Source organism: Labrus bergylta, chromosome 19 (assembly GCF_963930695.1).
Source record: "Labrus bergylta chromosome 19, fLabBer1.1, whole genome shotgun sequence".
NCBI lineage: Eukaryota > Metazoa > Chordata > Actinopteri > Labriformes > Labridae > Labrus > Labrus bergylta.
Genome location: NC_089213.1, coordinates 21,560,997 through 21,633,085, shown reverse-complemented (window position 1 = coordinate 21,633,085; position 72,089 = coordinate 21,560,997). Strand labels below are relative to the sequence as shown.

The window sequence follows — 72,089 nt, the reverse complement described above, 5'->3', positions numbered from 1 at the left end:
GAAGCGGACGGTTATTGTTGCTGCATTCAAGACATATTTCCCGTGGGCGCATTAAGGATGGGTGGAACTGCAGCTGATTGGCTGAAAATACTGAACGGGGTATCTTTGCTAAGGCAGAGAAAGAGAGAGAGAGAGTTACAAAATAAATGTTATTTTCTTTTTTTTACATTTTTTGGGGGGGAATAAAAGCAGTACAAAGAGATTGAAGAAGGAGACTGTTTACTTCTTGCACTATGCCTCAAGGATTTTTTATTTTTTTTAGCAACTATCTGTAATCAGCGAACCTTTTGATGTTCACATGCAGGCGTGTTCACGTCTGAGCGTGCATGTGTGTACCAACACGCCTGAACATGTACATGTTTGCTGATATCCTCCCATGTCTTAGTGTTTATTCTTGTAAACATATGCACACCTACACACACACACAAGCACATATGTCACATGCTTTATAATTAGCTGATTGAGCCTAACTTCATTACCACAGGCGAGTCCTCTGCACACTAATCAATTTCTAGCATCTAGTAACGGCTTAGTGCGCAGCTCGGGCTGTCAATGGCAGAATTAAGCACAATGCTGTGGGGAGGGAGCACGTGGTAGGCCTGCTGTGGGAGGGAGGGACGAGTGTAAAGTCTGATTAGAAAGTGTGGTGTGTCGGCCCATTTGCATGCAGTGTGCATCGTGTGTGTGTGTGCTCTGCTCTGCTCTGCATGTGTGTACCTGGCTGCTCTGCTTTAATAGCCACACTTCCTGCTGCTGCCTGTTACGACTGGCATTTTTACAATCTCGTTTGACTCTAACACTCCTTAATACGAGCAGGCCGACAAAACACCCGGCCATTTCGTCTGGCTCCCCCTGACTGGCCCTTAACCTTTGTAGTCAACAAGTTTGAAAGAATTTCTCTAGCCATGGTACTGGTCTGGATTAAGGGGGCAGCGTTTGATGGACAACCACTTAAGAGAGCAGTGAAGATTTTCAGCATTTCTTAGATGGTATGCAGTTATATTTCTTATATTTATTAATGGTTCAAGAGTGAGTCCTTCAGACTATAGTGGTTCCTAAAGGTTTAGAGATAACAGATTGATATTCTTTTAACTTCTAAAATAGCTCAACAACTTTACTTAGGTACTGAGGTCCAAGTTCCCCAGAGCATGAACCTTAATGGTTGAGAATCCCTAATTTTTCACGATGATAAATCCCCATAAAACGTTGATGAGTCACTATGTTTCCTATAAAGTTTCATCATTGTTAGAGTGATGTGTCTCAGACACTATTAACTATATTAGATAGATAGATATTCATGGTCCCCAAAGAAGGATTCCTAAGGGTCTCTGTCTCCTGACTTTTCATGTAACATCATCAGCAGGTTGATAACATTCATTGAGGATAAATGATAAAAACTATTTCTCAGCATCTACATGGATTGTACAAAAAAATCCCTTGATACTTTTATGGATCCCTGCCGATGAATCCTATTCTAATAAGTTTAGTGATCCACTGAGTTGCTCTCTATTGCCACCATGAGGTTGTACAGTAATTGAAGTTTTGATTGATATGTCTCAATTTTAAATAGATTTTTTATTTAATTTAGTGCCGACATTCATCAGAATGATTTCTTATAACTCTTTTGATCCCTTTACTTTCCATACAAATTACAAATGGCATATTGCTGAGACGGATTATTAATTTAAATTGTTTTATGTTGATTTTAGATCTCATTAAAGTCTCAGGTGTAAGGCCAGGGTGTTATTTGCTTTTCAACCTTGTGTTTGCAGCTGCATCATGAATGTACTTGTTCACATACTGTGCACTATAGGCTTCTTACTGGAGGATATATCAGGGGGTTAGGGTACGTAACTATGTTTTTGTTTGTAGCTTTAGCATAAGCTAGAAGCTAATCTTTAAGCTAGAAGTTATGTGCAGGATTCAAACAACAGGCCTTTGGTGAAGTTGAGTGACCTGCTTTCACTCTCCGTTACTTAACAACAGGCAGCAGCTCAAAACTTTCTGCCATTTCTGTCCCTGCTGCTGTGTCGACACTGCACTAACCCTATTCACACTGCCATTTCAAGCCGCCATATTTACGCCCCTGTGACGTTTCGCCTTCAATCTGAATGGGGGTAATGGGGAAACAAAGTGCCCCCCCCCTTTACCATCTTCAGAGGCGGGACAGTATCAGCGGAGACAGTATCAACAGAGCCAGCGGGGGAGTGCAGCACTGTGTGTGTGCATGACTGACTGTGTGTGTGTGTGTGTGTGTGTGTGTGTGTGTGTGTGTGTGTGTGTGTGTGTGTGTGTATGTGGAGCTCCCACTGTGCCATGCTTCAACAACACTGAAACACAATGTGAATATAGAGACATGGGACGCCAATATTATAATTTTTGAGGGTGTGCACAGCTCAAGCTCCAAACAGATGCAGGGCACAAGAATCATGTTTGTCAGGTTTAACCCTGTCTACAAACATTACATCAGGAGGACCTGTGAGTGGATGGTCTTGTAGCCCTCAGGCTGTCATGTCACACACATGTACATACAAACAGGAAGCACTCCAGAGAGATTTGGAAAGGAAAACCAGAAGAAAAACCACTTGATTTGAATTGTTTGAGTTTATCGGTAAGACAGAGTTTTATGTGAAGTTTGATAAGCCGGTTAATAAAACAGATAGGAAGATACATTAAGAATGAGAAGGAGGGAGTTGGAAGAGTGGGGAGGTAGGTAAAGCCTGAGGGAGGGAGGAGGGAACATCACATGGGGTTTATTGACAGATGCTCCAGCTGGAAGGCTTCAAAATGAAAAGAGCTGGTTGCACATCTAAAGGAGATGATAGGCAGTCCAGTCCGGCTTCTGGGCTGCAACACCCAAATAACACCAACACCAACTTCCACCTCCTCCCTCCCCCTGACCGAAGAGGTCCTCTGCCACTGGACAAAAGCGGCTGCAAGTCAAGCATGAAGCAAAAAGGAGGGGGAGCTCGAAAGAAAACAGGGGGAGTGTTGGAGAGAAAATAGCAGGGGGCATGAACTGCCAGCTGTTGTGTTCAATGCAACACTTCTCGTGGGGTAAAGAGTGACAAAAAAATTAATCAAGGATGAGATGTTGACCATGTTGGTGCATCATTTATCATCCGTATAGGCAATGTTCCATTTTATGATAGAATTATAGAACTTTTTAAAAAGGTTTGCATAAGCTTCTTAAGTAATTCCCTTTAAAAATGTGCTCTTTTGCTCTTCTTCAATTACAGCAAATTTTTTTTGTCATTTTCAGGGACACATCAGCTGTGTGGAGGCATTTTTCTCACTTTCATTTTTCAAGTTCCCCTTTAAAGCAGCCTTTAAAAATTTCACAGGTTTTTCTTAGATCTGTGTGCATTACGCTGGCAGGTGTTTTTTTCTACTGTAGAGATGGTTTTATTAAGTCAACACAAGGTCCTTGGCGTCATAAAAATGTTGCTTGCCATGTTGCTCTGATCAGGTGTGGGGTCCTGCTGCCTCTCTCTCACACACACACACACACACACACACACACACACACACACACACTCCTGACTTTACTGTTTGTAAAAACTCCCAGTGATGCTAGACATCTTCTAGTTTAAACTCTTCAAAGTTTCCATTTACAAGTTTGGTGGCTAACTGGTATACATTCAGGAATCCAACAAGTATCAACCCCTCTACCTTAGAACGTTAAGACACTTCCTGTTTTATTCATGCATGATTACGTTTTCTTTTTTCTTTTTTTCCCCACTCTTCGCAATGACAGCATGTCTGATTACAAGACCAGGGGGAGCAAAAAGTAACAAGCCAAATCAGCCCCCTGAAGTGATATGTATTGGCTGAGGAGATTTATTTTCCCCAGCGCTCTGTTGTGCTGTAATCAAAGGGAGTGGCGCTCTGACTGCAACTTCCATCACCAGAGGCTAATGGCTAATCAAACAGGAGGGCTGCCAACGCTTGATGTGTTTTTTTTTTTTTCAAACTGTCTTGAACACTTTAAATTCTCTCAACAGATCTTACCTCACAATTAGCACACATTTGATTTCAAAATGGGTTACGTCATTTTGATTGTCCATACCAAAACACCAGCCAACTTCTAAATCAATTGCTAACTTTCTACCTTTCTAACTTTCCCAACAAATGTAGGACTTCTTGCAATGTTGTTGCAGTGCAGATCAGGAGGCGCAACTTTTTTTTTCCACTTGCCCTCTTTGTCTCCGACCTTTGTGAGGAGCCATAGTGCAAGGGCCAAGGTTCAAAGGCTCTCTGACCCACAGAGCTTTTCAAACGCCACATCCCATCAGTCCTCTGAAGCATTCTGGGGAGGATTTGTATGATTAATCAAGAGGCTTCCCCCCCCCCCCCCCCCCCCCCTGTGTCCCTAACTATAGGCACCGTCCCACTGTGAGCCCTTCCCCAAGGCAAAGAGTCAACACAGCAGTCAACTTCATGCCTCTGTTACATTTGTGGATTTTTTTCATGGTATCATTTCAAACCGTAAGGTGACAAAACTGCAGGAAACAAAATCCATGACTTGTTTTTCAAACCTTTTTTCCTGTGGGCAGACTTGTTGTATTTTCATGTTTTGGCTTAAATCGGAAAATAGTCCAGACACAAACAGAAACAACACTATTGTTCTTTCTTTTGGTTAGCCCCCCATTTGCGCCTAAAACCAGGCAATTATATTTATAGTGACTTTATTAAAGGTATTTTGCTTAAAGTCCTTAAAGGGTAAATGTACCATGTCAATGAAAATAAATTCCAAGAGTTCATGTTACACCTTTAAGAACTGACATGAAAGAATACAAAAACAGCTGCTGGAAATAACAGAACTGGTTTCAAAGGGCTAAGGTATCACTTGCGTGGCATTTATTAAACATCCCACCACAAGTTATTCACACTTTGGCTCTTCTCAAACTAACTTGTTGGGAGTTCTAAGTTAACAATTACGGAACTCACTTTGTGTCCCAGCAGCCTGCAGACAGCCTGGATTCAAGATAAATCGTCTCTTTTTTCACTGACAAGTTGTTTGTATTTAATGCCTTCCACCCAACAGATGCTGCCGTGGCAATATATTTTAATAGTCCAGCCTTGCTCCAGGCAATGGAGGTGGTATGAAATTGGAGAGAGTCTGTTGAGGACTAGAGTTACATTTAGTGAGGGGGAACAAAGTCATTATTTCGAGATAAAAGCGGAGATTTATCCATTACGATTCCACAAGAAAGTTGGAATTCTTTTTTATTTTCTTTGATACAGGTGTTTGATGGACAAAGAGCCTCTCTCTGTCTCTTTATGTTCCACCACATACACACAAACTGACACACTCAGCGGCCGCGGGGCCTGGCATGTGGGGGCACTGTAACATGGAGAACAAGTTTCAGGACACTCCCCGCTGGTCTCAGTCTGCGGTGCCGACCGCCTGTCGGCCAACCTCTGGCCGCCATCTGTGTCCCATTAGAGTCACAAGAGGGCCGCGGAGCAGAACGCAGGAGAGAGAGGAAAAAAAAAATCCACTGTGTTTCCCTCAAAGTCATCGTGCATTATTTAATTACTGAGCACACTCCATAAACTTCATGTTATTAACACAGTGGGAGCACATAAAAGTATATTGGATAAAGCGACAGAGAGGCTCAATCAGTCATTGGCTGCTGCAAACTGGGAATTCAGGCCAATGTTGGACTTCTGATGTTTGTTGATAAGCCATAGTTTTAATTGCAAGAATATGAGTTATTTATCTGCAGCCTTGATAGAGTGTAATTATTTAAGCATTAAATCAAGGCCTATACAATTGGATTCTGCTGCTGGGTGTTTGCATAATTTCATCGCTAAGTATGCATATGGTGACTGTTTGTTTAAATATTTTCTGAACAGAAGTTCAGGCACAAAATAAAACGGTTCACAATGGAAATAAATGAACCTCCATAAGATTGTTTTATAAGAGCGCAAGGATTAATGCAATAAATCAATGGATTATTCTGAATTATTCAATACATTAAAGAAAGGAGGTCTTAAATGGTGAGTTCTTAGTTCTCATGTATTGTTTCTAGACTTTTGAGCTCTGTATGGTGACTCTATATGCTAACAGCCAGATGAGAGAGGGGGCTGCAGAGGGTTCTGGGGGTCACAGGTTTTGAGGCCATGTTGCATGACCTCAATCAGCGCTAAAGGGGACGTTCCCAAATAGCTAAAACTATCCAGATGATGACCTCTGACCTCTGCTCTGCATCCACCAGCCTCTGAGTGAAGTGGACGTCGCCTCTGGCTCTGCAGGACCAAGAAAGCCTTTATTAGAGCCTGACATTGGAGCCAGGATTAGATTTGGGGACTAAGAATACACACACACACACACACACACACACACACACACACACACACACACACACACACACACACACACACACACACACACACACACACACACACACACACACACATACACACACACACACACACACACACACACACACACACACAAACAAATGAAGCCTATTTTCATCTCTTGCTTGTTTTCTCTCACTCCCTCATCCCCCCCATACTCCCCCCCTCTTCTCCTCCCTATAACAACCAATAAAGCTTTTGTGGTTCGCTGACTCCTGCAGGCTGCTTGAGTGGGGAAGTTGCCTGTCTCCAACACTTTATGTTGTTTAGATTTGGGGTAAAAAAATAAAACATAACCTGCCACCTGTCTGCTCAGCCTGAGAAGCGATCCAAACACAACAATTAGCCAGCGCAGAACTGCTATAAAATGCCATTATGGGGTGTGTCTGTGTGAGTGTGCGAGACGGATAGAAAACAGTGCACACTTGAGATATATAAGCACACTTCCACTCCAAATGAATTCACAGCATGTGGGAAAACACAACGGCCTGACCTGAATAAATATTGGACGGGGCTTGTGTTCCCGTCCCAACAAATGGAAATCAGCCGATTGATTTCAGGATAACAGCTCGCATATATTCAGAAATGGCTTTTATCGCTGCCACTGAGAGTCATATAAGGAAATCTAATGTCTCTGTAATGTAAATATAATGCCACTAATCCGAAAGTGCAAGGCAGCTTGAAATCTCCTCAGGCAGGCGTGCAGGGGCTCCTAAATATGTAATACCGTTAAATCAAATTAGAATAGCAGTGTCTGACCAGAAGTGAAAGCAGTGTGCAGCTCACACTGGAAGATAATTCAAGAAGCACAGTGAGAGGAGAGCAGATTAATTTGCACTAAAATTATCCGATGGATTGTTTCACCAAGCATTTCCATTTTTCAGTGAATTATTCTCCCTCCGCTGGCTTGGCATCAGAGCGGGACTGAGTGTGTCACACCTCCTTTGTCGGACTAAATACATTTTTTGTGTTTTTCCTTGGCAGAGGAGGCGTCGTACATGACATTTCAACCTCCATGCCAACCCCTGCGGCAGGCGGTACGGCGGCTTCTCAGCAGCGGGGAGGGGGGGGGGACGTCGTCTTTGAGGGAGGCTGTCTGAATCCGAGCGGCACAGTTGGCCCGGATCAGTTTAATACCCAGCATCGGCTTTTATGTGTGCGTTTTTGAAGATTGCGTCTCTGACATTGAGGGCACAAAAGAATTTACACACAGAAATCTTAGCATTCTTTGTATTTGAAATCAATATGGAAGGCTAAGTCTAAGACCTACAGACCATACAGCTGTGAGGATCCTCTGTCCAAGGTCAGCAATGCACCTCACAACTCTGAAAACTTTAGAGGCCAAGTTCAACTTTCTTCATTGAACAAGTCCTTAGACTTCTCTATCAACACCTCTGTAGTCTCAAAAAGGAACAACAGTACTTGCTTTTTCTGGTTTTATATGCTCTTTAATGTGTTTTCCAAGTGCCCTGTGCATGTTTAGGCACATCTATGAGCAAAAATTCAAAGTCTGCGTAAACACGGCTTCTCCTACGTCCTCCTGTTAGCTGTAGCATTAGCTGCATGTAACACTCGGTTCTAGCCCCCCTCGATAAAAATTTGTCAGTCCGACGTCATTGTCAGTGTGAGATCACTGATCTAAGCCCATTGGCTCGTTGTGGCAAGCCCTGCAGGTTGAAATTTCCGAGACGCATGCTGAGCAACTGAGCAATAACGACAGAGCGGATCGGCAGACCAATCAGAGCAGACTTGGCCCACGTGGGGTCTAACAGTGTGGGCTCAACAGAGTGTAGCTGACAGACTCAGAGTGTAGAGGGAACAAGGAGGAGCAGTACATGAAAACAGACACTTTTTTCAGACTTTATCTATTGTGAACGTACAAAAGTAGGTACATAGATTAAATATACAAACCCCAAAAAGGGCATAATATGGACTCTTTAATAATGATAGGGTGGGTGTAGGGAAAAGGAAAGGTCAATCAAATGTGGGACTTTAAATTTGAACATGGGTTTTCTAACCAACATCCATCTTCATGTTTAACTTAACCTTCACCCATGTTTATTTTCATCACCATGACAACGAGGGTCTCCATATCTGGGCAAAGTGGTCATTTATGACTCAAATTTATATAATTATTTTTGCCTGAACCTCAACAAACTAATGATTACCAACGTAAAGAAGGTAAATCAATCTCAAGGCTCTGTTCCTTTCACAGTAGGTAAGCTATTCAAAGGTCTTTCTTATCTTTTTTTCCCTGCTCTGTTGTCAAGTTTGGTACATTTTCTTAACATGCGTTCTGTGACAGTCCGGTATTCCTTCTTTACAGAACCAACAGAGTAGCAGATTTTTTCTTCTTCTAGTAGTGTTTTTTTTTAGGCATCAGCAAACTGACCTAGAGATGCATTACTGTCTCCAACTTGAGTGGAAAAAGGGGATTGAATTTAAAATGAGTGAAAGTTTGGCACGATGATCGAAACAAATAAATACATCTGATATATGAAGAGTCATACCTGATACCACTGTTGGGGTTGTATTAAAGACTGAAATCTTATTGGTGTTGGATAACTTTATAAAAGTGAAAATATTTTCTATAAGTTTCCCCTTCCCATTTTTTTTTAGGACAGTTTGCCCAAAGTTTGTCTTTGATAAAGGAAATTTTGTGAGTATTCTTTTCCGCATTTGTTTCTTTACAAAAGTATATTGTGATGCGTATATTTCCAAAGCTTTTGCATCCAGTTTTGCTGCAGATGTTTTCAAGTGAACACAAACACACACACTTCCTTGGGGCTGGTCACATGCTCCATGCTCTCTGTTTAACTGAATGTCTTCTGTGGTGAACTGGCTGCTTCACTCTTACAGCCCACGCACACTCCCACACACTTACAAACAGCCATTCACATTTATGCATAAAGCCCAAGCACACACATTGTTCTCCACAAATAGTCAGTCATGAGTGCATTTATGGTGTATCTTTTTTGGCAAGTTTTATTTCTGGAAGAGATGTGAGTTCATAGTCACGCTGAGTTCAAAATTCATTTAAAATGTTGAATCAGAGCAGCTCACAGTGCTGCGATCACACTAAGCAGATGTGTCATAAGAAAAATAAGAATGGATCTGAACTTTTAACGCAGTTTACAACCACTGAGCAGGAAACAACAGATTATCTCATTATGAAATAAAACATTTTAATCATTTTAAAGGCTAATTGAAACTTCAGGCCTTTGAGCTGAATAACTGACTTACAGTTGTGAACCATAACCTATCCATTTGGCTGGATTGTGATTTTTTACACAAGCTATTTGATTTTCTACTATCACATGTTTCCAATAGTCTTTTCACCCTTCAGCTTGGCACTGATTAAAAAAAAACAAATGAAAACCAGAGCTTCAGAGGTTCTCATATTCCAAATGTGTTACCTTTGGACTGGCCTAACTAACTATTTTTCCACTATATTTTGCCTGTATGCTAAGCTAACTGGCAGCTAGCTGTACCCATGCATTTAGCAGACGGTAACATTTTGTACCTTTGTTTTTTCTGTTTTGTACAATTAATCAGAAGATGTAAATATTTCACTTCTTTTCACATCACTAAACTATACCATATATGGCAAACAATTATCACATAACCATGTTTCAACCAATCAATCCCATTTTTTTGATAAAGCACATGACCAAAGTGCTGTACATGGAACAAAAGAGTATGACAGTTACATACAAAAACAACCACACAGAAAGCTCACACACAGTTTTTTCTTAAAGGCTTTATATGTGATTTTTCACACTTAAATATAATATAAATCAAGTTTATCCTATGAAAATAACTGTGAGTCATGACTGTCTACAATGGGTGTAACACCCGAGTCCCACTGTCTGTGATGCTTTCAGAGTTTTCAGAGTCCTATCTTCAGTTTGTTTACATCGCCGGGACGGCCGGCTGACTCCTCCCCTCGTGTATAAAAGTTGTTTAATTGAGGGACTAGAGAAAAGAAGAATAACATACTGTACTCACTGCTTAACTGTGTTTCTAGATCACGCTCATTTCAGGTAAATTTACATGCAGTGTGAAGATACGAGGGAAGCCAAAATGGCATATAAAGCCTTTAATGCTCAATGTGTATTTACTGATGTTTCATTATTTTTCTCCACAGCTGCAGCTCCTTTTCCTGAGCTGGATGACCACACACAGCTGGCAGTCAGATGTGGTGTCACCACAATGTCCTCAAGTGCACTTCATGCTACATGTGTACTCTGAAACATTTTCATCACTTCACTTTGCCAGTTTAGTTTCAAACTTTTACACTTTACTCTGGTATATATTATTTTGAAAATTACTGTCTTTCCAGGAAACACAAAACTTTAGAGTGGTGATCAGATGTACGTCACATAAGAAAAGTCTTTCCTCACTTCTTTACTTTGATCTTTTTATTAAACACAGCTGTATGTAGATGTGGGTCGGGGTGGGGGTACTTCCAGAGGGCTTGGCCAGTTGATTTTTTTTTTAGAGCATGGTGTTAAACCACAGGAATGCTCAGGCAGATTACGTGCAGCACTTGACAGCTACTCAGCATCTGAAAGAAGTTTTGATCTGAATTCCACGTAAACTGATCCCATGTTTGGGATAAATAAAGTATAAAAAATGAAAAATTAACAGAGGGGAAATTCAGGTTGAAACTCTGTTATTGAGAGACATGCAACAGGCACACACGCACAGATCAGGTGACATCTTTAAAAAGCATGTTTCATTTGTAAAACCAGCTCTTTTTTTTGTTTTAAAGAATGCAGTTGCATTTAGGACTGCTATATTTTTTATGTGCTGCTTTTACTTTTTTTTGTTCACCATCCTCTCTGAGAAGAACAAAATTCACAGTGTGTCAAACAAACCGTTCAAACCATTTGTGTTTGTACATTGTGGGTATGAATCTTTTGAAAATCTTTATCTCTCGACTTGTATTCACCGTATAACTTAACAAAATGTAAAAATCAAAGTTCTGTCCTTTGTAGCGTAAACATCTATTTCACACAAGCTGCTCTTTAAGTTAAAATGGTTTTCAGTGATTCTGCACACACACGGACCACAAACAAAATCAATTTTCACTCACTCTAACCCCTGACTTTCCTGTTAGTACATCATTAATACCAACATGCATGCTCATAATTACATGCTAACCTGACTCTGTAGGCTCCCACCTGTGTCAATACAATGTCAGTTTATTTAGCGTTAGCTTTGGGCTAAAGGTTTAGCTGTTTCCATGTCTGCAACAGAGCTGTGTGCCTCCAGGGTGCAAGCTGAATAAAGATTACATGTGTCATTATATTAAGTAGCAGCAGCTCTTGTTCTACACACGCTAATATAAGGTGACATACATTTTACATGAGCTCCACTGGCCGGCTACCGGTGGCTCCGAGGTGGCTCACTTCATTTAAAGCATGGACAGAATTAATTAGGTAAACGTCTCAGAGGTTAATCATTCTCCCCCTTTTTCTTTTTTTCACTTTTTTTTTCTTTTGCTCTGCTGGCTTTTGTCTTAACACACTTTCCTGCTCTCATTTATTCTCTACCCTCTATTTAACCCCTTGTTACTTGTCCTGCCTCTTAAATTACATCTATTTATTTAAAAGTCAAACTAGGTTTTTTGTTTGATTTCTTACAGTGTTCCACGTGCACATACTCCAACACACACTGTAACACACACACACACACATGTACACGCACTGATTAGAGGGTGGTCTGTAAAGCCTGAGGTTAAGTTGATTAATTAACACTGATATAGATTAATTAGCTGTAGCACCACTTTGATCTGTGAAATCACCCCCATATGTGTAGCCAGCATGTCTGAAGCAGTGGGGTATATTTGTATATGTAGGCGGGCGACTTGCATGCGGGATTTTGCCTGCATGCATGTGGTGAAATATCAGGTCTTTGGACCTGAGAAAAATGTTGCAAAAATACAACAAAACACAGCTGATTTATGAATGGTGGATCTGACAGCTTTTTGCATATGAGAATTGAATTTGATGCATATTTCTGTGAATGTAAAAACTAAAAAGGGGGATTGTGCTCTCTTGTGACTCTAAAGTTTAAAAAACAACAACAATCAAATTACATGTTTTTGTTTTTTTAAATGAAATGCCTAAAAACCAAAGACTGTAAATTTAAATGGACGAAGCCTGAGTGACATAAGCCATCTGTTCCTGCAGGGGGCTCTGGAGGCTCATCAGCAGCAGCCGCCATGCTGGAAATCCTGTCTCAGCCTAACTTTCAGTCAGCCTAACGACAGACTGAGAGCTGGAGCTGAGGCGGGTTTTAAGTCTCTTGACGAACCGTTACACCAGGCCTACCTGTCTATCATTTTAGCTACGCGCTTAACTATAGATAACACCTATCATTTTCAAAATCAAAAAAGGAATAGTTTTAAAAAATCCACCTCCTGTACAGTGTGTGCCCGTGATGACAATAACTAATCACACCTATTTACTTTATAGGTACCAGAGCCCCAAATGAGGCCTTTTTTTTTTAATGGTCATATTTGCAAAAAGTGATATAAACAAAAGTTTTCTGCAGGACAACATCTTACTCAGCTAAACAAAGGTTATATGTTTATTTTCTTCAAAAAAGACAAAACTGGGGCACTGGTGGAGCAGTGGTTGGAGCGTGCGCCCCATGTATGGAGGCTATGGTCCTCCAAGCGGGCGGCCCAGGTTCGGGTCTAACCTGTGGCTTCTTTCCCGCATGTCATTCCTCTCTCTCTCTCCCTGATTTCTGACTCTATCCACTGTCCTATCTCTACATTAAAGGCACAAAATGCCCAAAAATAAATTGTAAAAAAAGAGGCTAAACTGAAGGAAGTAGCCCCAGCTCAACCACCTCTCTCGTCTTCCCTCCTTCCAACGTTCTCTTACACCTCACAGCAAAGAGTGGCATCCACCAGCTAGCATCATTAAAAATCAATATGGCTGCTTATTTAGAGTTTGAACCAAGTGTGAATTGAAGAGGGGGAAGCTCTGACAATTCCCCGGTGCTGAGCCCTCCAAGTCACATGTGGTTTGTCAAGCTTTGTCACAGGACGAAAGAGAAAGAGAAGGTGTGTGTGTGTGTGTGTGTGTGTGTGTGTGTGTGTGTGTGTGTGTGCGCGCACAGGATAAGGGTAAGAGTGCTAGGGATGAGTGGGGAGGCATAGCTGCCGTGGTCTCCATGGCGATGATGCTAGTTAGCTAGCTAGCGCTCGGGGGCCCTGGAGAAAAGTGACAATACAAGAGACTTAGCAGCAGCCGTGGCTCAGCAGCAGCACTGCATTAATGAGATTTTTCACACTTATTATACATACACTCCAAGCTAGCACCGAAACAGGAGCAGTTGAGTGGTTTGTGTGTGTGTGTGTGTGTGTGTGTGTGTGTGTGTGTGTGTGTGTGTGTGTGTGTGTGTGTGTGTGTGTTCATTGTGCGAACACAGAGACCTGGTTTCCCTGTGTGTGTGTTTGTATGCGCGTGTGTTTGACAACAAAATTAGGAGCATCCCATGATTGTTTACAAACAGTTGCACAAATCAACAAACACAAACACATGTGTTTTCTCTCTCTATTAAACTCTTTTGCCCATTCACAAACACATAAACACTGAAGTAAACAAACAAAGAATGAATTACAGGGCTACACTCTGGACTGTTATCATGAACTATTAAACTCCTTTCATAGATTATACCGTTTCATCTTCTGAACAATATCGCTAGGAAAAAACTCTCCTCCCTCTGCAACTTTCTTTTTAGGGGATAGATGAAGGAAATGTGCACAGACAGGTCTTTAGTAGCCATAAATATGTCTCTATGAGTCAAAAAGGGGGGGCCAATTCTACACATATAAACATAAAAGGGAGATACGACGTGTAAATACAGATAGAGGAGACAAAGAAAAAGATGTTAAACACTAGTTATATTATCCGTCTTTTTATTTGTCCGTAATTTTGCCTGTAAACCTACCTGACTTTTATTCTGACCTGAATATGATCAGCCAACAAAACCAGAAAAGACATTTGTTTTAACTCAAAAAGAAACAAGACTTTGGCTCTCTTCCAAGAACATTGACCTTGAACAAACTGTGTTAACTTTGTTGGACTGTTTTGAATATCAAAGCTCTTTTCTTTTTGTGCTTGTCCATTTAATCAGTTTCACTTTATGCTTACAATGAATCATTTCTAATAGCGTTTGTTTGCTTGATATATTTCTCTTATATGTTAATATATAGAGTTTGTAGAAAATGTCTGCACAGGGATTACAGGGATTTCCTCAAGTTGCATATGAAAAGTGAAGACAATAAAATGTTCATGATGAAATAAGGATTCAAATGAAAATCAGAAGCAGTTTTACCAGAGTGGTGAACAGGGTCAACATACATTAAGAATTATTTCATTTTTAAATGACGAGTTATGATCCTAGAGTGCAGTCTGTGGTCTGAGTTTTTATTGTGAAAAAAATATCTATCATACCTTTATTAAGACAAACTGAACATTCATATGATATTATAATACTACTGTTGTTTTGTTATTTCTGCTGTAGGACAAGAACTTCATAAAAGAAGCAGCTGACAAAGAACATTTCATCATGGCTGAATAACTTTTCATTCATCTTTTTTTATGTCTTTTGATATTAAAGGGTCTCACGATTCTGCTCAAGTCCTACCTTTTTGTCTGACATTAAATCAATCTGAAATCCCCAGTGAGTAAAGATAAACTATTTGTGAACATCACATAGAGAATTTATTTCAGACATGAAAGCCCTTCTTCTCATTGACTATATCTTAATCACCCTTGGTAGTGTCATAAATGAATCAAAATGATTGAATTTAAAGGGCTTCTTGTGATTTGTGTGAAAATTACCTACAGTGGAGGGACAGGGTGTGTATATGACACCCCACTCTGCCTGACAGGGAGACGAAGAGGAACACACAGCGAGGAAAAAAAACAATTGTGTGCAAAGGAAATGAGAATCTGGTTGTACAAAGGAAGTGTTCCTCTGCTGCCTCACACATTAAAGCAGCTGTCAGTTGATCAAATATTTGCATTTTCCTTCCTTCTTTTTTTGTGTGTGCATTTACAATCATATGCTGACACACACAGACACCTACATTCACACTCACACACTTTCTTAGCTCCATCCATTTTCATCAGTGGGGTGGGGGGGAGGTCCTTTTTTTCAGTTCTGACGGCACATGCCCCCTCAAGGGTAGCGAAGGCAAAGGGCAGGGGCCAGAGAGCAAAGGGCGTGCCCTCATCGCCGTGGTAACATGGTTCTCAGGGGGAACATTCCCACCCGTGTGAGGTTACTAAACCCAACTAGTGATGCCTTATCAGTTGTGACATTAAAAAAATAAAATGGTACAGCAAATCATTTCAGTTAAATGCAGTGAATGGACATCTTCCATAAATCATCCATAATATGATTTTTACATGATGACAAATGTATCTGTCAAGCCATGTAGTTTGTTCTATTCTTGAAGTCTGTTTGTTCTGCGTCTGTGTGTAATGTACTCTGTCATGAAGTCAATTACACGTCTGCACTTTGTCAATAATAAATGCTGCCACTAAGGCACCTGTGGGAATTATTGGCTGTTAATTGAACTGAACCAAAATTAATAGTGATGCCTCAAGCAAAAAGGATCCTCGTTGATTAGAGTGAATGTTTCTATAAAGTTATCGTATGACTTTAACCACTGCCTCCAAGTAGGTGTCATTTAAGGTGATTAACAACACACATACTTTTTTGTTTTATTGTACATGCCAAAGACTCATTGGGAGTTGCATATTATGCATTTAAAATTAAGGAGGATGAGACCTTTTTTTGTCCTCCCACTTTGTCCACAGGGGGCGCTAAAAAATCCACACAAACCCAAAAGTTCCTCACAGGAGCTTTAACTTACAAACCAAAAGGAACATGTGGATCCTATTTGACATTTGTTAAGAACATAAATTTCTTATACCAATACTGAACATCAAAAGAATCAGACCAGATCTTATTAGTTATGAAACTGAAAAAGTAAGAGGAGAGGATGACATGGACTAAAATTTGATTTGAAAAATATGTACGTTTTTTTATAATAAGCAGGTAATGCTGATCCTGTATTTTTTTTCTGTAACACCTTTTGTGTGTGTATGTATGCATGGGTGTGTGTGTCAGCAGAGACTCTGTGTTTACAGCCCGTGTAAGTGTTTGTGTGCCTGCGTATGCATGTCTCACCTCCTCCTCACCCTGCTCCGCTGAGAGATGAACAGATGGACACAGCAGGGGGTGGAGGAGGAGGAGGAGAGGGGTGCGTAGGACTGAGTCTAGCAAGCGCGGGCAAACAAAAGGAAGAAGGAAGGAGTTTTGTACCTCCTCTCGTCCCCTTCAGAGTCTCACACAGGACGTCCAGCTGTGCAGCAGACGTGTCAGACAAACAGGTGATACAGAGGTGTCTGCGAAGGAGCGTTTGGGTGACAGCGGGGCAATGCAGAAAGCAACCTGGGTGATAAAGGTGACACTGTGTGAAAGACAATTGACACAGGAAAGACATACAGATGGCACAGATGTGATCCGCATTGTGCTCAGAGGTGATGCTACAAGGAGGACACAAAGACGAGGTAAATAACAGAACATGACATTTACAAAAATGCAACTCAAGCTTAAATTTAGTGAACTTCTTGGGTCAGAAAAAGAACTAGAACTCAGGAACTTAAAAAAAAATAAACATCTGCATTCCCTGACGGACACGCAGAAAATACTCTTATAAAACATGTGGTAACGCTTTGACAGCAAATAGCTTCAGATTGAAAAACCAGGCAGCAGAGACTATTCTGAAGGCTGACACAAAGCGCAGATAAGGCCTGCAGGGTGATATACGTCTAGATATATCCTTTATTTGTATAGAAACATTTGTAAAAGCGGAATAAACACACAGAAAAAGGTTCAAACCCTCTTCCAAGTGAAACCTTCCTTGCCTCATGAAAAGCAGAGAAATACTATCACATCATTTTGGTTGACATTTTCCACATTATCTCTGATCCCTGCTCGAATCTGAATTACAGGAGTGTCATATTAGTTTTGGTCTATATGAATGTACTTGCTCTACTGCAATGCTTTGCATAATGAAATATGCTTTTCTGGCAACATGAAGTTTAACTGGGCTCCAAATAACTGTAGGGCAGAAATGTGATATTGAGTTCAAACCAAACTGAGCAAACCAAAAGAACCCAAAAGCGTGCTTGTTTTCAAGCCTGTGGAGAGAGGGTTTTTTTTATTTGAAATAAAACACCAGAAGAGTGGGAATGTAGGCTTTTCTTTGTCTTGTCCTCTTATTGCTGATAAACCTGCAAACCAAAACACATTTGACACAGAGCGTATCCTGCATCCAGTAAGATCTCGGAGCAACACAGATTACTCCTTTTTCTTACTCCAAGTAAACACTTTTAATAAGTCTTGTGTCGCTTGTGTGACTAAATGCCCCCTTTAATATCCATGAAGCACTTAATTTCAAATCATTTTTACAGTGGAGATATCTGTAACTTATAAGATGAACCTCTGTTTTTTCTTTATAGACTCTTTGTAAAAGGTGCCAATTAATTGGTAAAGTAATCGACCCTCAAATCCCCCTTAATGCTTTTTAAGTATCAATTTAACATGTTTATTGTTTGATCAGAAGACATTTATGTGTTCATAAGAAACTTATGACCATTTTAAAGACTGTTAAGATTGTTAGCCTCAGGCGTCATTATGTGAAGGACTGGATGTGCAACGATAATTAAAAAAAAAAAAAAAAAAAGAGATATAACAAGGACATGGAAACAACAACATCCACCTAGACTTAAATGTTTTAACGATAGAACAAACTTTACACAAAACAAAGAATGTACCTTTATTATAAGAAGTGACCTCCAGAAACTATACAAAATGTATCCAAAAGAAAGATTTGATGGGCGATACAGGTATGACATCTAAAGATCAGTAAATGGGCAACTTATAAGGGCCTTGTTTCATTTGAACTTCGACTGTCGGTTCTTTTGGATACATGCACATATCGAGTGTGCTGTTCATTATGTTAAAACGAGTCTGTCTTTTATGTGTCCTTGTATACACTTGTTTACCTTGTTGTCTGTCAGATGTTATATCCAGCGTGCTCTCACTACCTCAGAGTGAATCTGATGGGTTTACTTCTGTGACAGTGTCAACTCCTCTTTGCTTCGACAATCTCCTCAATTTAAACAGGAATTAGATTTACTTCCCTCTGCGAGCATCAGCCTCGCATCAACAAACACAGGGCAGACAGATCACATGTGACAGGAGCAGCAAAGGTAATGTTTGACCCAATCCATCATTTTTAAACTTAAAGGCAGACAAGGAATCAGGCGTTGAGGAAATAAGTAAAGTGTTTGAAGGATAAGCTGAGAGACTTGTAGGGGACACTAAAAGACAAGTACCAGCACTTCTGAATATTGTCTGAGTTTAAATAAACTCATAATGAGACTCTGCTTTCTCACCAGGGAAGAAAAGTGAGTCTGATTCAAAGAACGTGTTTATTACACTGAAGGAAAGATAAAGGTGTTGGATGAGTATCATCGAGCACAGTTTGACAAAAACAGAGGACGACTAAAGTGCAGAAACTTAGCAAAGGCTTACTCAAGCTGTAAATATCTAGCTATCTATCAAAATACAAAGAAAAGTCCAACAGGAAAAACACAAGTTTCAGGGATGAGTATGAAGAACTGACACAGAAGGGAAGAAACGCATTACAGGGCACACAGGTGACACTAATGAAGGCAATCAAAAAGGGAGGGAAACACACAAAGGGAGGAAGTAAAGACTAGACATGATACACAGGGGCAAGATTTACAAAATGAAACAGGAAACACTGAAAACAAAACTCAGGACTACCAACAGAAAAATACACAGGAAAAAGAGAAACAGAAGGATACCAATGTCAAAATCACAAATAAACAGGAACAAAAACTAAACAATTGTAAATCATAACATCATCTTAATCACTTTTTTCACTAACACTTTGCTTGGATGGTTATTTAAATGTTACACTACAATCAGTATAACAACAAGGGGTAATAGAACATGTCTGGCACTATTTTTTCTACCTTTAAGATGTTGCAGGATTATACACAGTGCTCGCTGCAGTGTTAGGTGATGGAGCTTTTGTTCAAGTTTCGGTTTTGCATTAGATCTTTTCTCTGTGAGGGTTTGGTCAAACAGAAGGCACTATATGACTGTGGTCAGTCAAGTGTGAATAAATGTTATTTAATCCCTTTCAAAGTCAAAACCAGCAACTAATTCCATTTTCTAATCGTCTAAACACTGGAACAGATTAAATTCAGGTCTGTAAGGAAATGTCTTTCGAATTCCATTTTTCCCCCCCACAACATGCATTCCCTTTAGTGAGCCAAGAAGTTGCTCTTTAAGGTCAGATAAAGTTTCAACATTTTCATGATACTTTCTCTCACAAAATTAAAAAAAAAAAAAAAAAAAAAAAAAAAAAAACACTTATTGAGGAATCCAGACTGCAGCTGAGGGCTGTAAAACAATGAACTTTTGACATGTTCAGTCTGACATGTGCACGAGTTGAAGAATAATTTGATATGCAGATGAGCTTAAAGTTGACATAAGCAAACAAGTCAAAACTCTACTGGTTGCTTCCCAGAGACAATCAAACAACAGCCCAGAGAGTTCTGCTTCTTGCAGAAATATCAGAAAGAGGCAATGATATGAATAAAGTTAGCTGAAGAGCATTTGTTTTTTTGCGATGCCTTTTGCCAGACAAAACATCTCAAAACTATGGGTATGATGTGGAAGGAAGTTATATTTGCTCCTGTGTAGGAAATACCTTTTTTGAGTTGAAAACTGTCATGAGCGGATTGATGAAAAATACGAAGAGGAGGTGGACACAACTGCAGATACTCGAAATGAGATTTATTTTAACAAAAAGCCAAAGGCAAACGAAACTCATTGATTCAAAATGTTCAACAAAACCCAAAAGGGGAAAACAAGGAGCCACGAGAAACTCTGACGTAGACAGACAAACCACACTCTACTTACAACAATGATCTGACAACACAATGGAGGGAACACAGAGACTAAATAGACACAGGGGTAATCAAACACAGGTGAGACTAATAGGTGAAGACAATGAGGGCAATCAACATGGAGGAAAACACACAAAGGCAGGATTAAACACAAGAAACACTGAGGACAACTATAAAATAAATCAGGAAACACTGAAGACAGAGAACTCAAGAATGTAACAAAACACACTAGAACATGGAGAGAGACAAGGATAAGAAATGACAAAATAAAACAGGAAACACTGAAGACAAAACTAGGAACCCATCAACACATGGAAACATTAACACACAAGGGAAACAAGCAACACTATAGGAAAAAACGAGAAACTCAGAAAATCTACAAAATACAAAATACAAAACAAAAAAGCCTCATTGAGATTTTTCTTGAGTTTTGGCAAATCCAAGAATATTTTTCTCTCCTGACAACATCCTTCCATTTAAAACATTTAAACATTCTTAACATTATATCCACCTTTCTAAAAAAGTCCCCAAATTACACCAAACACAAGCAGATGTAATGTTAACAACACCTTATTCTTACCTTGTCCTTTACATGGGTAAACTATGGGTGCTGAATTATTTTTGCTCAGCCTCTGCAGATAGCCATCATCTCTGACACTGTTTGCTTGCAGCATTGCATTGGAGCAAAGATAGATGCATTAGAAGCACCTTTTCATCGATGAATAAAACTTTTCACGCTTGACACTCTGTCCCAAAATTGGATTCTTTTGCTACCTGCAGGGTACATCTGAGGGAACACACTCATAATCCATCTGATGCTGCTCAAGCATGGGACAGCAGGGCAGGGCAGGTTTGCCTCTGGTGGTGAAGTTCCCCCTGTGCCTGTTTGTTCATCTGTGTGTGCATTTGAGTGCAACAAAAATATCCTTTCCTGTTTGGGAAACAGTTTAAATTAGGCGCATTCACAGGTGCTCAAAATCTTTTCCCACTGCAGGATTTAATGTTTATTCATTTAAATGTTGATTCAGTCAGTCTGTTTTTTTTTGTTTTTTTTCAAGAGGATTAGATGTGCACCCGCTCAATTAAACTACATCGAATATCATATAAATTAAATCAAGATAGGATCGAGTATCTTCTTTTACTATATTAAACATAACACTCCAAAATTAAAATACAGTGCACACTGATAACAACAGAATGAGGTAGGATTGCTTGAGTTACAGGATATAGTGGTTATGCAGTCTAAACATTTCTTCCTGCATAAAGAATGTGTGTGGGAAACATTGTAACTCAGGCTAATTTGATATCACCAGCACAAACCAAGCAAGCTGATTTACATGCCTGACAGATTATATTGTGATTATAGCGTGAGATGGACAAATAATCAGACTATTTTCTCACACATTTGCACCCTCACACATTTACTCTTTGGGCCTCACTCTCTCCTCTGTGTGTGTGTGTGTGTGTGTGTGTGCGTGTGCGTGTGTGTGTGTGTGTGTGTGTGTGTGTGTGTGTGTGTTGCTGAACGTTTCATTACGCTAAGATAGAGATGTAAATAAATGCTGCCCACAGGCAATCATCGATTGATCACAGTTTGCGTACCGCTTTTTGTGTTGAGTGTGTCATAGTCTGCACACACACACACACACACACACATTAGGTGTGCACACAGACATACCTAAAGGCTTGTAGGTGCATGAAAAATCACCAGCAGAGACATGGAGAAACGTACAATCAAGCTACAAAACACAAACCCACATGTACACACACACACACACGCTGAGGATGATGAATGGCTGTGGATGCTAGTTTTCAAACAGACGGGTGTGAAGAATTACACTGATCATCGTTTAGCAATGCACAGTTTGTTTAAAAAGACATGCTTCTCTTTTTTTTTTCTTTTTGGTCTGTAAGATCCAGACAACAAGCAGGGAACAAACTGGAGTTTTTTTTTTGGCTGCTTCTATTTCTATAGTTGCTTATTTTCTTCTTGACATTTAAAAGCATGTGTTTGTGCCTTGTTGAACACAGAGGCCTCATCATGGGTGTCTCTCTCAGTGGTGGTGGTGGTGGGGCATGTTTTGTATTGCTGCTAAGATGGCTTCACGACTACTATGCGCATTTGTGTACAAGCGTGCATGCCTGTGTGTGTGCCTTTGCGAAAAAAAGGTCTAAGGTGTGGTGAGACACCACAGTGGTTTGACATATATACTGTTGTGTGATCACACGCACACACGCACACAGGATGTAAGGTGCAGTGTATGCAAGATGAAGGTGTTCAGATGCAGTCACCAAATTGACATCTCCCATAGTATAGGTCAAAGGTTTTTCTTAAGATTATGTAAAGCAGTTTACACCTATGCAAAGCAATCAAATCACAATACATTTTGCCTGAAAAAACAAAACGTCATCTAAACCGAAAGAATGAGATCTTGGATATAAGCTGCCGAAATGAGTTTCCTTAGGAGGGTGGCTGGGCTCAGCCTATAACAGAGGGTGAGAAACTCAAGACATCTGAAAATGAGCTCAGAGAGTAGAGCCGCAACTCCTTCACATGGTGTGATGTCTCTGGGTTGACTGGTGCTGCCACCAAGACCCAAATCTGATGGCAGCAGAATGGATGGACAGGTGGATCATGTAATCTGCATTTCAGTGTCATCTCAGAGCAGAAAATGTTTTTTTTTCTTTATGAATAGTGTTTAAAGATGCATCATTTTGAACACTCCTATATGTGATGTTTAAGTTTTAAACAGTTGGGTTGTAGAAGAACTGTGTTTATATTTTGACTTGTTAATTCTCAGGTCTATAATACCTTGGGGTATTTGACCTGAGAATTAATAAGTCAATTTATTTTTGTTATTTTTTTTATGGTGACCTGCCCAAGTCCAGCCAATGATTTGTTACCCCAAGTTGACACATAAGCTTGTACCCCCACCCTTTATCCAAATTGTCTACCCCCCCTTACAGCAACATCATCGCCGCTCAATTTCATTGCATTAAGTCCGGTCACCTTAGCCCCCTTATCGTGTAGATTTACTGAAGATAGCCTATAAAATCCTATATCACTTTTCAAACTGTTATCATAAACCAGTTCAAATAGGAGTCATTTAATGGGATGTATTAAATGGCCAATTGAAGTGTAATGTGCTCTGGTTTTATTTCTATTGTAAGTGATGGTGACACGTGAGAGCATAAACCCACAGACCATTAAATGAGCTCAATCAATTAATTTTATGCATGTACATGTCCGTGTGTGTCTCTTAATCTTTGGATGACGTACATTTATCTATGCTATGTGTGTGTGTGTGTGTGTGTGTGTGTGTGTGTGTGTGTGTGTGTGTGTGTGTGTGTGTGTGTGTGTGTCCCTGTTTGTCGTGAATGTCCACTTTTTTTCATGTTTCTGCAACTTTGCATTTCTCTGAAAGTGTGTGTGTGTGTGTGTGTGTGTGTGTGTGTGTGTGTGTGTGTGTGTGTGTGTGTGTGTTCCATAGCCCACCGCCACCTCCCCCTCATCTCCCTTCTAATCACTGTGATTAGTGACTCATTTCATCATTACAGGTTTCATACCACACATTGCTTACCTCTGGGAACAACCATTCCTGGAGAGAACTTCACACACACACACACACACACACACACACACACACACACACACACACACACACACACACACACACACACTTAGACACACACTCTTACACACACACGCAGAGGCGCACACAGAGGCCTGGCAGTTGATTGTACTCTCCTCCACCTTCACCCCTTCAGTCTGCCATCCATCACTCTGCCACTGGGGAGAAAGATTGAGAAAAAAATGAGAGGACAGGAGGGAATGATGGGAAGTGGAGAGGGGGGGAAAGAACAGCAGAAAGAGACAAGGGAAGGAGTGACCACGTCTGTCTTTTTACCTCGAACAGGGCCTCTCTTAATCTATGCTGCATGCACAAACACACACATATGCATGCAAAAAAAGAACAAGATGTGTGAAACAAGAACAAGAGAGCCTAAACCACTTCCTCCTGGGGCTGCTCCTGTCTGTGTGAATGTGTGTAGCCTATATGTGGCGAGGTGCTCCAGCAGCTATGTGCAGCGGAGTGAGGTCAGGTATGGTGTTTGAATGTATAATGTATGTATGTAAGACGTTCAAAGATGCAACATGTCAGTTTTAAAGCCCTTGAAAAATCACACTACAGAACTACATAAATCCATTCATACTAAAATTCATTGATTAAGTAAAAAAATTAGGCATTATGTTTCTCTGCTCTGTTAACTGCTGTGCTGCTGGTTTCTGTTCTGTCTGCTTTCTGTTCTGTCTGCTTTTGAGCCAAGAAAAAGCAGAAGATTGCAGTCCAAACAATGAAACAACATGAAATAACATCAAGGATTCCAGGAACGGGTTTCCTACATGTCATTCATCACTGGATCACTCCCATGTTTGCATCTATAATGGTGCTTTCAACACACTCAGTGAAACATCACCAAATTCTGAAAACACATTTTCAGCAAAACCTGATTATGATAAAACATTAAGGAATAACAGGCAAAATGTGATCTCAATATAATTACACATCATCAGCTTTAAGGTAGATATGCTGAACATGTTTCTTATCTGAACTTTCAGCTGTCACAGAGAAATGTTATCTTGATTTGAGTCACATGATAAATATGGGTACAAAAATCAAGCTCTTTATTTTCTGTTTTTACCTTCTTCAACTCCTGCTGCTTAAAAAAAGACAGAACAAGGGCAGTAAGAGAAAACAGGAAAGATAAAGTTTCAGACGAGACTCCTAAACAATTAGCTTGAAAATGTAATAAAGCTCCATGAAGTATGAGGAGTTTGCCAATTGACTGAATTATTCTCTGTTGTTTATTCCATTCCAGTGACTCGTTACATTTATTAGTGGATTAAATCGATTTTTGTTACCAAAATAATCAATATAGCCACTTCCAAAAATCAATAAATCTTGAGGGTTTTTAAAGCTAATAAGAGACAATATCTCTCTTTTATTTTTCATGTCATATGATGAGGCCTCCATACAAACTAAAACCCCAGTTACACAGGAAACCAACATGCACAGCTGTTTATATATATATATATCACTATTGCAAAGGCGTGTGTGTCTCAGCCTGCTTTGAACTTCAATAGAACTTCCTCCAGTAAACTTCTTCATAATAAAAGTCACATCACATTATTGTAATTTGCACAGTCGAGGAAACAGCTTTTGTCTGTGTTTATGAGTACGTACACATTCCGTTGTTTGCATGTGCACTGCATGCATATGCAAACACATTCAACTGCCTTTGTACGGATTTGCTTTGTTTCATTTCCATCATTTCACTGCTCACATGGTGTGTCAAAACTCCAGCCAAAAAACACATAGTTAGCCTAGCTTGATAGCTGATCCTACATCTGTATTTCCTATGACACCTTGTACAACCTGCTCTGAATGAAGCAGCCATACACTCAGCTGAATCCTCCCCGAGTGCCAAGTGACTGTCGATTTATTAATCCCACCTTGGGTCAGAGTACATTAACTGTCTCTTTTATGTTCGTGTTACACCAAAGCTCTTCAAAAATATTCAAGGACAATGAAGACTGTTTCCTGGAGGCTCTGAAGCAAATAAATTCTGCCTGCATAGGGACCCGTTGAAGGTTGCACATGGCGTGCTCATCGAGCTCCTGGAACTTCTCAGACGCAGATTTGTGTTTGACTCCGATGCTCTGATCCCTGCTGTGTATATCTGCCGCCACAAAATATCCACACATAAAAGAAGAATGAGAGTTCAAAAGGAAACATAATAGCCGAGCACTCAGAGAGCTACTGTACAAATCAGAGCTGGAACAGGTGTGGAGGAATGATACAATGACAAGGAATAAGGACAAGGCTACAGGGCTGAAGTGAAGTAATCCTAAGCAGACCTGCCTTGTCTGTCTTCAACCAGCGACACCTCGTAACAACCCCATGTGTCAAAATGTGTGTGTGTGTGTGTGTGTGTGTGTGTGTGTGTGTGTGTGTGTGTGTGTGCGTGTGTGTGTAGGGGAAGGTATAGGGGCTGGTCTGCATCATGTACCAAGTTTAGAAAAAACTGAGGAGGGATAGATTTTTCTGCAGAGTCTGCAGCCCTTCTCCTTCACTTCAACACATCGTCTGCATACATGTGCACTTTGTTTGAATGTGTGTGCTGGTGCACATGTGTGTGCGTGGGTTGTCAAAACCCTTCCACCATATGGGGCTGTTTTACCAGGTGACCCAACGGACCGCATTACCGGGTGACAGAGATGCACGACTATACGCCTTTATCCGTCTCAACATCTGCAGCGAAGACAGGGAAAAGGCGGGTGGGGGTCATTGGAGATGGATAAGATGCAAATTTTGCAGCTTGTATGCAGATCATTGTTTTCCCTTCCCCTAACAAGCAGCTCTAAAAATGATACAAACAGTACTTGAAATCTTGAGTGTTTTTTTTGACTATTCTTTTCTTGTAGTGCTGGAGCAACTCTTCTTGTTTTCTTGGGATGAACATTAATTTCACTGCATGAGAAAAATAAAAATCAGCGCTCACACATGTGCACACATAAACGTAGCCCCCGAAAGCAGTTCTCCTTGCTCTTCGCTCGTCTCTCCCACGCTTACCTTTCACTCCTACACAGTCTCTGCTCCAACACTGCATGAACATACTGTAAACATGTCAGCTATTTTTTTTTGTCTTGGATTTCACAGCCCTTATTGTCAAAATAGCTGGAGTGCATGTAGGATATTTTCTTCAAGAATAAAATATTGTGTTTTATTGTTTCAGGAGTCATTTTTGGGACTTTGCAGGCAAGTATTCAAATCTTAACCCAGCTGTTTCGTTAAAAATAAGTTATGTTTGAGGTATACTATAAGCTTAGTTTACTTTTTTTTGTGACACTCTGTGATTTAAACTTGAAAATGACTAGGATCTAAGTTTTATACTTTTCAGCTGCTTTGGAAACTTAGCAGAACTACTTTTGTAAATGCATAGAAAGCATGTACAGGTGCTCCCTCTAAAACCTATGAATTGATCTTTATCACAGGCTTGCTTTTTTTTTCTTGAGCATCTTCAAAGTGTGCCCTGAGTTTAAGGCCATAACTCCAAAGTCCAGAGAGCAACCCTTTGGCAAACAAACAGAGAGAGAGAAGAGAAGAGAGGAGGAGGAGCGAGGTGAGGGGCTGTGGGAGCTGAGCGGGTGAAAGGAGTGGGGGCATGTTTACCTCTGCTCTCTTGGGTGAACTGCTTTTGGGGATGGGGTGGGTGAGGGGGATGAATGGGGGGAGTTTAACGGAGGGGGTGAAAATGAGATATTTGGGGAAGTGAAGCTTGTGTAGTCCTCCACTGCCCTCTTTGAGCAAGGCCTGTTTTATTTAATTTTAGGCTGTAAAAAGCATGAGAATTAAAAAATGCTTACTCAGTCTAACACTGATTTTCTTATTAGCTAACAACCATCCTTGCATGCATGACTTTTACACTTGCACACAAGTAGAGCAAAAAAACTGTAAAAAAAACTGACTGAAAAGTGGATAAATGATTTAATGAATATAAGTCTTAACAGCGCCACCTCAAGGCAAAAGTTATCTCATGATATTTACGTCGACTCTGCTCTTTGTGTTATTATTTCCATTGACCTACCATTAATTCACCATTTGCAAGAACCGAACAGTGACAAATAAAACTTCCTTTCATCAGATGGAAATCTTGAACAAAGCCTTCTGCGTCTCATAAAAGAATGATAAATTTTAAATCATGAGTTTACAAAGTGCTTGAAAAAGACATTTTAAGAGGAAAGAACCTTTTCCCTGAAAATTCATAATTAAGTGTCACCGACCAAGGACTTCTTTTCATTTAGTTTTTCTCAAGTGTTATATTTTCAAATGTCATTTTGTATCTATGGTAAGCTTCTAAAAAGAAGAAAAAATATGACAAAAATCTGAATAATTAGGGGCTAGTTTTTTCCTCTTGTTGTTCATTTTACTATTCAGATTAAATTCATGCAAATACATACAAGTACCCACCCACCCCACACACACACACAAGCACACACACACGATCCCTGCAACACCTCACCCTTTTAAACTCTCCCTTACACACACACACACACTTGCACCCAAGTTGGCCCCCACCAACAAAGAAAGGAGCGAGAGGGGCAAAGAAAGGGAGAAGAAGGGAAATTTACGCTTGACTAATTCTTGTATTCAGAGATGGTAGTCCCTCTCCCCTCCCTCTCCTCTGGCCGTGTGTGTGCGTGTGTGTGTGTGTGTGTGTGTGTGTGTGTGTGTGTGTGTGTGTGTGTGTGTGTGTGTGTGTGTGTGTGTGTGTGTGTGTGTGTGTGTGTGTGAGAACTGGCACACTCTAACCTTGACATTTCAGCATCATGGGGGCGATGAATAAAAATGACCACAATACACTGGGGATGGAGAGAGTTAGGAGAACGAGACGGGAGGAGACAACAATCGTAGATGAGTCAGGTTTAAATGGTGAAGGACTGGCCGAGAGAAAAAATAGCAGTTAATCTATACATTTATATGTATGTGTTTGTGAACATGGTGTGTGTTTTGTGTACACTACAGTATTGCGCCCAAAGTCAGCAGCAGCAGGAGGGAATGGGTTCTGTGCTCTGTCAGTCTGCAGGTTATTTAAAGGCCTTGGGGCCTGTGCTGGATTGATGTTGCTTTCTTTAAATCAGCAGCCGTGTGGGACGCGCTCATGCTGCAGACTGTTCGCATAAACACTCTCTTTACTGCTTGTGGAGGGGAGGAAGTGGGCCTAGACTCTGTGTCATTATCAGGTCGTCTCTGTCTCCATATCTGCCTTCATCTCTCACCCTCAATACAACAACATGTTTGAAGCCCCTGGAAACCTGACTTTACTTATTATTTTTCTTGAATGTTACTATTTGTTCTCACATCAACATTTTCTTCTTTCGGTTAGTTTCTGTTTTATGCAAAGAAGCTCAAAGCAGATGTTGGGATTGTCAAAGTATGTTCAAATTTCATCTGTTCTTATAACTCTGATGTACTATGATGCATTATCATTTATAACATCAAATGAAGTGAAATGGCTTTTATCTGTCCAGAATAACCCTTAACCCTTTGTGTCAGTATCTGATGGGATTATCTTGGTGACTTTTACAAAGGACTTCAGTCTAGTCGTGACATTCAGGTCCTTAATGAGACCACAGCAGTTACACAGTAAATGATGTGAAAGATGTACATTTTTTGGTCTTCCTTAACATCCAACAGCCATAGGAAGTAGGTTTAAAGAAGAATGCACCATGATACTAGTCATCTGTATCAAAGCCTTATATGTCATATTAATGTTGTTTTACAGGGAGTCCAACTCAAATATTAATAATAAATAAAGACGATAAAAAGTTTAGTCTTAAGGCATACATTATTTAGCAGACGAGACTGTGTCCTCAAGGCCTCGATTCAGTCAAAATAAATGAAAGGGACGATATAAAAATGTCTCCAGGTCTGTCAGATAAAGGGAATTTTCATTGCACCTACTCGGAGTTCAAACTGTGAATTCATTGTGAATAATATTTTTAATTTCTTCAGGCTGTCGAACAACATTCAAAACCTGAAACAAATTGTACACATCCAGCCTTCAAGGCAAAGAATAAATACAAACTCTCACTGCAGTTTTCCCTTGAGTGAAGATTCATGCATGCACTTTTAAAAGATATGTAATCAATAGACTGAACATCATCCACACACAAATGTTCCATCGCAGCCACTCTGTGATATTTTATACCAAAAGATACCGCAGGGGGAGGTTTGGAGGCAAAACATTAAAGATTGGAGAGTCCAGCTCTCTGCGGAGGGTGCTCTGACTCATTGCTGTTCAAGAGACAAAACCATTTCCACTCCTGTGGGCAGAGAGACGTGTCCACATCTCTGACCTGGATTTCAAAAAAGTGTTGTTGAACGGAAGATATTTGTGAGGAAACGTCACATTGAGATATGTAAAAAAACAATGTGTTTGGATTGTAGATCTAGAAAGTACATAAATTGCATTAAAATCACAATATCATGAAAGGCTTTCTCAAAGCCAGTGTATTACAACTGAAACATTGGACAATATGAGTTGGAATGCAAACAAAAATCAGGTCAAATCCTGCACCAAAATCTGGTCAGGTTCTGCCTTTTCATGCAGAATCTGTAAATAGAGGAAGTGAATGCCTGAATTTAATATTACTTTGATTGTATTCTGTAAGGTCCCTCACCTTCTGGGCGTAAGTCTTGTTAAGCTGCTGTGCATGCAGGACAGAATTGAATGTCTAGTTTTCAAAAAACAATTCTATATAGTCATCAATTTGCCTGTCTAACCTCTAAAACTGTAGCATTACAAAACTGTGGAGGGGGAAAAAAAACTAAATGTGTCCCTTCACCATCCATGCATGCACACTCTGATTGTAGCACTCCTTACACATGTATCACTACCTGCACTTACACATGTAATGTTTGTTTGAACTCTACACATACATTATGAGGAAACAGCTCTGTGGTCAGGTGAAGAGGCCAAAATGAATTACACCTAAAGGTTACATGCACAGAGCAATAGGTGGGCTTACGTCTGAGGACATTGGTATTCCATTATACCATCATCTTTTTCATCACCATGGCAACTACACCAACACACACAGACACACCTACGTACATGCCCGCACACACACACCTCCTCGAAGAGCAGGAAAGGGAAGTGCATATCATTCAGTTTACTTGTGAGCTCTCTGTACTTGACTTCACTGCTGAGTCTGACCGCTGGCCCATTGTGATTTCCAGTCAATTAGGTGTGTGTGTGTGTGTGTGTGTGTGTACGTGCAGAGGCCAAATGAGACCTGTTACTGTTATCTAAGAGCTCACCATTTTTATAGAGCTGCCAGTACAACTCTGTGGAAATTATGGACAGTCATGGTGGAAAATAACTGGAACAAATTACAGGATGTGTTGGATGAAATGGGCTGAGTGGAAGAAATGGTATAGGTGAGCATGCATACACAAAAACACACACACACACACGCACAGATACCTCAGCCACAGCACTAGCCTCTGTGCCTTTTTCCTTCTCATCGACCAGACCTATTGATGTACTGAATGTCAGAAGGCTGAGTCAATAAACAAGAGGAAAAGCTTTTTGAGGAGAGATCGGCAGAAAGGAGTTTATCCACATGCAATCCTTCTTTCTTGTGCATTCGTCTACCTGTGTGCACGTGTTTGTGTGTGTGTGTGTGCATTCATGTGTCTACCTGCACGTTTTCTCTCCTCCTTTCTCTGAAATGACTTTGTCCATGTGCTGTCTGCTTCCCTCTTCTTGTCTCCACTCTCTTCTCTCCAGACTTGCAGAGCTGACTCGTTAATGTTTAATGCTCACTCAGGAAGCAGACACACACACACACACACACACCTCCTTTATCCCCCTTGCGACGCCATCCTCATTACCAGCCTGAGATTTGACCTTCCACCCCTGGACCAGATGGCTGATGTTTTCATACTGGAGGGAGAAGAAATGAAAGCAGGAGTGTGCTCCAAATTGCACGGCGCTGCAACGAATGGACAAGAGTGTTGGGAGGATGATGGGAGTGTTTGTCTATCAGCAGGGGAATTAGAGAGAACCATTGCTGAATCAGCCAGGGGTTCCCAGGAAACTGTAGAAACTGTGTGTCGTAGCAGAAAAGAAACAGTGTGATACTCGGTGAGAGAGGAAACTGCTGGGTCACTAGTAAAGATTTTTTGACAACCTTCAAAAAAAATGCACTATTACCATACACACCTTTAATTCTTCCACTGGTCTGCAGACTTTGTTGATTCCTCAAACGGTGACAAAGTCCAGATTAGGCTGCAGGTCTTTGCTGCTTTACACATCAAAAGATTCCAAATTACAGTTAGATATGAACGAGAAGCAACTAAGGGACTGAAACCAAGCAGGGTGACATTGTGTGTAAATGTATACCTGAATGTAAGTGTGTGTGTCTCTGTGTGTGTGTGTGTGTGTGTGTGTGTGTGTGTGTGTGTGTGTGCGTGTGTGTGTGTATTATGAGAAAGAGAGATGGTGAGTGAAAGCAGCGATTTCACACTTCTGTGTACATGCCTGAGCTTGTGTTCATCAGCAGTTAACGGTGTACCAATGGCACCCTCAGGTGGCGGCATTGTCTGTGATACATGTCTGTGTAGGTTTGGTCGTTGTGGGTGGATGTATTTCATACTGATCAGTCAAGATTGTGTATCAAACTTAAGATAATTTGAAATGTATCAGTGGCTGTAGAAAACTTACAAAAATATGAAAGAAAAAAAGACATTAACATGGTCGATCAATAACCAAAAAATACATGGGATAAACAGGTTCATAATCAGGTGATTCAAGTGACAAAACTAAAACAGTAAATTTAAGCAGACCTAAAACTGAACCTTGTGGTACACCGCAGGTTATGTTACATAAGGTGACTGCAAAGGTTTGCTCTTAAAGGGAAGAATAAAACTAATTTTGCCTTGAGAGTCACCAGCAAAATTAAATGGGGAGGGGGGTGGTGCTAGATTCCCAACTCTTAAATTAAATTCAGTGGTTTGATTGAATTGCTAAAACAAGATAACAATGAAATGATGCTCTTGTTCCTTTAACTGCCTTTTGATTGTTTCATTGCCTCCTCCTAGATTTCATTAAAATGTTTTTGTTTTTTTCATTTCCTTTTACCATTTTGCTAGGACACAGCATTCTAAACAAGACATCTTTGCGACCAAGCAGACATATTTACTTTGACTCAAAGCTGACAGGGCCGAGACCACTGTATTAAACTCAATCAAGACTGTGACCCTTTGAGTGTGGGTACCAAAGAAAATGAAAAGGGTTGTTGCTATTATCCCAAAAACACATGTGTAAAACAATTATAGGAACCACAAGTGAAGAATGAAATGGTGGCTTCAAATGTGATAGAAATGAAAAACAAACCCCTTCCTTTGCTGTTTATAGTCAGTTTTTATTGCATTAACATTTTTTTAGAAAAGACTGGGGGGAGTTCAGCCTTTTTTAGATGTGGCTTGTTAAGACCCTGCTCACCACTTAATGCCCCTCTTGCTCTGTGTCGTATTCACATATCCTGAAATCTGCTTTATTCTGTGTTTTATGGATAATTGTCCCTTTTTTAAGTATTCTATGTGGTTCTTATGAATTGAGCTCTGTTATATTTATTAAAATGCTGTTTATGTTTTGAAGGGGGTTTTTTGTATCTAACTTGCAAACATTCACCAGGTGTGATGTGTAAAGTCAATCTCCAAAGAGGTAAGTCTTCAAAGGGGGGAGATAATTTACCGACCACATACGGTGTGTTTATACTGAGTTCTTCAGACAAGGACCAGCAGAACAAGAACAGATCCTGTAGATAATTTCCTTTTTTCCTTCCTAATGGGAGCAGATGTGTGGTCAACAGCACTTAGCCAAGCCACCCCTGTTACAGGGCGGCAGTATCTCAGTCTGTAGGGACTTGGGCTGGGAACCAGAGGGTCACTGGTTCAAGTCCTGGGGTGGACCAAATCTGGAAGTTGGTCTGGATAGGTCCCTGAGCACTGCCAAGGTGCCCTTGAGCAAGGCCCTGATTCCCCGCCCCCCCTCCCCCATCAGCCCAGCAGCTCCCTCACCCTGGCATCTCTCCATTAGTGCATGTCCTGTTTGTGCATGTGTATATTTCAGCTTATGTGTGTGTTGCATGACTTACAGAGTGAACAAACAGAAATTTTCCCTTGCAGGGATCAGTAAAGTAAAGTAAAATCATCATCTTAACAGAGAGAGTCTCACCCAGCATGTTCTCTTCACTGTCTGTCTCTACCTCCTCCTCCCTCTCTAAACATCCTGCTGTACCTTTGTTTCCACCTCCTCCTTCCCTCTGTCTCATACTGACGTATACACATGACAACTACACAGCAGGAGGTAAAGACTAAGTGATGGAAGCAGCCAAAAGTGTTTCTTTTCCATTTTTTGAACCCACCCCTACGCCTGTATTTAATTTCATCTAATCTAGTTGACGAGTCAGAGGACACGACGGGAGAGTCTGGTGGTGTGTCATGACTCAGTGTGATCCGTAGGAAAGGCTGTCACCCTGCTTATGTTTGAACACAACCACTATGTCTGTTCAATAAACCCGGGCTGCTGAGATCACCCCAGGATGCATATAAAGGCAGTATATATGTGTGTGTGTCCTTGTTTCTCTTTAATCAGAGAGCGAGTGGAGCAGAACAGAGCGGAGGGTTGAGTCAGAGGCCTTTCTGACTTCAGGCTGGCACTGCTGCCGTCTCAGTACCCTCTCATAACCAGCTCCGCATGTTTCTCAGTCTGTGCACAGAGGATGGATTACTGCCAGTATCTTTTCATCTCGCTGTAATCTCCTCCTCGTATTACCACCAGGGGACCACCTGAAATCAGACATATGGAACTGGATTAAAACCACATACTGCAATAGGTATAAAGTTGCAGTCTGAATGCAATGACTCAGCTCGTCCTCTTTTTCCCCTCCCTTTTCCCTTTCTTTTTTTCATTCAGTCTCCTTCTTTATAATTGTTTCCCATTTCATCATCACCCTTGCCCTTCATTTTCCATCTCTACTTGCTTGCATTGTTATTTTACCACATGTCAAAATAAAACTTCTATATAACTTCTTATACTGAATCAGTGCCTTTTCAAAACAAGCTTAACTCATGTGAGTTAAATAGCAAACAGATGAAGAGCTTGTAGGATTACAAGCTGCACAAGTCTGAGAATAACTTTGTCAATTTGAGTCTAAGTAACATGTCTAATAAAATAAGTAGTATTATGTCAATATCAATAAAGTATTGTGAAAAGAAATCTTCCTTCATTTCTTTTTTTTTCCACCTTTCAATCCCTCGTTTAGAAAATTAGGCCCCCTTTTCCCATACCTCACATCTTCCTTCTTTGCATTGGTTTTAGGGGGGGAAACATGTTTTTCTCGAGACAAGAAATGAGCTGCCCTTTCTCTGAATCAACTCTTTTTTTTTTTTTTTACTTCTTTTTTTTGCAAGCTGCATTCAATCCAAAGCCCTGTTTTGGATGATAAGTTTGTGTTTCTCTTCTGCTGTGTGTGCATGTTGCAATTCCACAATATTAAATGATGTTGCATTTGACTCTCCAAATTAAGTTGATGTGAAGACATTAGATTTGTCATTGTTTTGTCAGCATCCTCAGTGCCTGACAAAGCCCTGAGCAAAAAGAGTTTCTATCAAAGTTGCTTTATGTGGGCATGTGCTGACCTCTGCTGGTCATATGGAGTATTGAATGAATGAAACCTTTATTGCCCCTAGGGGAAATTGCCTTGCACAGAGAGCAAAAAAAAACACAATACAAACAAACATTTACAGGACAGCACATAAAAAGACATAAAAACACACTAAAGCATCACATGATTCAATGAGGGATTTCAGCAAGTTAAATAAAGTGCAGAGTGCCGAGTTCGTCCTGTATAATCAGAGCTTATTAAGCAGCTGAATACTGCGCGGTACAAAGGATGTAATGCCTCTTTTAGTCCTTATCCTGGGCATTCTGTACCTGCGCCCTAAATTCAAGAGTTCATACTCTGACCAAAGGGGGTGCAGAGGGTCAGCTGTGATCTTGATGGCTAAATTCAGTGTGTACAGGTCTGTCTGGAAAGAAATGCTGTACATTTGCTTCCCAGTTATCTTACAGCCTAGTTTAACAACCTTGTCCAGTTTGTTCTTATTTTGTAAGGACAATGCTCCTCCCCAACACTGAATACAAAAGGTCAGCACACTTTCAATAAAAGTCTTGTAAATCAGCATAGTGCTTTCAACATTCAAATTTCTTAGTTTCCTCAAAAAATAGAGGCGCTGTTGAGCCTTTGCATACCTTGCATTTGTGTTGGTGTTCCATGTCAGTTTGTTGTCAATTATTGTGCAAGATACTTATACTCTGGTACAATTTCAGTTTCTGTGTCCTTCATATTTACAGGGGAGAGTATATTATGTCTATAGTGAGGAGAAATGTGATTTTCACGTGCAATATTATTTCACTCTGGCTGTAACAATGTTCATAAATCCTTAAAAACATACACAGAATATGTGGCATTTCTTATTATTACCTTCGACAAAAACAGTATATGTCAGTAGAGATTATCAAAATGACACATTATTGATTTAATGGACAAGTTGTGGTGTATTACCAACAATCACTCTCTTCAGATTTATTCTAAACAAATTTAAGTCATGATAAATAAAGTATTGACCAGGCTTTGTGAACCTGATCCTTATATCATGTAAACCCCTTGTTTTATCTTGAATTTGACTTAACATAAACTTAAAATTGGAGTCACCTTTTGTTGAAATTGTGTTTTTGAATGTTTGTATTTCTATTGTTATTATATTAGTTTATCATTTCTAAGTGCATTGAAATATTTTGATGAGATTTTGCTGGCTATATAGGCGAAAAAAAGAGATAGATGGATTAGGCACCTCTTAATCATTTTGTACTAGAAAAAAAAAAGACTTGAACACATTTATTGTGCTGAGGGGAAACAAGTGCAGTGCCTGATATTGGCCCTGAGATGGAGCCATTTAACATGGACCATAGCTAATTACACTCAACATGTAAGATGTATTGTGTTTTCACCATTTTATTCATTTTATTCATTTTATTCATTTTATTCATTTTAGTTATTTATTTAGAATTACTTTATCATCTTACAACCCTAAATGTTGCTTGCAATTCATCATGCATGATGCAAAAACAATTTAATTTAAATAAATAACTACATTATCTAATATTTCATCCCAGTAAGCAATAAAAATGAAACACATCCCATAGAAAGTGCAATCATGGAGTTTTTTTTATACAAGCTCCATTTCTGGAAGCCATATTCATTTCATGTCATCTCATAATCATCAGCAGCAATTGAACACTTACAAGATTACAAAACATTACATTTGAGTCAATTTTCATTAGAATAAAACCTAAAACCTGCAACAGTTACTGGATGTAAAACATGGATCAAGATGTATCAGAACTAAAAATACACAACCACAAAGGAAACCTTGAGGGAAAAGCTTCAGTGAAACCAACACCTGACAGTGTGGGTTTGAAACTGGTCAACACATTCCTGTAGAGAGTAAACAAGCAACATTTACAGCTACTGGGGGCTCTGCAGACCACAGCTGTTGAACACAGGCAGCTTCAGAGGCCTCAGGAATGTTGTAAAGCAAGACAGCAGTCAGGGAAACTCATCACCCAGCGTTTTCAAATCCTTCTTTTAATTAATTAATTAATTAATTAATTAATATTAAGTTTCCTAAAACAGATGATGCATACTTTTTGGGACAGGGTTGAGTAGCACAACATTTATAATGAATGTTTTTGTAAGGATAAGTTAAGTGTAACTGTGGTACATATGATGGATAGTCAGAAAGTAAAGGTAGAGGGGTGCTTTTTAAAAGTGAAACTTCTGAAAATGTGTTGTCAGGGGTTACCATTTTAAAAGCTTTACAAGAAAGTCGTGGTATGCTGCCTCACAGTAAACTTAATTATGGCTCATTAAGTTACAGCAGACAGTAATGTATAAGGTAAAGCTGTTTCCGTTTGCAGACATGAGCCAAAAATAATAATAATAAACTGCTGTGATTTCATGTTTATCCATGTTATGATACTGATGTTGATATAGGATACAATAAACTAACAGTGAGCTGTCACCTTCACATTATTTGTAATGGTATTTCTTTATACACAGAGGGACGTGTTTGTGATCCGGACAGAACAATTTCCATGTCCCTTTTACTGTGTTGGTATGTTTTTGGTCCTTATGATTAAAAACAATGAGGAGACTTTAGGAAATGAGGCTTTTGTCCTTATACTTCACAGAGCATGCATCAGTTGTCCTGCCATGCCTGAATGATCTCCATGAGCTGTTTCTGTAGACAGAAAAAAACAATAACACAGATTATATTTGGTCATGTCTGTGTCCTGTAAGAATATTTAATTCCTCATATTTAATTCACGATTACAGAAAGTATAGGCCTACACAACCTCAGATCTGACAGCTTGCTTGATGCTCCTGAACAAATGTGTGTTCTAATGTTTCAAGATAAATTTAAAATACTTTAAAGTAAATGGTATCCTTTTCTTCTACTTACTTCCAATGAACACTTTGTGACATTTTTAGAACTTTTCTGTCCATTAACTGAAAAGTTGGAAATGCGTCCTCTAGCGTGCTGGAGGACCAATGTTCTTGTGCTGCGTTTAGGGACTGTCGGAAACATTAAGTTCAGAAGTGAAGCGTTTCAACCGACAGGACACACACACACACACACACACACACACACACACACACACACACACACACACACACACACACACACACACACACACACACACACACACACACACACACACACGAAATAAATATAGGATAGGATTCAAGATTTATTTCGTTTAATCGCCTAGTCAACATTTGCGAGTGAGCTTCACCGTTAATGAAAATATATTTTTTCATTATGATAATTTGTAGTCATATTAAAGCCTACAACCATGTTCATCGCAAACAGTAAATCCGATTGTCAGGTCTATAACTTTATGAGACTGTTTCATCAACTGTATCATTTTTAACAGTGTAATTGTCAACTCTGACCTGCAACACTTGGGCTACAATGAAGTCCTTACTGAGGAAGCTGGGGAATACGAGCAGTAAGTGAACGCCCCATAGGATCCCATTTTTTTAGGAGGGCTGATGTCATTTCAAAACTTAACTCACACTCTTAAGTCAACGCGGCGAGCTGCTCACCGCTTCTTCTCCTGTGAAGTCCCCTAGTCTGTCTGGAGGAACATATTGAAGAAAACAACAGCAGGAGGTGAAATAAACGAAAGAAAGCAGACATTTCTCTACTGGACACGAATCGGGAGGATTTCCTACCGTAAACCCGGGGGACCAGAGAGCCCCTCTTTCTGCGGGCAAAGGCGGCTGAACTTTTTTTTTTTTTTTTTTTTTTTTTTTTTAAACTGCAACTTAAAAACAAAATGAATCGGAGCTTTACCAGATCGCAACCTCTACGAAATGCGGATTGTAACGCGGTGGAAGTGAAAAGCAAGGTGAGTGTTTGTGGTTGTAATGTGTAATATCATAAATGAACATTAGGAGAAAAAAAAAAAAGAGAGTTCACATGGTCGACCCCGTAACTGAGCTGGAGTTGTTCCGACAAACTGTCTGCAACAAACCAGACACAATGTCTCCTCTCGACTCTTCATCGTGAAACAACACCTGAACGCACCAGTTCCTAACACGTTTTAGTCATTTGCAGGGATTATCTGCTTCTTCCCTTCCGACCATGCAGCTTCTCCTGAGAGGACTCTATCCCCGTCTCTTTCTGCTCAGCTAATGGGGGGGAAATTGATTTGTTCCTCAACTCCTCTTTCGCATTTGTTACAATGAGAAGGTTTTATCTGAGAGAAGTCGGATGTTTTTGCAACATTTGTTAAGTCTCTACGGATCTACTGCTACATAGTTTCATCCCACGCATTGTTTTGAGTAGTTAGCAAGAGCCTGAGCCTCACAGTGTCGGCTAATAGCTGCAAAAATGAAGTTAACCAGCAAGTAAATGAACACAGTTATGTGCCTGCTTCAGGGTCTTGTAATAGAGAATTGGAAGAAGAGAATTCGCAGTCAAGAATGTCAAACTTCAGGGAACAAACCTGCATAACTGCATTAGTGTCTACTTTGACAAGAGCTAACCAAATAGTTTTTGGTCAAAGAAAAGTCCTGTTTATGATATTTTGGTTCAGTCACTTCTTGTCATGTGTGTTTATATTAGAAATCACATGAGAAAGGAACATCGCACTGTGCCCAACCCTGACACAAAGTCAGCAAACACTGATCTATTTTTGATTTGCCAAATCCTTTCAAGGACTTCTTGTCAGCAACATTTTTTCTCTGAATTCCATTACCAGGAAGACAATGCAGACTGGTATTTATACGTATGAGTTCACACATGCCAGCACACATGAGTGTGAGCACATACATGAAGGATGAGCACCTGAGTCAAAGGTGAGCGGTCAGATTGAGATGCACGAGCAGGTGACTCATTCTGTAACCAGGTTTCAGCAGGGTGTTGTTGTTGGTGACCTTGGGAATGCTGTGACAGGCATCAAATCCACTGGGACTGTGGGTGAAAAGAAAACAAGGGTACATTATCTATTCCAGGGTGGGCATGCTGCATCATTACAAAGCTGTGTTTTTTGTTTGAGCCAGGGTGGATTTAGTGTTTACTTCTTCAACAGAAAGAGGAGTAGGGTGGTCTTTGTGGCTTGCAGAGATTGTTTGTGGTTGGGACTTGATGAGCCCAGAAGCTGCGTGGCTGGAACGGGCAGGTTTTTATCAGCGTCATCACTGCAGAGCTGACTCACCAGGTTTCCCTTTTTGGATCGGACAGAATGCATCACTCGTGTGACGTCCTTTTTGTTCTGCTTCTGTTTTGGTTTGTGACCAGTTTGTCACACCGGTCGCTGTCTTCTAAATGACAAACGTGCTGGCCGCAACCACATTTAAAACGTTCTGTTTTAAATGAACCAGGATGACAGTTAAGCACATTTGAATAAAATACTCTTATCAAGCAGGTTCCTGCAGGACTGTTGAGTCTCTCTTTTTGTATGTGTGAAAGCATCAATTAAGAATTTTCAGCACCCACTATCCTGCTCGTAGTGTGTTCCCAGTGACAAAAGTAGGCTATGAATAATCTTAGGATTCCGATTTCAAAATTTGGTTTTCAAACTTGGAAGAGAGAAGTTGCGGCTGATGTCACATCAATGGAGTCTACAGTCTAATTTAATGAGGCCAAATGATCTTTCTTTCTTTAGGATCCCCCATTAGCAGCAGCATACACATTGGCTATTCCTCCTGGGGTCCAGCACACATACCGTCATCCTCACTTATACACATTACAATATCACAAAACCAACGTAGACAAACAGCCAGACCAGCTCCTCTGATAGAATGAAAGCTAGTACAGAAGAGACTTGAAAAAAAATGGCCGTTCACACAAAATCGTCTTCAAACTTCAGATCAGACTTGATTTTCCGTTTTACATACAAACAATATAATATCCATACATTTTGATACTCATAAATCTGAATGACCTTTTATAACTACCTAAATAAATTGAATTGTTTCTTTTTCTCCAAAACAGCAACCTACACAGCAATAACAAAATACCATGGCGACCACTAGTACATGTAACTATTGTTTAAAAGTAACAGGGAGGACTAGTTTCAGGTATTTTTATGTAAGGATGACAAACAACAACAGTGTGCTGCTAGCAGAAGTTTAATGATAGTCGAAGCTAGCAGAATGTTAGCATTGGTCCAGATGTCTTACGCCTCATGTAACATTTTAAGATACATTTGGATATGGACGACTAAAAATCTTTACACACATGGCTATAGCTGCTTAGTTCAAAGCTCTTCCATCAAGCGTTAAATGATCGTTTACCTTTTAAGAAATAATCCCCAAAGTCTGTAAAAAAATAAAATAATAATAATAATAATACGTTTGTCCTCGAGAAAACTTTATCAAATTGTTATGGAACTTAAGCTTCTAAATTCACTGGATTGTGATGGAATTTATGCGTCCATATTTACTGGATTGCCTTGGGCAGATACTGGTATGTTTGTGTTCTGTAAAGTTAGTTGTTTGGGGTCCTTGTGAGCCGTGGTTCTCATGGTTCACGTTTGGTTTTCTCAGGGGAAACTGTTCCATTGATAAGCTTATCAGGGATAACACTGGAGGTGTCTGGCGGCCTGTCAGGGAGCCTTGGCAAGGAGCTGGTTTCACTCGCTTAAATCTCTTATCAGGGTAGGAAAGAGTTTGGAAGGACGGAGGGGGATGGAAAGGATTTTTGGATTTCTCCCTTTCCCCTTATACTTTTAATTTATCCTAGCATTAAGGTATTTCAGTTCGAGGCCTGATCCATTTTCAAGCGTCATTCTGTACATCGCGTTGCATGTTTCTTTATTCCTGAGGTGTCTCTGACTTTCAGAGATTCAAAACAAACCCAGTGTATGTGAAAGACAGAAGTCAGTTATCTTACTTTTCCTCCAGTGTGTCAGAGTTCTCCTGACATGTTTCGGCCTGTTGACATCGCTCTGCCCTGATAGGCCAGAAGGACAAGTGATGTCACGTTTGTACTGATATATTCTTGGTTTTTTGTTTTTTTTCAGTGCTGAGGCACATGATTAATCAAACCGTGTTCAGACTTGTTCCTACCAGAGGGCCGAGTACTTGCAAAAAACGGATTTTTCAGACTGATCAGGAAGAGCGTCGCAGAGAGAACATTGAGATTGGAAGGCATGACTGTGCTCTCTGATATGCAGAAGAGTGAATATGTGAAGAGTTACATACGCGTTGAAGTCTTTCTGTGTTAATCACAGACATTTTTGTGTGTGAGTTTCACTTTAACAAAATGTTAAGTACACCTACTGAATACTAACAAACCTGTCTGTCGACTTCTTGTGTCATCTCAAGATGTAGATTGACTTTTATTAGCATTCATGCAAGTGGAGTGTCACCCTGTAGAAATGCAGGTTAATGGTTGAGTCTCAGTTTGCCTGAAGGAAATTTGCCAACAGACCACACGCCTGCCTGGCAACCCCGCTGTTCTCCCAACACGCCTCCTCTTAAATTCACATGTCATCTTCTAATTGCAGAGTTGTTTAATGTATCCCCCGATCTTCCCTTTTGCCTTCCTGTCAGTAGCCTATACTACTATTCTGTCAGCACTTTTCCTCCCCCTTCCCACCTCTTTCTCTTTCTCCATGATCATCATCTCATCTCCTCTGTTGTCAGATTCCCTCCACTGTGAGCTGATGATTACACTAACAAAAAAAACACCTTAGTCTTCAAATTACCGCTGTGATTTAAACACCAGAGCTGCTACTGTGATTGTCTGTTGTTGTGGTTTATGGGTGTTTTTTTTTATGCCTCAGTTGTATCTCTCTCTCAAGTCCATTCTTGTCTGTGAGTCACATGATGACCCCACAGTGACCCTCAGACTTGATCTCATTGGTGGTTTGGTGACCTAGCTGGGCAAGCCCCACCACAATGGTTCAAATCTGTGCTCTTGTGCGTAAACGGTGGGTGGGAGGTGGAGCTGCCTGCCACTGTCATTTATTTAGTGAAAAGAAGCTTAGTCATACCTGTATTGTTCTATTGTACAGCAACCCTCTTCCCCGTTTCCTGTTTTAATTGGTTAAAGTTAGACTGTATGTGATGTGCAATATAGGCTACACCTTTTTGTATTGATGAGGTCATCTCGCTTAGTTTAGCATAAAGCAGCTTCATTTTTGTTTTAGCTAAGGTGATTAGCCACATCTCCTCTTGTTAATTTAGTGAGCCTCATAAACAACAACAGACCCATGCAATAAAGGGATAGTTAAACATTTCAGACATGTATTCACTTCAAAATAGTCTCTATACTATACAACACATGAAGGCACGGCCACTAACTAGTTATATGGAACGCTAGCTTATGTCTGTCAAAGCTAACAAAGTCATCCTAAAGCTAAAAAATAACCAGACATTCCTTTGGTTGAATTTGCTCATCCTCATGACTGATACTGAACTATGTTATACTTTGTTCAACAAGGGATAGGCCATGTCAATGGTTGGCAGCAGCTGGTTAGCTTTAGTTTAGCATGAAGATTATAAACAGGAGAAAACAGCCAAGTAGCTAGGGTGCTGTGAGCATTAAATAAACAAGATATTATAATGTGATGGTTGGTTAGCTTCAGAGGTGCTTCCAGGCAGGTTTCGTGGCCCTTGTGAGAAGTGCCAAGCTAGCTAGTTCACTGTTTCCTGTTGTCCTATTTGAAGCTATCTGCAGCTAGCTTTAGCTTCCCAGTTAAAGGCCTGACTGTGGTGTTCATCATCTTATTACTATAGGCCAGTTTATACATTCAAAACATGTCTTCTATTTCTTTAAATACACTGCATTTGCAGTATGAAATACTGTTTTCTCTAAAGACTAATCTCATAACAGCATTCATCTTTATCTGGTTAGGAGGTATTTTAGAGTATAGATGTTTAACCTCTGCTTTCAAACACTACAGATAAAGATAAACTGTTTTGATCCCCCATGGGGGAAATTTTTGCGTTACAGCAGCTCAAGAAAACAGGAATATAATTATTAAAAATGAAAATAGAAGTTAAAAATCAAACATATTTACATCAGTTAAATAAAAAAATACAATAATAGAATATTACACGGTATAAATACAGGAAACTCATAAGCAAAGGTCAAACAGAAACTTTCATTTTAAAATATTTTAGTTTTCTACACATGAGCCTAGGCAAACAGCTGTCTTATTTTATCAATTCTTCAGTCAAAACACCAAAGAAATTCAATTTTTAAGCATAAAACCAAAGTAATTTAGAGAAGCATGACATGTTAAACTGTTAGTGTGTTTGTTTGGAGCTCTTGTTTTGGCATTTGTCTAAGAGAGTGTATTAAGCAAATATTTGAAAAGCGATACTGCTTTGACTTTGTGCAAACCAGTTGTGCTAAGGGTTGCAGCAAATTAAGAATTTATTGTGCTTAGAAACAGCTTCCCTTGTGCCAAATTTAAAACAGGGTCAAGACCACAGCTTTGTTAGTTTATGTGTGCCAGGCAGATGGTTCAGATAAGTGCATGAGGTCTGACATCCTGGTTTTCCTTTTTCCTGTTTGGATGTCAAAGTGACTGTCCCTTTTTTTTTTTTTTAACGGCCTCTCTCTCTTGTGATCTTTCTTTTACAGTATGGGGCTGAATTTCGCCGGTTCTCTGTTGACCGGGTCAAGCCTGGCAAGTTTGAGGAGTTTTACAAGCTCATCCTGCACATTCACCGCATCGCCAACATGGAGGTGATGATCGGCTACGCTGACATTCATGGTGATTTGCTGCCGATCAACAACGACGACAACTTCTGCAAGGCGGTATCGACGGCTCATCCGCTGCTGAGGATCTTCATACAGAGACAAGGTAGGATGTCTGAAAAACATTAAAGACAGATTGGCTTCCTTTGCTGCATTTTTTTGAACATGATGTAGTTTTTTTCTCAGAAGTCAATCCATACACTTTTTTTAATTTCATAGCTCAGAATTTGAAAAAAATAAAAGTTATTTATTGACACTTCACATTTAGAGCAGGTCTAGACTATACTCTTTCTAATATACTTTAAAGACACTCAGCATTAATCCACCACTGAGCAAGCACTTTGCAATAATGTTGAAGAAAAAACTTCCTTTAAACAGGCAGAAACCTCAAGCAGAAGCAGATTCATTAGTGAGCTGCATGGGCCAAGAAAGCGGGATAGATACAAAAACAGAATCCATAAAATGTCTCTCAAACACGAGAGAATAGATTTATGTTTGATGAATATTGGTTTTTAAATATTCTTCAACTGGTAAACCTATAAAGCAGTCATCTTTTGCAACAACTTGGCCTTGGGCTGCAAGCATTTTGCTGACTAGAATGAAGTATACCCACAGAATATTTCCTCACCCAATCATCCCTTTCCTCCCACTGGGGAACTCAAGTCCGTTTTGTTTACTTCATGCGAGCTTTCTGCGTGTATTTGTGTGTGTATTTGTGTGTGTGTTTGTGTGTTTCCTTTTCCAGTTATTGGCTGGATCAGTCTCAGTCTGTGGCTGTCTGTCTGCCCGGCTAAGTCCTGTGTCTTATCCAAAGGAAGGGCTCGCAGGCAGATGATCACACACACACACACACACACAAACAAAACACACACAGACCCGCACGCACACACACTCACAGGCCGGTGCCTCTGCAACCCAATAGAAATCAGGTCATTGAGCAAAGCCTGTATCCCGGCATACCAGACATTACTGCGAGACAAAAGATCTGCATGAAAGAGAGACTCCTTACTGAGCCCTCCGTTTGTGTGTGCATGTGTGTGTGTGTACTTATTTGTTCAAAAGACAACATTACGGGACCCTGAATGGGAACAAGTCCTCGTCACTCTCTCTCTCTCTCTCTCTCTCTCTCTCTCTCTCTTGCCAACTTTCTCTCATTGATCCAAACTCTGGAGTGGGTCTTGCCTGTCTGCCTGGCAGCCAGCAAGCATACCAATGAATCCATCGCCATTCACATCTATTCAAACCCACAATCCTTCTTGGAATGTCCCTCGCTCGATTGTGTAATGAACATGTGCACTCCACAGAATTGTTTTAATTGTCGTTTAATAGATGAAATACAAAAGCAAAGCCACAGTGCGGGAAATGATCTTGTTGCAAATGTTAATCAAGAAACGGACTGGATGTTAAAAGGTCTCCTTCAGAGTGTGACTCAGTGTCTCGGAGCTCATATGGATAGAGACGAATTAAGCTGTTGTAGAAGGACGTCTGCCAGAGATGATCAATGTCAAAATGAAAGTTTGGATTTCATATCAACCAACTTTGTTTGGAACTTTTGAAACACGTATTCAATTCCTGTTTGTGCTTTGCAAAAACAGAACTGAATTTCTCTCCAAGATCTTTTTATGAACCCCCTCCTCCTTTAGTGAACAAAAAGGGAAAATGTTGAACGTCTTAACTGTTCTTTCTTTAGGCAAAGTAACTCCCTTCATCTATTTTATGAAGCTTGAAAAAACATTATTTCGCAAAAAGATGGTAAGGCTCCGTGATTCTGACACATTTCATCGGCTTCAAACTTGCTTCAAACTTGCAAGAAGTTTCGTGCCAGACCATTTTATCTTCTGTTTTTTAATGTAAAGTCTTTGTATAACATGTCATAATTCAGTCCTTAGACAAATTCTTCGTGTATTGGTGTGAGATGCAAAGGTCGTATACAGTTAAGGTTACAGATGCATAGTGTAGGATAATTGACTTTGTCTTTTTCTCTTAAATTAGATTATTTTTGTCTCACTTTCCCTTTCTGACACACTTATCCAAACAGAATAATAAAGTGCAGTAAAGATGTGGTGGCTCTTACACAGGAGCCTGTCTCTTCTTTTTTTTGTGTGGTGTAAACACAGCGCTGACAGGGTGATGAGCTGCAGGGGAATGTGCACTGTTGTGACTGATGCTGAGGCAGTCCGAGCATCTTAAGCCTCACTGCGGCCTATTGTTAGTCACTAGACAAAGAGTAGTGTGTGTGTGTGTGACTGTATGAGTACCTCATGTCTCAGAAGAGCTGCCCTGCGATCAGTACAATACATGCACGATAAAGTGTGTGTGTGGTAATGACCGTATCACTCCGTACCAGCCTGTAAGTATACAGGTCACTGTGTATTCACTTCTGTCCCGGTCAGCACAGCAGACCACCAGAGATGAAAGCCTTCACACACTGTGAGTCATACTTCAGTCAGAGCAGAGACGTTCAGAAATGTGTCAAGGTCTTTTAAATGGATATGAGTTCAAGACGTCAACACTGTTCTTATGTCTCCTTCAGTCTCACTGTTATATCAAAAAGTGTTAAAGGATCATGTCAGATGCAGTAAAAAGTTGTGACAGTGTATAAAACATTCCCTTTGAATAGAAAAGCTGCCTGTTAGAGCAAGCCATTCAACACCCTCAAGCTCAAGGCTACATGATACATAGAAGTTAACCGTTTAAAGGTGACCTCTGCAAGATCGCCCGTGTGTCTTTTGTCCATGTAACAATTGGTGTTATTACGTGTGTGTGCGCCTCTCTTTTATCTACCTGACACCCCCCCCCCCCCCCCCTTCCGGGGCTTAAGTTTTCATTGTTGGTCTGTTCATTTTGAGCACGTGCAAGCAGTTGACAGCTGATACAAACAACAATCGGCCTGCTGATGATACCTGTTGCTCTGTGTGTGTGTGGGGTGGGGGGGGGGCTCACAGTCACAGTCACTTTAAGTTATTAGCCTATACCCTCCCCTGGGATTAATAAAGTATTTCTGATTCTGATTTAATCTTGAACTTTATTGATTCCTAAAGCTGACTTCAAAGTGCTCCATCCATCCAAAATATTTAATCTCAGTAATCAATCTTATAGAGCAATATAACACTGAAAATGAGAAAAAAAAATCCTTGTTAATTGTTTCCATAATGACTGAAACCACATGCAGTCTGATTGTAACATAATGATTTACATACACACAGTAGATGAGACAGGACTAGTCATGCACCACAGAGCAGTGCAGGCATGTTTAGTGGGATGAATAACTATGTCGGTTATTGAGTGACTGCTATGTAAACAACATTGGGGGACTTGTGTGCTCTGCAGTGTTTAAAATGTGTCCTGTCTTACTTTACAAAGTAGATTTTTAAAAAGGCACAAGAAGTAGGCGTAGAGACAGTTTTTACTAAATGTAAGAAATCCAATGTCATTTGTAACTTACAAACTACATAACTTGTTGTGAAGGGTAATCCACCTTTTCCTCTTTAATTCTTTAACAATACTCAAACTCATGCAACCTCTGCTATTTTATATAAAGCTTTACAAGAGGTGTTCTGCAAACACTGTCAAAACTACTGAGGACAAATACCAGTTTGTAGATGGTGCTGGTTTTTGGGGGGGGAGGGTAGACTCTGCACAGGGAAGTTTTGTACTGGGACACTTCTACATTTCTTATGCAGACACAAACAGGAGGGGGATGGGCGAGCCAATGATGGGAAGAAGTGGGACGCATCAAAAGGTTTAAGAGCACAGAGGAGTTGAGCGCAGTTGGACTCCTTGTCCTTTTTTCAATGTGTGGGCGTGTGATTGTAGTCCTTCAGTCGTGTGTGTTGGACCGATGGTTTTTACATGTTGGTCCATGTCGTTTAGTTTCCAGTTAAATGCATATTGGTTACAAATTTCCAGAGAAATGTTGACATTGTGACATTTTGTCAAAGGTTTGTGTAGCTTGTGGAAGTAGTAACTGATCATACATATCCCCATTTGTGTGCAAAATGATGCAAATGAGGTTGTAGATAAGAAGAACACTGCTAGTGCTGGAAGAGTTATTTCAGGCCGTGATAACGCAGACCTTTTTAGTTCTTGGTTTTCCGCATTTCACAAGCGTGTTTTACTGTAATAAAATGAAATAAAACATTGTAAATGTTTCTCAATACAGATAGTTAGCTTGTCTTTTTCCCATAAACAATATTTCTGAAGTAGATTGGGACCTGTGAGTTAATGTGTTAAAAAGGATATGAGACAGTTAAAGTTTGATACAGTCTTTCAGGTGTTGTTGCATACATACATAGCTACTCATTTCCCATAAAGTGATGTCTTAAGCAATCTTGATAGTGTAAGCAAAGTGGAGGAATAGTAGGGTTTAAATAAGGCAATGCACATTGAATCTGCTGTAAGTTTTACCTAATAACGGACAAAAAACGAGATCCAAGCAAAACACGGGCTTGGATTCCGAAGCTCGATTTCTTTTTATTTTTTTTATTTTTTTTTAAAGGGAAAATAGAGTTGTTTTTGTAGACAGTGCCAGTGGCCTGCACACAGACTAAACTTTCAACATGGAGAAGAGACCCCTGTTTGGCACAGGGCTAAAAGTTTAAATAAATAGAACACACGAGGTAGGCCAAGGTCGAGCTGGCGAGGCTTCGTATCTGGCATGTTGAGTTTGGTGGTTCCACACCTATGAAAACTGGAGGGCTAAGATATCCACATCAGCCAAGCTAAAGAGAGATGTAGCACCAGGAATCAACGCAGAAATAAAAACTCCAGTGAAAGCTGACGAACAGGCCAGTGGTGTTTCTCAACAGCTTGATTCATGCAGTCGACTGGAGTTCAAACAAATGCCAACATTATTATGTTACATGCTACTCAGACTGTGTGCACTTTTTGTCTACTTTCCACATTTGACTCTTTTTCATTTTCCTTTTTTGCATTAGTTAAAAATATATGTGTTTACAGAACAAAGTTTGGCAGGCTGTGCAAAGAGAGGTGTTGGTTACTCCCACGACTCTTCAGGGAGGAGCACAGGTAAACCTGAGGCAACTTTGTGAGCAAAAGTTCATTATGTGTTTCAATGTTTTTAGTCATCACCCTAAGGTGCTTCTGTAAACTGGAAGCATCCAGACATGTCTTTTCACATGTGCTGAGGGAAACACAATGCAGAAGATTATAATGTGGATTCAGTTTTTTTAAATAAATACTTCAAAATCTTGGAAAAAAACACAGTATGAAAAAAGCACCGTTTTGGAAAGAGGATGCAGTTTTCATAACAACAATGTATTTAGTGCATTTAGAGACATCAGAACACACTGATGATGGGAAAACATTTCTTAACACACCTGACATGACCTCTCCAACAGTAAGGTCACACTGTCTTGAACTCTTTATTAAGAGATAGGACAGTGGATAGAGTCTGAAATCACGGATAGGGAGAGTAGCAGAATGTCATGCGGGAAAGAAGCAACAGGTCAGATTCGAACCTGAGCCGATTGCTTTAAGTACTGTAGACTCCATACATGGAGCAGACTCACCAACCAATAGGCTACCGGCACCCCAGTGGAATTTGATTCTGATTGATTCAGTCTGCCCTTTTAATTTAATAAATAAATAAATGAATCAAAACCAAAGAGATCACAGAAGACAAAATAAAGTAACATGGTGCCATGACAGTCTGTGAAACAGAAGCTGCTGCCATGGCGATACTCCAGCGTCTAAAAGGGTTTCAGTCAAAATGTTCAAATGGAGACGGCTTGTTTTTATCTGCTTTCGCTTCAATTGTCATACCATCTTATTTCCTCTCATAAAAGAATACAATTGCAAACAGACATCTAATATCTGCAAAACTGATGTTGTACTCGTAGAGTTCTGAGACTCTTACTTTCAATAACAAATTTGTTCCAAATGTACTGGCTGTAGTTTATTATTTCATGCCAACTCTTCTTTTTTTTCTGCAATTTGTCCTGTGAGGTCATCCATAGTACTGTAGTATTCTTATAAGGGGCACACTGGTTCCACTTTTTTTCACACCATTGTCACATCTTACTGTATCAGCAGAAACCAAAGACATTATTTTTTCTAAAATGTAAAATCTGTGTATCTCTGTGATTGTGATCATTTATCTATAAGGTTTCAGGTTCTTGTATAGTGACTTAATAAGACCCTGGACCCCTCTCAAAAACAAGATGGTTCATGTCGATGGGCTATCCATCAAATAAACAGAATTTCTCACAACTGAATAAATGAAACTTCAAGCAGAAACATGTTTTAGGCTTATAAAGAACTGGATTGGTTGCACAGTGATTAAGATAAAAACGGTTCATCTGTGCCAAAACACAAACGTGTGTTTTGGGATCAGATTGCTATCACAGACATTTTATTACATTACATATCATTGTCTCATAATTAAACAGATTCATATCTTCCTATGAAAACTCCAAACAAAAGGAGCCATTATACTGTATAAAAGCACAGTCTCTGCTGTGTTCCTCTCTGTCTGTGTGCTGCTGTAAGCACATCTGGCCACTCTCGCACCACGACCAGAGGGCTTCTGAGAGCACGTGCCTCTTGTGTAGTAGTGTGTATTTCTGTGTATTTTTGTCCTGCTTACTAGCTGGGATCGTGCATCGGATGAGTCAACATGCCATTGCTCAGTCATGGTAGCTGTAGGTTAAAACTTTGACCTCTCAGTATTTGATCCATGTGGACAAGAGGAAGAGCCACCTCAGTTATTAGCATTTGGCTCCTTTACCCCATCAGGTCATACATACTAAAAGCTGATTTAGTCCTCAGAGGGTGGATTAGAACAGATCTCTTTTATTGGTGGAGATGATTTAGAACTCATTCATGTGTACGTGCAGCTTTTTTTTTTTCCTGCTGTGCTCATCCACATCTTGTTTGCTGGATTATAAACGTACATGCCAGGCATACAATCAAAAGCCGAGACCATTCTTTTCCTCATTCCAGCAGATCTATTTTAGTCGTGTAAAGGCACTGCCTTATTCCACTGTGCCTCTCCTTTACACAACATCAGAGTCATTAGAAGTGGGTTTGAGTGTGGTCTGTTATGCTGTCGTCTTTGAGCTCGGTACCAGAGTGTGGCCTTAGGCCGGGATAGTTGAGTGAAAGGGAACTCTATGAAGCTAACAGGCCTACATTCTGCCTACTGCTACATGGAGAAAAAGAAGACAGCAGCTGTCATTTACAGTCCATGTTTGTTTGTTTATCTAGCTTTTTGATTTCATGTTGCATCTCCTGAAAGACATCTTCTTTCTGAGCAACGTGGTGAAAGTATAAAAAAGACAAAAACAAAATAGTGCAGCCCGCCTGTCTGATCCACTTTCAAGATTCTTTTTTTTTTTTTTTAAGGCAGATGCTTAGCCTGATCCTTGTTCTTTTCACATTATATGATTCAGTTGTCAAGGCCAAAGGGGGGGGAGAAAACCACTGCAGACAGTGGGGAGTCAGTCTGACAGTGAGAAAGACAGACAGGCAGGGGAAAGGAGGGAGGGAGGGCAGGTTGAGTCCACCTCCATCCTGTGGTCTGGCTCCTTATCCTCTTGTTGCAATCTGAGACAGCAGAAATCAGAGATTTTCTTGGGAAGAGGGAAAAGCCCATGCAAAAGTAAACGTCTTATACAGCATTATCCAAAAAGTATTTTATTAGAGCCGTTTGTAAGCTTAAGAGAGACACTCTGATGACACATCTGGGTCACATTCAGAGGGCAGCAGCATGGGAGAAAGCACTGCCTTTGAAAAGTTGTAACTCTCAGGCGAGAGTGAGGTGTTCAAGGCCCGGTCCAGTGTTGGAATTTTCCCGGCTTGCTGATAGTCCACATGCGAGTTAAAAAAGTAAATCCCCGTGCCTGCTGGGAAAAGTTTCTCTGCCGTAAAACCTTTTTTTAAGTTGGTGTGTGTGGGCTTCTCAATAAAACCTGTGTGTGGCCTTTTACTCTGCGGGTCTGCAGACAATGCCAGCCGTAGTTAAAGTGTGATGGAGATGCCTGGTGCCTGCCGGGAGTGGGGCACCCATATCCGACGGAGAGCTGCCTCTCTTTTGTGCCCCGTGACTGTGAACCAGCATGGATGGAGCTGTAAATAATGTCAGGCTGGGCCCCTAAAAAGAACAAACACGTGCAAAAAAAAAATAATAATCCACGCCCATGCAAAACATGCAGCCCAGATGAAGCATGCACACACACTCGGTTTCACTCCAGCTAATTTGAGCATGTTTCTGGGCTGAGTAATTTTAGGATAATTGCATGTATGGAGATTTGCAGAAGATGCACATCTGTAGACACACAAACTGGACCCTTCTCTCTGTTTGATGAGGGGGTGGGAGGGGAGGCCCAGTGTTTTAATTAAACTTGTAAGGGGCTGTTGTTTGGCAAAACTATATTGGTGTTTGTGTTTCCTAAGTCCCCGCTTTCATTTTGGTTTTACGACCTTGCTTTGAACTGTGTCCCCCCGCCGTTCCCCCGCAATGAAGTTTCCAGACATTGTGTAGCAGGAGTGTCTCTGGCAAGCTTCTTATTCTATCATCTTTTTGTTCCTTTTTTTAAGCTAGCATTTCAGGGATTTATTTTAAAATGTCTCAACCCAAGAATCAACAGTGTTCCACTTATAGGTCGTAGAAATGTCACTCTTCTAACAAGATTTTTATCCCCATTGTTTTGACATGCACATTTCCTGAAGGATGTAGATTATTTGCAGTTCTTCATGTTGGTTAGAAGGAACTGTATAAACATCTGCTTTCTATTCATAAATGTCATCATACTACCCGATACACTTTCTGTTATGACTGAAAAAACTCAGTGGCTGCGTTGAAATTGACCTCATCCTGCATCAAAATAACCGTCTCTGGAAGTAAACTGCTGGATTTGATGGATATAGCCTGGTCCTTAAGGGACAAACAAACAACTTCCTCAGCCACCACTGCCGCCATGGCCACACCTCAGCAGCGTGAGCCTTCAAAGAGACAAAAAGCAATCTTCAAATATTTCCATTCCTTCTTTCATTCCACGGGGTTTATGGCTTGAAAGTGGAATGAGATCCTGTGAGATTTTTGACGTTGAGTTTCCAACTGTGTGAGGCTCTTTGTTCCTTGTTTTTGATGTTGTTGTTTGTATGTTGACGTAAGAATATGGGGCTGATTTTGTCGGGTAGTTTCCCCCACCTTACTTTCCTAGAAATACCAAGAATTATTACACATTCGTATAGCTATACAATGGGACAATACTTCTAGTGTACACACATTTAATAAAAATGGAGCCCATTCTGGAACACTACTAGTGCCCCTTAACATTTCTAGACCTTTTTTTTTCATTTTTTTATTTACTAATAACTGACAACACAAAAGCTCACGTTTGTATATTTACTTTCTCTTTCCATTAAATTAAAATAAATAATTGTTAGCCACAATTTGCCCAAATAGATTAAAATTGTATTGGCCAAAGGCTTATTAGCCTAGCTTAGCATAACAAATAAAACAACACATAATCTAGTAGTTTTTTTAAAACTAACATTCAATTACACATCTAAAATTAATGACATTTCAAGTTGATGGTGGTTTGATCTTATTACCTTTTGGACAGAACAACGTTGTTTCCCCAAATATTCACATACCTATTGTGCGGCTAAGCTAACCATTTCGCTGCCCTTACCTTTATTGAACCAATCTGAGATTGATCGCAAATGTTGTTATACGTCTTAGCATGAGAGCAATTTCCCCCCCTAAATTGACAAACAATGATTTTAAAGCATCTTAATAATCTTTGAATGACCACCAACATTTTTTAGCTTTTTTTTTTGGATGGTCTTTTTTTTTTTTTAATGTACAATTTCCTTTGAAAAACCAAAAGATGACGAAGTGGAAAAAAATGCTTTATCCTGTCATCCCAATAGATTTTAATGATCATACCTGCTCTTCGTCATACATCAGAACATATTGTAATGCATGAAGTATCACAGGATAATGATTTATAAAATCATAGGGATGTATTCTCTCACACAGGACAGAGACAGCACACACAGAGTGTCTGAATAAAAGACTGCAGTGGAAAATTCCCAGGCCAAACTTAGATGGGAGCCATGAGCAAAGTGAGGGACGCGGGTGAAGATTTGGGGTTAGAGTGAGTGGGGGAATATGCACGCTGGGTGGATGTTAGTGGGTTTCTGAGGGAGGAGTTGCTGGTTTGTGCAGAGACAGCTCACTGTGAGACTGCTCGCTGCAGTTCCTCTTTAATTACAGCTCTACTGGAAGACAAGGCCAGGCATGCCATGTGTGTCAGCCTGAAAATCTACTCTAGCACAAAATCACACATTCAGACGTAATGAATACAAGTGCAAGCTCTAGCAAAGGATTTATCCAGGATCCAGTTTGAAATCTTCTAACAGATTTGGATACTGTCCCTCTTTTCCTTTAATGGAGGACAAGCTTAACGCATCATTCATTAAGCCTTTTATTTAAAATGTTATTTCATCAAACAGTTGACTTCAGGTTCCGGACTGAGAAACAACATTTGGCTTTCTGGCCAAAGCAAGTTGACAAGTGCTCTATAGTAGCTAGCACAACATCAGCCTCACATTGCCTCTGCAAAGGGTTATTTTGGGAGCCCATAATTACAAAGGAGGGACTGACTTTGCTTCACGACAGCTCAGCCGCAGCAAACACACTCCCCACTGAGTGGGTTTGCTTTAAACAGGCACCAGCTCACTTCAGGCTAACAGTGTCAAGGCTACAAAAACAGACACATGCTAACTGCTAACCTTAGCTCCCATATTATTTATACGAGTACGTTTTGTTGTGTTTACAGCTGCTGATGCTCATGTTGTTATAAGAATATACAAAGCAAACTCTCGTCCTCATAGCATGTGATGTCGCCTTTTTCTCATCTCATGAACCTGTTCAGAAGTCCTCAGTCCCTAAGGCAAAAAAAAACTATCCAGACCAAATCCACTTAACATGAACATGACCTCTGCTTTAAGTGCACTATGTAAACACTTCTGTTAGTGAGTCTGTGTGACCTGTAGAGTGTAAGAGGGAAGGTCCATGTTTGTTTCTGTGTTCATATTTATTGGGGGATCAGCTGGACCTCAGGGTTGCTATATTTAGGGAGACTCAAGTGTGGAAAAAAATCTGCATAATTTGTGTAAAATTCACATGCCATGGTGAATTTTCATGCTGAACAGACTGACATGAAAAAAGGCCATGTGTACAAGTCATGTGTTGATGTTGCAGTGTGCTTTTCCTTGAAATAGTCTTGATCTGGTCTGCAGAGAGGAAGCTGACTGTTGTTTACTCTTCTGGTCTTTCCATGTGGCCTGGCCATAAAATGGTTGTTTTGTTTTGTTTCTGTATCTTAAATGAATTAGGATGCACTTTTTAGTTAGTTATTGATAAGCATTGGAAACGATAGAATAAGAAATTTTAACTCCATCAACAACAAAAAGTTATTCTTTTTCTTTTTTGGGGGTAGCTGTAGAGAGAGAGAGTGTGTTCATGTGTGCACTCAAATAACTAAAGGAACAATTACAGCTAACTAAAAGCCTGAGTATAGCCATATATAGGTCATGAGGCTAAAACAATGAGACAAGCTGTCCGTGCCCTCACCACTCTGACAATCGAGCCCGAACTTGCGCAAGAGTGATTTGATTGGCTGTAATGCAGCCAAAAGTATTTATGATTGGCTGTCTCAAATCAGCAGAGCTGGCAGGGAGCTTGTCAGAAGCCAATTTTACTCAATTTTAAAATCAAAGCAAATAAAGAAGATTTTAAGCCCCCGTCTTATCTATGGTTGATCATGATGTCATTGCTTACTTTTGAAAGAGTTTGTGCAGTTATACTGTGGTTTTTAGTCTTTTTATTTATTTGCTTAACATAGTGATTATTTGGAAAATGTAACCAAACTTTTTCATAGATTTTGTGTTTTACATTGGGCTTAAACATTTTTTATCAAAACACCCTCAATAGCGCAAATTAAAAACACAGTTTCATAAAGATGGACTTGTTAAGGTTACTTCTTTCAGAAACTAGATTTCAACCCAAACCTATGTTCTTCCGTTAATATGCTATTTCATCAGCCTCTAAACCAACTTACAGTTATCTGACAAGAATCCCACCTATCCACCCACCTACCCATGCTCCCCCCCCTCCTCATGAGACATGTGGGCCACGAGCTTGTGGTCGATTCAGGCCAACTCAGCAGTTCGGGATGGGAGAGGAAGGAAAGCACTGGAGGAGGGGAGGAGTGAGCCCTAACTCCTACCCTGATATGAAATGTGTCCTAGAGACTCGCTGAAACAATGAGCACTGACAGCTCATGTGGAAACACTCACACAGACAGTTTTGACATCGCTTGTGTGTGTGTGTGTGTGTGTGTGTGTGTGTGTGTGTGTGTGTGTGTGTGTGTGTGTGTGTGTGTGTGTGTGTGTGTGTGTGTGTGTGTGTGTGTGTGTGTGTGTGTGTGTGTGTGTGTGTGTGTGTGTGTGTGTGTGTGTGTGTGTGTGTGTGTGTGTGTGTGTGTGTGTGTGTGTGTGTGTGTGTGTGTGTGTGTGTGTGTGTGTGTGTGTGTGTGTGTGTGTGTGTGTGTGTGTGTGTGTGTGTGTGTGTGTGTGTGTGTGTGTGTGTGTTGGTTATAGAAGACAGGGGAGGGATTTGGCTGAAGAGACTAGATGAAAAGTACAAATGGAATCATTGGAGCAAAGCGGGAGCCGGAAGAAGTGAGGATGTGTGTCACCACATACTCAGGAAGTGTTGTTTTATGCTGTGTGGGGGAGAGTGTTGGTGTTTTCAGGTGCAGGGGAGGATGAGACTGAGGCCTGTCTGAGCCTGCAGAGCATTAACCAAGTCACAAAGAGGGGAATGGGGGGCCTCACCTGGAGGCCAGGAAGGGGCTTTTCACTGACCCCTTGTGCATGACTGAATAGGGGTCACTAAGGGAGCTCAGGTTCAGGACAGGGTACACATACCAGTGCTTGATCCCCATTAACAGACTACAAAGGGTGATGCAAAATTAGATTTAAAAAAACTGGCATGAGGCTGATATTCAGCCGCTATTTTATGTTCGGTTTCAGGATAAAAATGATGTCATTCAACATTTGCTCATTTGGCCACTTCTAAACTAAATGATTACACGGTGGATTATTTTTCTTGCCTACAGTGTGAATGAGATGAATGTCTCCAGAGGCAGCTTCATAACAAAGGATCATTTTTCCTGTGAGCTGGTGAAAGACCTCCTCAACAAGGCGTCCTCTGTGAGACGCACAATCTTCATCCTTCTCAGTCCCGCTTCTTGTTTTCCCCTTAAGCTGGATGTTTACTCCAAAATTGGTTCCTGGATATTGAAGGAAATTAATCAATTTCATGTCTCTTCGGGTGTTTATGTTCTTGGTCGTCTAATTTCCTCACTTTGTTGTTTGCTTAAATGTTTCATCCTCTAATGTTTCTTGTCCGTGCTTTGTGTGTGTTTGTAACAGTGAGAGAAGCCAAGAGACGGTAATCCTTCTTGTCTGCTTGTTGTCTGCCACCACCGCTGAAAAAAGATTAGAAAGAGACTTCAGCTCAGATCAACACCAAAAGGTTGAGGACGAAGGTTACACAAGAAGTCTTGCTGAGTTCTTTTTTTAAGGCTTTTAAAAAAACTGTGAACCGATCCAGGTCCAAATCAAACCAAATGTGATCAGATCAGGGCTTTCAGATTTTTAAATATGTCTATAAAAACTGTTTTTTGAATTAGTGTCAGTGTCTTCAAATAAGATTTTGGATCATTAAGCTCTTAGGCCTCTGTTTTTTTTGCAACTATTTAAAGGTGACGTATTATCCTCCTTTTAAATCAGTTTAAATGAGTCTCAGAGTTCCCCCAAAAATGTCTCTGAACCTTCATGTTATAAATCCATTTTGATCCTCTATTTCTGCTCAAACTCAGAACAGGCTGTTTCTATGTCTGTAGCTTTAAAGGCAAATGAGCTGTGTCTGACCACGCCCCTCTCTAGAAGTGCTTTGGTGGCTCGGGTTTTCTCGCTCCATGCCGCATTTTTTACGGTGAAAAGGCAGACTCGGAGGGAAGAACCTACAGCTAGCTGTGGAAGTGTCAGCCACCTGGGGGAGGGGTTACTGCCCTTTGTGATGTCATGAAGGGAACATCTCCAAACGGCCTGTTCGAGCACGCATTTTCTGAAAAGTGGAGCAGGCAAAAGATGGAGAGGATGGACTTTTCTCGTAACTGGGGGGTTTGTAAAAAAAGCTAGGGACACATATTAGTGATATAAAAACATGGTGAAGTGCATTTTGCATCATAAGTGACCTTTGAAAAAACATGAATTATTTCAACATGACTTTAGTCACTGAAAGCAATTGCCATATTCTTGTTTATCTCTGAAGATGGCGCAAATGAATTAATATTCACACACGAGACCGACTGAAAAACATCCTTCTCTTCATTAAATAATGTGAAGCTAATCCAATAAGGAGCATTTTTTTCAGCCCGAGGCTCATCAAATTTGATGGTGGAAGAGGCTGAATGCTGCCAAGTTTGTGTTTTGGTCTGTGAGAGGAATTGATTTTATACATGAGTTGTTATTATGTAATCATCATAGTGGATCTCAGAAAGGAATGTTGGCTGTAAAAGCCGAGAAAAAATAGAAAGAGGGGCTGCATGTCAGGAAACAATCTATTTTGTTTCTGTGTGTGTGTGTGTTTGAGGCCGAGAATGACACACACTCACACATACACTTTAATGACCCATTTTAACCCTCACAAGCAGAAGGCCCGACAGGTGCCAAGGACACAAGTCCAAGTCTGCTGCTGGGACTGATGTCACCAGATCACTGCTAGATTTTCTTACCCATGATCCCCTCTTAGCTAAAATGCCTTTTAAATACATTATTTGACACGTGGTTGCAGAAGTGTTTTTTATTACACTGGACTCTTGATTATCCTCTTTCAGCTAAATATGTTATGCTTATTGTTCAGTAGGATATTTTAAACTAAGGGTCTAGTTTTCCATTAGATTTATTTATATGTTCACATGGGTTGTAAACAATGCAGGCAGGGCTGGGTATACCTGTGGACCAGATGGCAGCGGAGACTTTGTGCAGCTTATATCAACACCATGTGTTTTCTTGGTTGGAAACGTGCATATGATCAACAGAGAGGCCGCTGGATTAAAACCAGAAGCTACAGTTGGTTTTATGCAGGAGAAAAAAAAGGGAGAAAATGGAGGAGGAAGAAAGGCCGTTGAACCTTAAAAAGTATGTTAGAAAAGGGGGGGAACTCTTGATGGAGTGGAGCTTGTTCCTTTTGAAAGGTTGTAGGAATGTAGAACCTGTCGTCTCCATCGCTCTCCTCCACCTCACTCTTTGATGTTCCCCCCTCCCCTCTTCTCCTCCCCTCTACAGTCTCTCACACACACAGGTTAATCTCCTTATGTACGCACACACTTTTCCACTCCCTTCACTTTTAAATAACTTTCTCTTGGTCCTAACCTCTGTTCCCCATGTGATTCGGACAAACATCTCTGTGTGTATTAATAAAGTTGCTATTGGTGAGTATAAGGTTGAATGTGTGTGTGTGTGTGTGTGTGTGTGTGTGTGTGTTCATGATGGGGGTGGGTGATACCTGCAGTGAATATTAAACCTGTGACTCCCACTCCCAACCCCACCCAACCACAAAGGCCCATGCCAGAGCGTAGCAGACAAGGCAGCTCGGTTTAACTTGTCCCAGATGTGCAGCCCGGCCCCTGTGTGTGCTGCTGTAACTTCTGCTGAAATGAGTGCAGGGATGAGGAGGAATGGAGGGGGTGCAACTCAGCACAAAGATGCATGCATATGCTTTTTAACACAATTCCTGAGGAGGAAAAGTTTTGTATGAATTCCCTTTTGAGTCTCAGATTGTTTAACCGGAGTGCTTCGTCTTTTTTTCTAATCCCAGGTCTTTTGCTTTTCTGATTTTTCTAAGATCAAATGTAGTGATTTTCCTGACAGACACAGGTTCCCTTTAGCTAGACCTTAGTATCCTAAAACGTCAAAGGAAAATGTACAAAATGATACAAAGTAGAAAATACCGACAGAGTGCAGAATCGCTGCATAACCTTCTCTGTATTCTGGGGCTGATATCAATACTGACATCAGTATCAGGAGAACTCATGTTTGTACATAATTGCACACTTTTATACGTCATTAAGCGGTTGAGCACATTAAAAAAATCTTATACTGTAATAAAAAAAATACTGTATTGGGGAGAGGGAAATATCTGACACCGATATCTTCTTCTTTTCTTAGACTGGAGATGCTAATATCGGCCGATATTATCGAGCTGGCCGATGAATCGGTCGGGCTCTACTTTCATTAAGAGTAAATGTCTAAACAAATTAGTAAATCAAGATGTATTTCAATAAAACAAACCAAATGACTTCAAGTACAGGTAAACATTTACCATTACTTCAACGACAGACTGTAAGTTCATTCTTTCTGTGCACCTAGCTGTACCCTCCATTTAACACCATCCCAAAAAATGGGAGCCAAACCATCATTTCAGCTGTCGATTATAACCTCAAAGGTTTATCAAGCTTTTCCAAATTTTTCCACCCAGGCCCTGCCTCAACCACCCCTGCAAGAATGTGAAAAATGTTAGCATGTGAAAAAAAAAAAAAAGAAAGAAAATGTTCGTCTTTCTTCGGTCTTGATTTTTTTTCCATGTTAGTGTTAGCTGAACGTCTTGGCAGCAGTCGGCCCCTAAAAACACACAGATAGACTCTCCGGCTGTGTCCACTGGGGAAGAGAAGAGACGTCTAAGAAAACTGATTGTTTTGGTTCATTCCTTACATTCATGTGTGTACGTCCTCCACATGCACTTATGTAGACTAACAAATGCACAAGTTGTCCTGGAAACTCAAACAATGCATGAGAGGAGCCTGTTTTGCTTGTTTTTAATATTTTTCGCAGCTTATTTACGTAGGAGAGGAATGTAGAAAATTTGCTATTCGACTGGTTTTGCTGTACTTGGATGTGTTGTGTGAAACCATAAAAGACAAGAAAAACAACTTTTTGTAAGCCAACGCTTTTGGGGAGAGGGTAACTCAAAACCTTCTGCATTCCATTAAATCGTGTCTTTTCTAATGCAAACTGGCCAAAAAAATGCAAATGTGGCTAAAGGAAACAAGCTTACTGTACTGCATTGTACTCTGCTGTCTGGTTTCATCTTGCATGGCTGTGTTCTGTCATGTGCTGTTTCATCTCGTTCTACTTCGTGCCATATTCCTGTTGGCTAGAAAGTGAGGGGGCTTCCAGCTGTGTGAACGTGTGTGTGTATCTGTGTTGTCTGTGGGGCCCAGGAATGGAGCCCACTGCCACCGCATCCAGTGACCTAATGCAAAAGGCAGCAGGGTCGAGCACTGTTCACCATCCTCTCTTGAGCGCCTCGTCCCTCGCTCTCTGCAGTGATTATGGTCTCTGCTGTCACTAAGCACTTTGTCACGCTCGGCTGAAAACCATGATGGGGGCTGGGGGGGGGGGGGGGGGGGGGGGGGGTTGTCGGGGTGCAGGAATGTCTCTAACATAGATTGACTGAAGCCGGCAGTAGACGCACTAACAGGCCAGAGGTCATGGGCTGAAGTTTTAGTATACAGTAGTGAACCTCTTAATATTTCATTGCTCTAGAATTCAAGGGCTTGAAGGAAGGAGTTTTTAAATAACACTTTTGGCTTATAAAGAAGGAGATTTTTATGAACCGTTGATTCTGTCCAAGAAAAAAATCAACATTTTGAGACGTTCACTCTTTCAGAGACTTCCATGAAAAGACTGTTGTGCTTTATGTCTGTGCTGAAAACAAGATGTTATGACAACTAGGCAAGTAGCTTAGCCTAGCAGTAAGACAGAAAACAAGAAAGAAACAGCAAACTTGGTTCTGTCAATAGAAAAAGCTGAATGTATAAAATGCTGAGTAGAGAGATAAATCATGTTAAATGTTTTCTTCTGACTGTTGTAGGATTCCATCAGATTTTCTTGTAACATTTGGACCTAGCCAGGCAAGCTAATTCTCCCTTTTTTTCTAAGGCCATGTTAAGCTAAGCAGCTGCTGGCTGTCAATCTTCTTTTCTTGCTGTTGGAGGGAAAAAAAAGTTGAACTTTCCCTTTTAAGTTAATCAGAATCAACAATTCATAAATCTGGACATTCGTGCTTTCATAGAACATTAACAATTTGTGCTCAATATCCTACATGTAGCATGTAGCCTTAGGAAAGTATTTCAGATATGCTCTGAAATCTCATTACCCATCTCATGTAGTGTAGAGTTATTTAATGCTCCACTTCAGCCTCAGTATTTGGCTTAATTGCTTCGGACTGTTTGGAGGTTCCTCAGCTGGGCTGCTTATGCCTGTGTCATGGGGGAAAATATCATTACCAGGGGGTCAGAACCCTGAGGGGGCCACCGCTTAAAACGGTTAGCATGGTGTTGATGTTGTCACCTCTACCCCAGGTTTCACTTACACATGATACAAAGACTTCCACTGATGATTTCAAGTTTAAACTTTGGGATAATAAAAGGCAAATTACTTTTAGTCAATACAGTTCTTGAATGGCAACAAAACAAACCGATGTTTACACAGTCATTTTAAATGAGTTGGATGTATCCTAGCCAATCAGAGCGGATTGGCCTTTTATGAGGATGAATACAGTATGTTACTCCATTTACTGCCCACCAAGCAAGAAGATTTCCATTTATACAAACCAACATGTTTATGTGCACTGTACATGGACATATACTAGCACTGCAAACACAACACTGTGCAAATCATGAAAATGATCATTAAAAACAGGCCCTGGTTCTAGCATCTACATTACTTTTTTTCTGTCCTCCTTGAGTTCTCTTTGCCAGGGTAGGTATACCAAAAGTTCTTCATATAGCGTGCCAACTTTCACAAAGCCCTGTGTGAAATATCACACATTAAGGCGGCCCCTGACACCTCTTCAAACGCTATTAGTCTGGACTTCAGCTGAGTTATTATGTTGCAGCTGAGGGGAACCAAAAGCATAGCATTGATGTTGTGGCTGCAGTGTTGCACATTCACTTGTGTAAAGCCAGGTGAGTGTACATTTGTTTTAATCTACTTTTTCTTTTTTTTTTTTTTTTTTACATCAATTCTTCCAGAGGAGCAAAAACACAAAAGACGTTATAAAAATTCCTCAAACCATTTGTGTTTTTCTCACCCGTAAAGCTACCAAAGCGTCAGAGGGATTTCAAACACTTTAATCCAAACAGATCTGTCTTTCTGTTTTGGTTCCATCGTCTCTTCAGCTCCTGTTTACAGTCGAGTTGTCGAGTCAGTGGTGAATGTAAGAAGACCTGCCAGGAACAAGTGTGCAGAGGGGCCCTAATGGCTGATCATAAAACTCTTTAGATTCCTGTCTTTTATGGGAGATGGTGGAAAAAGCAGTAGGACTTTAAAAGGCCTTCTCTTCACAGCTTTGGTTAACTAGAGGTCTGCTACGCTGGAACAAAGACTGTTTTTCCTCTGCTCTCCTTTGCTTTGTAAGCACGAGAACAGCATGAGGTGTAAGCTGGCTTCTAATTGGTCTGCTTCCCTAACGCGGCAATATCAAACATCATGCATATATGTATTATGGGATTCTTTTTCATTTGAATGATCGCAAAGTATGTCTGCGAAAAAAAAGATGACGTAATGCAACACATCACTGAAACATTGTTTAACAGTATCAGTTTGAAAAAGGAAGTTGCTCTGGTTTCAAAGAAGCCCCTCCATGCCTGTCGTGAAGTTCTGCAGGTCCTCAACCTGCTAGGAGATAGTTAGAGATATCTCCTAGCACCACATTCCTCAAATGTCATGCACACATATGCAGACTCATGCAGACAGTCAGCCACACCACCAGACAGCAGAGGGGACCTAGAAGCCATCTTTCCACCTGCTGCGATGGAGCTCTAAGATTCCTCTTATTATACTCTTTCCCACAGATGTTCAATGCTGTTTAAGTGAAAAAATAGTTTTTTCCATCCCTGTCAGCATTTAGCCTTCCTATTAGCGGTGTTTTGAGTGGAATCCCTTGACCTTAAGTGTAGAACAAAGCAGTTCTGGGTAAATGCAGCCATCTGGTATGTGCATGGATTCTCTGTGTGTACTTAGGTTGTGCGTCTCCTAAATTGGCTTTTTTTAAATTTTCCATGCTGTGATCTATAAATTCCATCTAATCGTAAATAGCATTGTGGAAGTATTGAGCCACGGCTAATTGAGGTACAAAGCTTTTTCTAATAGGCTTTGATCTGAGTTGCCGTTTAGCCTGAAACGCCTGGCAGCGACCCGACAGTCTTTGATTAACGGGTTCACTTCAGCTTACCCATGATGCCTCGGTGAAGCAGGGATTAGGTTTGTCAGGAGTTGTTACCATAACCTTTGTGAGATGAGCCGGAACGTTCTCTCGTACTCCAGCTTTGAATCTGAATCCCTGATTGTGTGTGTGTGTGAGCGTGCATGTGTGAACTAGAGATCTGCAACACCTGATAGCCCATAATTACTTTGCCTCTTTGAAGTAATCTGACCTTCGATGAGATTTGATTTATTGTTTTTCTATCTGTAATTTAAAGACAAATTTTCTTGTTGTTCCTAGACTCTAATCACATTTTAGTTGAAAAGCTACAACACAGAAGTACAAGTATATGAAATACACTCAGAATTTCTTCTATTGCCTGTGTGCAGCAGTAGCATCATTTTTTTTTTTTAACATTGCAATGGAAAAACACATTTTCAAGTCTATTAAGTGCACTGGCCCTGAATAAAATAACCCCAAGCCTGCAGTCAAACAATTACAGACACAGTTTAGCTGCCCCAGTCGGCTTCTTTGACTCGACATCTTCATTTGCTTGGCATTTTGAAATCCCATGATGCTCTTGTGGAGGCTTGAAACATGCTTGTGATGGAAAACATAGTGGACTTAAGGAACCCAAATACTTAGTCAAGAAAATAATGAGTACATTATCTTGTGAACAAAATACTATGTTTTTATTCATTTGGTAAAAAAAACTATCTTAGCATCTTGTGCCTTCAGATTGGATTTCTTTTGTCAAGCTATAGTCTCCAAACACAATATTCTAATTATTTCTCTTGGAGGCAAAGCAACTAAGAAATAAAGACATTTGTGTGATTATAGGTTGAAAAAGGCTTTAACAATTACTTAAGTAGTTGCTGATGGTCTGTCTGTTGATACTATTCATTTAATTGTCTTTTTATTTGGCTCCAGCGCATTTAAATTGTTAACAGGATGTGTATTCCTGCTTTCATGGAAAATGATTGGCTTCAGGGTTTGCTAAATGTGATTGGCTTTATTAGTTGGCTGTTAAAGAGACACATGGTTACAGAGTCAGTCTATGTATCTCTTGGTCACAATATGTTTGTGGTTGTTTTATGCTCTTCACCTTTTTGTTTGAGTTGCTCATCGTCTTGCCTTAAGAAAGAGAAACAGAGGGTAGAGGCTTCAGGGGCTTCTTTTAAAACCTGGATGTATATATTCTCTTAGTTTTTATATTTTTAGTACTCATTTACTCTGTATTTAATATTATATTGTGTTTATTTACTAATATTGTGTGTTTGGACAACCTGCTGCTGTAACGCCACAATTTCCCAGTTTGGGATCAATAAAGTAATTCTATTCCATTCTATTTTATAGACATTGCATATGTGGAAATCTTAATACTGCCAGTTGGATTTCTAAACAATTAACAACCACATCACTTAATTATAGACCAATCTCAAAAAACCTGTCAGCTGACTTCTGAAGTCTGCCTCCAGGAGTTGTGGCTAACTTTTCAACTTTCAACGGAACCAACGTTAAGCAATAATAGACTTCCAGCTAAGACATGTTCGTCCTCCTGCTGATCATTTTTAACCACTTGAGAAGTGAGAGCGGAGTTGCAGTTGAGTGAGGACGTCTAAGAGTGGATTATCAGCTGCACTGGCATACACATATCTGTTTATAGACATTAAATATATAGACTATTGGTGTTGGATGAGTACTGGGGCTCAGGATTGCGTCTACCTCTGTTGCTCTCCACACAGTGTTTTCCTGCGTACAACAAGTGCATTCTTCCCCTCGCACTATAACCTCTGATATCAATATCAAATTCTGTGCCTACAGATTTAAATGTATATTGAGATTGGACCGTTAAAAGGAAGCACTTTTGTGATCAGGGTAATCAGCACAAGGTGTCCATACCAAGATTCAACCTCTGCTTGGAGTAACTTTCCTCTTCAGCCTCGCCCGTAGAAAAAAATCAAGCACACCCCCACGCCTTCTCCATTTGTATGTTCCTTGAAGCAGATCACAACAACATGCACTTCTTATGGGATTTGTAATGCAAGCTGTGAGACATTTCCAACTGAAAACATAATTATAGTTGTATCTGAGAATTTCTGACCAAGGATTATCTGCCCTGGTGATGTGGTGAGGCGTTGGTTTCAGAATCGAGGTGAGGGTGTGGATTGAGGAGGTTGTTACAGCGTTGACCTGTAATGAGCCTCGGCAACGATTCCCTCTTCAAACGTGTTTCCCATCAGAGGAGACTTGCACTTGTGGCAGAAATTCCAGCCCTGTAGCAAATGCCTCGTCTGGATTCACTCAAATCAGGTCCTGCCGCTGCATGCACGTATAAACTGAAGGATACCATGCACTTTAAAAGTCTGATGATATACAGAGGCTTCTGCTTATAAATGTCAAATTAAAGAAGTCTAATTTCAATGTAGTAAAAGTTCATAAAAAAGCATTTTTGAGGCTATTTCTTCATCTGGTGCAATGTACTTCTGGCAGAGATGTTTGGCTTGAGTTTGTGAGTACTTGAAAACATTATTTCATGCTGTGCCAGGAGGCGTCAATCTAGGATTTCACAAACACATTTATCATTTTTATTTTTCCGCTATCACCAATTCCCCATGGGCACGAGGTCTGTGTCACTGCTGACACCAGAAAAAAAATGGCTTCTCTTTCTCCAAACTGTGAGGACTTTCTAAGACTCTTCATTTTTAGAGCTTTAGTAAAACATGCTGCTTAGTCAACATTCTGCTCAGCATGAGGAGGAGAGAGAGAGAGAGAGAAAGAAAACATACATTAATGATGAGTCAGCATTGCATAGGGAGTCACATGGTAGAGGTCCACACTCCTGTGAGGCCGGAGGGACGACTGGCCAGCTGGCTCGACTCCGAGACGCCATATTTATTTCAGATATCTCTCCTGCTCCCCTTTTGAAGACGAGGCCAAAGATTACAGTATGCTCACCCACAGTAATTTCATAAAGCAGGTGTCCCCGAACAGAAGGGCAAAGATGATTCACTCCTGTTGCCATGAAAAGTGCAGGAGCCGATGCCTCCCGCCTGGGGGCTCTTCACTTCCTGTCCCATCAGGCTTTTGCTGTGTCCAGATTTCCTGTCTGCCTGAAAAGGAGAGATTAGACAACAATCGTCTTATTATTTTTTCCATCATGGAGCTGCAGTCTTTATGATTCCTCTCTCCCACACTGTGTCACAACTCAATGGAGGCATTTAAGCATTTCTTTCTCAACTGTTTGTTTTTCATTCCACTCCTGTAAGGCCTCTATCATCACCCCCCTTTGTTTTAGCAACCTTTTTTTCTTTTTTTTAGCATGTACTAGTGCATGCTTGGCAGCAGCTTTATGTTCCAAAGAAGCCCCCGTCTCAGTGGGTGGATAATCTAGTCTTCTATGAAGGTTTTCATTGTCTTATTAATTGCAGTAAATCTCTGGTTGAAAACATCATGCTTTCCCTCGCAGCTCATTCTTTCCTCACTATATTATCTCTTTTGTGGTCTTTTGGCTAATGGACGGATGTTGACTTTAAACTGTAACAAGGCAGTATGAGTTATTTGTATTTATCATATCTAGATATTTGTACTGAAGAGGATGTGTGGATGAGTTTTTGTACTGGGTGCATAAATGCACATGCGGTGAGAATCCCTACAGCTGCTGGCTGGTAGCAGAAGGGCGGGTCACCTCTGTGAGAACAGGCAGGAATGCTCTGCACACTCAGCACTTCATACACACACCCGGAGAGAAACTAGGTATTAGCAGTGTGTGTGAATCCAGATGATAAAATAACGTGACTGTTTGATTTAGTCGCGAATAACTTAAAGATTTATACTCAGCTGTAGAGTGAAGCAGCAAGCACTCAGGCCTTCTTTAAAGACTAGCTTATAAAAACTGTTATGTCACACATGAAATACAATATGTGTAAATGATAACCAGGTCTTTTTCCAAATCTTTTTATTACATTTTTTGCAGACAATACAAAGTGATGTCACATTGGAGTAAATCAGAGCATCTGCATAGAGTAAAACAAAAAGCCCCAATTCAACAGAAAAACAAGACAATACAATAATAAACACCTATATACCCTCCCAGCTTCCTAAGGTAGTTGTCCATTAGCAACTGTCGTAACATAGATACTAATAGGACAATACAAGTAGACACAGACAGCTATATATATTGACACATTCAAAATCAAAATATATATAGATACATTCAATAACCAGGTCTTTTAGGGGAAAGGTATTTTCAAGCACATCTGTGTATGTTTTAAATAAAAGGTTTTTAGTTTGTAGTGCAGGTGGTGTTATTTAAAGTTGTAGGAAAAGACCCTTTATGTTTGTTTTAGTGAAGGGATGGAAAGTCAGTTTGTCTACTTTATAAATCTTCTTTCTTTCAATACTTTTGTGTCTTAAGAAACTTTTTTTTTTCCATTTTTCACCTGTTGCCTTCAACATCTGGAGACACATGGCAGAGAGAATATGTTTTTGTTCACCTGTGTCGCCTGCGAACTTCTCTTAACACTTTCTTTTCCTCCCTTTGTGTTCTCTTTGCAGAAGAGGTCGACTATGCCAACTTCGGCACAAACACGATCACGCGTCGGAAGAAGGCTGTGGTCGCTCTGCGCAACAACGACGTCAACAGAAAACGGCCGCACATCCGCATCGGCATGCCGCAGGACTTCCGGCCCGTCTCCTCCATCATCGACGTGGACATCCTGCCGGAGTCCCACCGCCGCGTCCGACTGTACCGCCACGGCTCAGACAAGCCCCTCGGCTTCTACATCCGAGACGGGACCAGCGTGCGGGTGACGCCGCACGGGCTGGAGAAAGTCCCCGGCATCTTCATTTCTCGGATGGTGCCTGGAGGGCTGGCGGAGAGCACCGGGCTGCTGGCGGTTAACGATGAGGTCTTGGAGGTTAACGGGATTGAGGTGACGGGAAAGTCCTTAGATCAGGTGACGGATATGATGATCGCCAACAGTCATAACCTGATCGTGACGGTGAAGCCTGTGAACCAGAGAAATAACGTGGTCCGCAGCAGCAGGATCTCTGGAAGCTCGGGACAGTCGTCCGACAGCAGCGGTTCAACTGGTTACCCAAGTTTGTCCATTGCTACAGCGGGGGTGACGTCGAGCGGCGCACACGGTTACCAAGACGACCTGGAGAGTGATGAAGAGACGGATATCGTCATCGAGAGTAGCCTCAAGCGGCCGTCCCAGAGGTCCAACGCTTCCCTGGCGTCCACCGCGTCCCGCACACACCAGCAGACGCAATCGACGGCTCAAAATCCAGCGGCGCCCCCGAGCCCTCCCACACGTCCTTCGTCGGTGGTCTCCACCGCCTCCTTCCACTCCCAGCCCAGCCTCAACGGAGGGTCCCACCATCACAGCAGCCTCAGCTACCAGCTCCACAGAGACCTGAACCTTCAGCACCAACAGTCCCAGCAGCGTCATCACCACGTACAGCCTCCACATTACAGCAGCAACCCGGCGCTGCGTCACAGCAACGGCAGCCTACACAAAATCCTCAGCTCCATGAAATCTGACCCACGACACAGTCTGGCACTGCCCAGGGGAGGGGTTGAGGAGGATGGCACCGTCATTACCCTATAATACTAAAAAAAAAAAAGACACACACACATAGACGGACAGAAACATCCCCACCGCTCAGAGACTTAAAGTGGAACACCAGGCCATATAATGAGCGTGACTGTGTTTAGTAAGATTCTCATTTTGTAACTTCTGTTTGTTTTTACAAGATGATTAATAACAGGAAGTTACAAACCAGGAAACAAGGAAGATGTAATTTGTATATTTTTTCGTGTTTTTTAAAATGTGTCTTAAATGAAAAGATTTGTATGTATGTTTGTACTAAGCATTAGAACAAAGCGTTTTTAGGCGAGTCCACTGTATGTTAAGAGTTCTGAATGTGCCTACAGTCTGATATCTTTTCTTAGTGACCACTTTTATTATGATCCTTTTCATTCTTATTACTGGGACCAACTGGGGGTTTTTGCTTGTGGACATTTTTAAAGAGTAAATCTATATTTCTTATATTCTAAATGCTGTGTAGAGTATGAATTTTTTTAGAGTTCTTTTATGCATTGATGATTGTGATCAAATTACCTGTATCTGTTCCAATAAATTATTCTCACGATTTTTCAAACTAGAAAAGTGGCATTTACTTTGATACATTTATGCTAGCTAAAGATTGTGTGGTTTAATTTTGTTTAAAGAAGCTGATTGCTCTTCTATTATCCTATCATCCTATCTTTGGTGCAGCAGCTCTTATTTGGATAGCCACTAGTATTGTACTTTTTTTTAAATCTGGAAAACAGTTGTTTTTGAACAAAACATTTTAGAAATCAAACATGCTAACTCTTTAAAGGTTTATTGCAAATACACCTTTATTTGCAACAGGTTTTTTTGAATG

The 72,089-nt window shown here is 40.5% G+C and overlaps 1 protein-coding gene across 1 annotated transcript; it reads left to right on the top strand.

Annotated features, from left to right (window-relative positions):
- The first annotated feature begins 39,183 nt into the window (after positions 1-39,183).
- On the top strand, positions 39,184-71,815 carry pard6gb (par-6 family cell polarity regulator gamma b). Its single transcript, XM_020634725.3, has 3 exons — positions 39,184-39,530; positions 45,224-45,446; positions 70,212-71,815. Exons 1-3 carry the CDS (start codon positions 39,459-39,461, stop codon positions 71,267-71,269), a joined length of 1,353 nt encoding a protein of 450 aa, XP_020490381.1. The 5' UTR covers positions 39,184-39,458; the 3' UTR covers positions 71,270-71,815.
- Positions 71,816-72,089: the final 274 nt, after the last annotated feature.

Excerpts from the sequence above, each read along its gene's own strand:
- pard6gb (XM_020634725.3), top strand. The coding sequence starts at position 39,459 with ATGAATCGGAGCTTTACCAGATCGCAACCTCTACGAAATGCGGATTGT. Across the intron at positions 39,531-45,223 it reads CGGTGGAAGTGAAAAGCAAG|TATGGGGCTGAATTTCGCCG; the intron begins GTGAGTGTTTGT and ends TTTCTTTTACAG. Across the intron at positions 45,447-70,211 it reads GATCTTCATACAGAGACAAG|AAGAGGTCGACTATGCCAAC; the intron begins GTAGGATGTCTG and ends TTCTCTTTGCAG.